The sequence below is a fragment of the Leptidea sinapis genome, chromosome 19 (assembly GCF_905404315.1).
Source record: "Leptidea sinapis chromosome 19, ilLepSina1.1, whole genome shotgun sequence".
In the NCBI taxonomy this organism is placed as follows: domain Eukaryota; kingdom Metazoa; phylum Arthropoda; class Insecta; order Lepidoptera; family Pieridae; genus Leptidea; species Leptidea sinapis.
This window is the reverse complement of record NC_066283.1, coordinates 1248140-1306815: the sequence shown is the minus strand read 5'-3', so window position 1 is coordinate 1306815 and position 58676 is coordinate 1248140. Positions and strand designations below refer to the sequence as shown.

Here is a 58676-nt window from a genome sequence, read left to right as displayed (position 1 = left end):
TACTAGCTGATCCAGAAAACGTTGTATTGCCGATATTAATATCGCGATACAAAAGTAACTGTTGATCGTAAAGGGGTGAAAATTTGAAGTTGTATGTATTTTTTAATGCTGACTCATTATCAAACAAATTAAAAAAAATTACAAAAAACTTAACATTTAGGAGGATGAAAAATAGATGTTGTCCGATTCTCAGACCTACCCAATACGCACTCAAAATTTCATGAGAAACGGTCAAACCGTTTCGAAGGAGTTTAACTGCAAACACCGCGACATGAGAATTTTATATATTAGAAGTAGATTGTAAATGTTTCTATTATTCCCGTCCAGTATTTTAAGTATTTAAAATTTTCACAATTCAAAAGTAATGATGCATTTATTGCAAGCTGTGTTTGTTACCACTTTTATTTATAAATACATGTAGAATGTAGACAGGCCAAACAAGTTATAAATATAATGGTCTGAGAGCCCGCGACGATCATAACTTCGTTATAAAAGCTGAAAGTTTTGATCACGGTTGCTTTGAAAGGTAAGTTATAAAAGAAGTTTTCTCAGTAATCAGGCATTTTGATAGTTTTTAAATTTTGTCAGACACAATATTAGAACTTCAAATGACATATTAAAATATTTTTTTTCGATAAAAAATTTACAATAATAACACTGTTTTATAGAATAAGCTGACCTGTGCTTCTCCAGAGCGTAAAAGTAATTGGGCTGTCCCAGGCCGGCAGGGTGTCGTAAGAGACGACTAAGGGCCTTTCGATTTAGAGGGTCACGCTGCCGTTCAGCTATGACGACCAGATTAGTACCACATTCGCACAAAAAAACCGGCGTGAAGTAGCGGCCTAGCGCAGTTATGTTTTGCATAGGCTAGTGGCACTATTCTTGATATTGTTTACGGAGACGTAGGCACTTAACCGATTTTTTTTTTCGCCCAAACAAAGGGAAAGGGCTACCTTCCGGGATAACGACGGGTGCTGAATGCTCATGCATACCAACGCAGACTTAGGCTAAGTCTGCGTTGGTTATGTGGGACTCACGTAAAACCTAACCTAAGGTGCCTACCCTCTAAACATCTACTGAGGTTGGGCAGGTGCTCTCTAAGCCTTCATCGAAGGCGACCTTCTCTTGGGGAGAGAGAGGCGCAAGCAGCACTCCCTATGGAGTATCCGCTGAGATGCGACGCAGCTTATGTTATATTAACCCCAGGTACAAAATTAAGCATAATTTTTTGCCTTATGAGGGGGTATGTGTGTTTGTTAGGGAGGATATCTAATGTCGCTGTCTTGGCAGTTTTGAACAGAACCTATGTTCTGTCTAGATGCGTGAAAATTTTGAGGACCGTTTCTGCATCTATCTACCTCCACTGAGAAGTGAGATCATATTATTTGGTGACTTCAATTGGCATATGGACTGTTCTAATAGGTAGACGTACATAGCCACATACCACCCTTATTGGATCAAATTCAAATATTTTTATTCAAAATAGGATATGATATCACTCATTAAAAGTCAAAAACTACCACTCATTCAAAAAAGTATCCCTCAGGAAGGAAAGTCGTAAGAAACTCAACGGGCTTCTTTTTTTTCATTAAAATATGGTTACAATGTAATATCGTACATTAAAATTTGTTATTTAGTAGCCTGTGGGCAATCGCTCCATTTCCAATCTGTGGTATCATTAAGAAAGTCATTTATGTTATAGTAATCTTTACCACACGATCTTCTGCCGATAATACATCCCGGTAGTCTCCCTCGATGCACCTTTTGAGATGTCTGGCCATTGCCTGTTTAAATATAAATAAAATTGTAAGAATACTTTTATAAAACTCTATTCGTAATTGTTCTCACTCGAGAACAACAAGTTAACCAGTGGGAGGCTCCTTTGCACAGGCCGGCTAGATTATAGGTACCAACAACAGCGCCTATTTCTGCGGTGAAGCAGTAATGTGTTAGCATTACTGTGTTTCGGTCTGAAGGGCACCGTAGCTGGTGAAATTTCTGGGCAAATGTGACTTGACATCTTTTGTCTCAAGGTGCCCAGCGCAGTTGTAGTGCCACTCAGAATTTATGGGGTATTTCAAAAATCCTGTGCGGCATTGCATTGTAATGGGCAGGGCGTATCAATTACCATCAGCTGAACGTCCTGCTCGTCTTGTCCCTTATTTTCATTAAAAAAATTACTGGGCAATCGAGACTTAGCACCATATGTCTAAAGGAAACGAGCGAAATTGTAGTGCTGCTCAGAATTTTTGAGTTTTTCAAGAATCCTGAGCGGCACTTCATTCTAATGGGCAGGGCGTATCAATTACCATCAGCTGAACGTACTGCTCGTCTCGTCCCTTATTGTGATAAAAATAACTAATATATGATCGACGCGAACAATCGACCGGCTCTTAACATTCTTCTGCAATAACTTGAATCATACATATTTCCAAGTATTTTTGTCGACTTTAAACTTGTTTATAAAATCAGTCGCCTGACGTACATTATTGTAATTAAAATTTCGCCGTGTTTACCAACTAAAAGCAAAATAAACGACAGCATCCTTGTATTGCAAAGTTTTATTATTTCCAGTAAATTATACTTACTTTTATGTGACTTACGGCCGATCCCAATATTCAGTCTATCTCTTACTTGAGATAAAAATCGTAACTATCGTTGAATTTTTTGCTCCAATAAACTTATCGACGGTAACTTACCTTATCCGTATACGCTGTCTGTCAATGAAACGACGTATAGCTTACCAGCGATATAAAGTTTGTATGGAAATTGCAATTCACGCGTCGTCAAATCGGGTATATTGGGACAGCTTCACATTATTGACAGCTAATTACTGACAGTAGAAGGTAGTTATTTATCTCTATCTGTAGATAATATATTGGGAATGGCCGGAGACCTTCAAGTCCAGAGCATACTCCCGCCTCACCTCTTTTGACCTGTATCATTGCGGATGTGCAAGGGTGGCTGAGCTACTTTATCCTTTGCCCTCTCTAATTATTAAAAAAAAATTGTACTCGTAGTTATTCACGTGAAAAAGAAAATAAATTGTGTATTTTATTAGCTTTATAATCAAATAAGCCACGTTAAATTGAACCATATATTATTGAAAATATCAGTATAATTACCTTATACCTAGATCGACATTCACTCACTGAAGTCATACTTGGTATATATACCTTTGTCTGTAAATATGTAGGTATATGCTATAGGTACGTATTAAATGACAATGCGTGGATTACGGTACAGTTAAGTTCATAAATCGTTTAGAAATATAATTGTTGTTTAAATAAGCGATGTTGAGCAATTCGACTGAATATTTGAGACGTGATGATAGTTTATGCAGTATTAATATCTATGATTCTAGGTATATAAATCTCTCAGCGCTATAGTGTATTTTTTTAATATTGATATTTTTTTAGTGTCAATAATTTAATATTGAATTTACGAATGCAATCACTATCAATCTTTCATAATCCTACGATTTATGACATTTTTTTCTTCCTCTATAAGTTAAACGAAATGTATATGTTATAATGTCATATTAACAGCACGGCGATGGCAAGAACATAATATTGTGATTGCACAAATAGTAGGCTATATTCACGGACTAATAAAAAAATAAGGACTCCGTGTCACCTTACATAACAGTGTAGCACCAAAACAAGCCGATTAACGTGTAAATACATAGCCCCACGCACACACTTACACTACTACAGGCCGATAGGCGGCCATTATGAGAATTGTCATCGTCTGTGACAGATCAGTTTGCGTGTCAATAAAATATTTTAAAAATGCTGTCGCGCCTTGTGAGAAAGTGTAAAAACGATACTATATAAATATATGATTATTTAAGGGAGAAAAAATTGTGTAACTAGTATCCCCCGTAACCACACACACACACTAGCATAACGGTGCTTTACTTGCAAATCTGACTAACTTTGACATGAATCTAACTAACTTTGTCGAAGCAGCATAAGGTTGCTGTTTACGGATGACACTTATCCCATTCAAAGTCAATAGAAACCTATTTTTATTTTATTTTTACTCTTCCTGTTCTATCTGACAATTATGTCAGATAGAACAGATATACATTAGTACTGGTTAAGCACCTATATATAACCCATTGTGAAATAGCAAGAAAACTAAATTTACGATAAAATTTACCGCGCCAGATGTCACTAATCTAGTCAGACTATTTTACTTGTAAATTTTATTGTAAGGAAATTCTATTAAAAAAAAACTCGCAAATCCATAAATTTTCGAATCGGTAGATTTTGACGTTCAATGAGTGATTCATAATAATCTTTTGAATAAATGGAATATGAATTTGAATGGAAATTTGAATTTGATTAGCAAGTTCTACCTTTGTCTTTTATAGAAATGAAATAGGTACCTCAAATTTACTTGTTCACAGAGAGTTGAGATGTTCACAGGTTGCTGCCGAGTTAGTAATTAAAATAATTGATCGGAGGTATCTTCTTTGTTAAATTTTCGTAATAGAAGTGGTTTGAATGATTCGATCCAAATATATCCATTGCCACCCAGTCCGTCGACTCTTCGTTCCGCTTTGAAATTTTCCTTGAATATGCAATTCATTGAAACACCAATGATATATTTCCAAAACTTCCAGCGTCCCACGCTGCAGTTGAAGATATGCGTAAACTTATTTTTTGGGAACTTCTATAATATGGTGGCTTCAAAAGAAGAATTGTTTGAAAAAATATTTACTAATATTAATAGAAATTCAGGATTAATATCAAACGAAACACATCATAACCACGATTAGCCAATCGTGTGTGATTGAACGAACTATTCCTGCCGCCTAAAACATGGTGTCTACAAAATTATTCACTTTATTTGGTTAACATTCAATGTAAAGCCATCACATATAATATAAATCAGTCGATACTGTTGTGCAAGCAAAGGAAGCAAGAAGAGGTTCATTATTTCTAGGATCGCCAAAGCAGACTATCTCGTTATCTGACTCAATGATGATACGGTCAAAATATTGTATACCCACAAGTAATAGATTGATTCCTCTTTTTTTTCTACCATTTAGCCACAGCATAGGCAGTATCATATATTCATCTTAATTGTCCATATATATTCTATAACTATGTATTTTAATTTTTAACCTAGCTGTAAGTTTTGATAACAAGACCTTCAGCTCAAACCAAAATACTATAAAAGAAGAATATTTAAATCAATGTAATGTAATCAAATAGTAAGACCTTCATTTTATAAAATAATGTTATGTAACCCGAATTATACAGTATCATGCAATTTGACAGCTGTCGAATTGCTCCATGTGAGTAAATAAAATTGTTTGAGCGCTCTGAATATATCAGTCATTTATATTCCGAAAGCAATTATGTGTGGGACTGTACCACACTGTACTGGGCGCATTGCTCTCAGCTCTCATTAGGTTAATCCTTAGACCACAGACCGCGGTGTGGCGAACGACCGGTACCACAAGTTCTTCGCTTAAATATTACACAGATTAAATAGCAATACACAGAAACAAAATACAAACAAAAAAGGTTTTCGATAAGGAGTAACAAATTTTAAACTGTATACGGTACTAGTGTGAAGTGTGACAAAATGTTCAGACATTAAAAATAATTGCAGTTCATCTAAATATCTATGGTGAGTACGGGGACTAGATTTATTTTTTAATTATACGTAAATGTTTTAAATAATATAAAGAAGAATCAATTTAAAATAACTACAAAGCGGAATAAATATAAACCCCATTTTGGCTTTACTTCATAAATTTGATCAAATCTCTAAAATACGGATTTGATTTTCTTTTGAAAGTATATATTGTGTAATAAATTTTAATATTTTCTTAAATTAGTCGACTGCAGTTTCACATTCACAGCAATTAAAACACAAAATAAGCTAAACAAAAAAGTGGTTGATTGTAAAAACTCGTTCTTACAATGTTATTTATAATAAGGCTATTTATTTAAATGTAATTTTTATGTTAGCTGTTTTTACGAAAGATTCAAAAAACGAACTACAACTAAATCGGTGCAGTAGATTTGTAGCAATTTGCTGTGTCAGATAGATGTGCCAGTCTCACGCGTGGTCCAGTAAGAACTTAAAGGATGACCACAAACCTAGGAAAACACAGAAACAGGCGCCGTAACCAGTGAAATTACTGGGCAAATGAGACTTAACATCTTATGTCTCACGGCAACGAGCGCAATTGTAGTGACGCTCAGAATTTTTTTTTGGGATTCTCAAGAATCCTGAGCGGCACTATATTGTAATGGACAGGGCGTATCAATTACCATCAGCTGTATGTCCCGCTCGTCTTGTCCCTTACTGTCATAAAAAAAAACCTAAAGATGCAATTGATGCGCGAATTCCTCTCGCAAATACTTATCGAATGAAGCTTGCAAACTAGTTTGCCCTAATTTATCGAGTTGGAAGTGCCCTTGATATAAGTAGATACATGTACTTATGCGGTCTCGCCGCATGAAGTTAAAGTTTTAATCGCCCTACGGAATATATTGTATCAACAAGTGCTTTAATGGAAAACTTTTTTCAGCAGTCCCTGTGCCCGGATAAATATGAACCTATTGTTATTCGATTTGAAATATAACGTAGTGGATGATTTTTGAATAAAATGAACTTTTTTTTTGTACAATCTTAAGTTTTTAAGTCTAAGAATATTTTCTAAATCTAAAATATTCAAAAGGAAATAGAGATTTCCTGACACAAAGTCCGAACTCCTGGAAATGTAGAACCAACATTTAAAATTTTCCTCTGGCTTGTGCATATCACGCCTAATTTGGAGTTTGGAAACATTAATAATAAAACTATATATATATTTTTGGAAATTAGGAAACAAGAAATGTAGGCTTCTTATCCACAACAAAGTTATGAGGGGTCGAAAATAGCCTGAACTGCTTCGAGAAAAGCATGGCCGTGCTCCCAGATAATTGATAATATAATTTAAGAAATGGAATCCTAATCATAAATATTGACACACATTTACACAAAATATTGTCTTGCCCCAAACTAGGCATAAGCCTGTGCTTATGGGTTGCGAGGTAACATTTTTCATCATGTAAATGTTTGCAGCTACCGGAATTTCAACCCGGGACCCCAAACTGGAGTAAGCAGGGTAACCTAAATAATAATAATAATAAATTGGGCTATATGGTCGTCATCGTCATCCTAATAGCTCCTGCAAACGATTATTCTTTACTAGATAAATAATAATATGAAACAAACAATATTCATCTTGCTCTTCGACATTAAAAATATACAATTTATTTAAATTAATACTTATTTTAATGATAATATTTTATTTGAGCACCGGATGTTGGCCGAGGAGGAGAGGGTGCTGTTGTGAAACTGTTGCAATGCGACACCAGCGGTTCTTAAAATGCGTATTAAAATAAATTATATTATCTCCACGATGGCAACCACTAGATAAAAAAAGAAATAGAGGTAGACAGCCTATGAGATGGGAAGACGACATCAAGAAAATAGCAGGGCAACTATGGACTCGTACAGCAAAAGATAGGACAGAATGGAAATCTTTGGAGGAGGCCTTTGTCGGAAGACAAGCTGTACCACAGTAAAGACCGTTTGCCGATAGTATTTAGAGGCACTTTTTTTTACTTTACTTTAGTACTGTACTATGCAGTACATATAAACAAAATTGAGTCTATACAGAAGAAGTTTGTCAGAAGTGCTTCAAGGATTACTCTCATTTCGACACCTATGACGATGTCTGTGTACGCTTTAGAATGGAACCTCTGTTTATACGGCGGAAAAAAAGCGATATACTGTTACTCCATATGTTATGGAATAACCTTATAGACTGTTCGGAATTATTAGAATCTATATATCTAAGCGTACCGGACTACAGAATCCGTCACACTTCCTTGTTCACGTCCCCCAAGTAACTACAAATTATGCCCAGAACAATTTTTAAAACGAATAACACACTTATATAATACCGAGTAGGCAGGTACTGACATTTTTGCGACGTCTAAGCAACGCTTTTTACACGAAATCTCAATACTTAAAACACACGAAAATAAAATTGTATAACATAAACACGAAAACACTCAATCACCTACACCCTCACTCACCTACACTACACACACACACACACACACACACACACACACACACACACACACCTCTTAAATAATATTATTATTAACGTATGTAATAATATTAGCATTAAATAACAGATGTATACCTATTAAAGTTTTGTAACTATTATTCTTAATCCTAAATTGGCATATTTGTAAAATTATTTGTAAGTCTATTGTAATGGTATATAAAGCTGTTGGATTATTAGTAAATAAATAAATAAAATAAATAAAATAAATAAAATAAATCCTGCAAAGTAATGTAGGGACCGTATCAACAGATTATCTTATTAGAGCTGATATAAGAATGAGATACAGTGACACGAGGCCGCGCTTTAAAAATAAATAAATGAAGACTAAATGTTAACTTGCGTTCATTCTATTCTAGGGAAAAGTTTTGCATGTCAACATTAGTTCTACGCTGTTTAACTAGTGCTTAAGGCGACACTAAATGTTAGCGACCTTGAGCGATTTGAGTTCACGGCTGCCGGCCCGCGATCTATGTAACAAAGCCAACATTTTCAAAATTCTTGCGTGGAAATTGTAATATTTTAACAGGCGTAAACAGTTTATATGCTTACAATTCTCATTATTGATAACAAATCTGAATAAATTTACTTACACAAAAAAAGGACAAGCTATATAAATACCTTTTCTGAGAATAGTACTAAACCAATGCGTCATGCCGAGAAAAAACTTGTTTAACTGCAATGAAAAGTGGTAGTTCAAAATAGCTCAAGAGTGTTAACGTATACACCAACAGCAAACATTAGAAACCTACAAATAAGCCTTAACGGTATGTGTTATATGATAAAATAGTGTTCATAGCTCCAAATGGTGTAATTTCACTAATAAACTTGTCTAAAAATGCCGTATTTTCTGCTTACCCTTCGCCTTAATCTGTGCCTAAAATGAGATTTTTTCATAAAAATAAGGGACGTGACGAGTAGGATACTGATGGTAATTGATACGCCATGCCCATTACAATACAGTGCCGCTCAGGATTCTTGAAAACACCAAAAATTCTGAGCGGCACTACAATTGCGCTCGTCATCTTGAGACATAAGATGTGAAGTCTCGTTTATAATTTCACTAGCTACGGCGCCCTTCAGACCGAAACACGCTAATACTTTCACTTTACTGCTTCACAGCAGATATAGGCGTAGTTGTGGTACCCATAATCTAGCCGGCATCCAAAGTGCAAAGGAGCCTCCCACTGGTCCCACAGATTATGGATACTTACGTCCTAGGGTAGACCCCTACCAATCTATATTTTGATGAATAAATTTCAACTATATCTCAAAGATTGCTTGCTAGTTACTATATCCATTTTACAAATGTTTACCTTCTTATAATAATAGTAGGTATGGATATAAAATTACATTATTCCTTTATATCCTTGCTGTAAGCTAACGTAATACGACACCTGCTATTACTACATCGTGGCCCAATATGGCTTCACAGACTAAGCCCATACAAGCTCGGCAATAACATACTTATCAATACAGCAGGAAACATTGACCAAGCTGCCGCCCGTCACGTTGTTGAGTTTTCAATTAACTTATTCGTTTATTCTTTTTGGAATAAATGACCCTCAATGTTAGGAAGCTTGCCACAATACATTAGTGACAACCAGCTGCTTGGATTGTCGGAAATCCAGTGCTCTGTGGACGGCTAGAACATTTGGCATTGCGCAGAGACATCGCTTCATTGTGTAAGACTTACAATTATCACGAAGAGTGTTGCCTGCCGCCAAACTCCACTTTAGCGAGACACGCCACAAATTAGGATATCGTCCCTACCATCTGGATGTATGGCAGGTTTCCACCGTGCAGTTTTCGAGGAATTTTCTTACACATGCTCCAAAGATGTGGAATGAGCTTCCTTGTGCGGTGTTTCCGGTACGACACGACATGGGTACTTTCAAAAAAAGCGCGAACACGTTCCTTATGCCGGCAACGATCGTGTGATTCCTCTGGAGTTGCCAGAGAATTTGAGGGCGGTGATCACTTAACATCAGGTGACAGATACGCTCACTTGTAGTCCTCTTCTATAAAAAAGGTTCGCTATTTTAGATAGTTTTTCATGTCGCTGCATCAAAACTGAAAGCACTCCTGCTTTCAGCGCGAAGCTGTTTGCCAAGGTTGATACTTGGTACAGTTAGATAGGGACCAAAAAATGGGTTAAATAATAGTTTCACTCGGCAACAATTGCTAATTACCTCTAACATAGTTGCGATAGCAAATGAGTGCAAATCTAGAGTTACAGATATTTGATAACCCGCGGCTAAAATATGTAGTTCATAAACTGGCAGTGCCCTCAATTATAATGTATTCGCACTACTATATCGCACTAACAAATTTAGTTGAACTTTTGGAATGGCAATGACATCGAACGTAGCTACTCGACAGTCGACCAACTGATTTGATACCTACATTTCGAAAGAGTGTCATAATAAACTTCGACATTCTCCAACTTCAATAAAGCGATTACTTCGACAAGACAAAACAATAGTTAGATGACACAGATCTTCAAAAGGTTACTTCTTTAACAGAAATATTCTCCGGCAATGCACATCTAAACGTCTTTTAACATTCTTTTAATTTTCGTAGCACATTTGTTATGAACATTTTCTGGGATCTTGTTGTAAAAGCACGCCGCCCCACTAAAGACTTACTATATATATATAATAGTAAACATAATAAGTTTATGTCGGTTCCTGGTGTTAACATTACAGTTTATAACAGTTATTACAATATGTAACAGTGCATGCATAAGATGCAACAATGCTCCATGATTCTTTAGGAACTAGGTTATAAATAGCGCGAATAGCCCTGTTCTGCAGCAGTGTTGTTATGGATATATAATTTCGGATCCGGATATGGATATGGCTATTGGTAAAATATAATATCGGTTTCGGTTACGGTTATGGATATTAAATTATTTCGGATTATCCGATAGTTTCGATGGATATCCATAACAACACTGTTCTGCAGCACAAAGATGGTATTAATATCGGCTGTATGCGGCCCCATAACTAAATACCATAGGATAAAATACTATGAAACCTAGGTGAGCCGTATCTAGTATGTTAATATTCTTATCTTTATAACCGCATATATTCCGCATATTCAATATAGGGGCCAAGAAGTAAGAAGTAATGCCAAGAAATATAGCAGTTCCACCGGTTTTATCACCTCTCCATTTAACAAAACACTCGCATTCACATTTTTCACATTTAGCACGCTGCATGGTAAATGCTATATATTTTGTTTTCTTGCTGAATGATATCAGGTACAGTATCGCTCACTTCGTCGTACATAACATGTTTTTTTTCTCTCTGAATATGTTATGATGCGTCATCCGCAAACAATACGACGTTATGTTTTTTTTTCTCATCATATTTTCCTAGACGAAATACAGATCATATTTACAATCATAATCATGACTGTTTGTTTAAAAACAATTACTAGATTTTGTTCTTTATTCATCGCGCTCTATTAGACGACTTTATCCAAACGAACGTAACATTGTTGCGATAGCTCAGTCTCATTTAATATCCACAAATTAAAGTGCTCAGTGCGCCTAAAAACGACTTTACATCAAAATAAATTTAATATAAAATGGCCTTCATTAAAGGCACGCTAGAGTATAAATCCCAGTCGTAGCGGCCGGTTCTGTTAAACAATCTTACACGTACAACTGTTATCTGTTTTCATATATATATGTCGTAAATGGACTATTCATAAGTAATGCAAGAAAGCTTTGATAAGCCGCTACAGATATACTCAATACACTCCTTTAACTGTATGACATTCTGACATGACACTTAATTATTAATAATATCTAAGAATAATATTATATTGTTCGCTTCATTATAATAAATCATTGTATAATAATATTATAGTGCCTATAAGATATATAGAAAAAACATCTCTTTTTTCCACTGCTCATCACATTGAGATTACGTATTTTCTTCTGAATGATTATGACTACATTCATAAGCGCCTGAGTTTTACGTTTTGGGTACCACAAAGGGCTGGCATGTGCCAAAGAGTCAGTATATTATGTAAAAGAGTATATGTATACACTTTATTATTATTATTATTATTCTATTAGTAATATAGATTAAGAAGCACATATACCTCAAATAAGAAGTAACGACCATATAGCCCAGTGGTTAGTGTGTCAGCCGATTGAGCTAGAGGTCACGGTTTCGAATCCCGTATAATAATTAAATATATCGTTTTCATATATCCATAGTACAGGCTATGCCTAGTTTAGAGCAAGATAATTTGTGTAAAAATGTATCAATATAATTATTATTATATGATAATATAATACTCAGCAACACGGCCCTAATTGCCGGCCTTCATGCAGCATGACATGGATTATTGATTTGAGGAGGGTATAGGTATTGGCACTGTGAGCTGTCATAACACCTACACTACCTGGTAACACCTGGTGTTGTTTTATAAACGTTATTAGTAATTAATTCCGCAAAGTCAAAATGAGACACCCGCCCCGAGCGGGGGGAGAAATCTTTCTGTTTCACTGATAACAATTGTTTTCCTGTCACGCGGATTTCAATCCGAGAGCGGAGCTGGTTCGCATGCGTGTACTACGAACGCTCCTGGCCACACGCAAGACAGCACGCCCGCTTGCAACCAATCCGCGTTCCGTGCGCATGCAGCACGCGTGGTAGGAAACATATGCATTAAATAATAGGATGCGGGCGATCCGCACGCGAACCTGACCAGAAAAGAGTCCTGAAAATCACTCAATACTTTGCTCTGTTAAGTGACGCGGTGATGAAAAACACGGTTCTTAACCGGTTACGGCACCAGAAGCGTGGCCCGCGACGTGCTCACGTGCGTGCACACGCTTAACGCAGTTTATGCCCTTAGTTCTACAAAACCTTCATAGTGAACTCTTATAATCAGGGTCTGATTTAAACTTAATACCGCCCTGGGCACCGGAATAAAATCCGCCCCAATAGTGGAATTTTATTAAAACTTATATTTTATATTATTATTTATTTTTCAAAACTAAAATAACTCATTTATTGCAGAATCTTTATTATATGTTATATATTTTAAAAACATTAATAAATATTTGTCTCCAAGGAAATAAATTGATTAAATCGTTTTATTATTAATTTTTACTAAACGTGCCAAAATTATAATTTACAAATAATGGGTAAATTGAATTTCTTGAATTATCAATTAAACCAAAAATTATTAATCAACATAATTAATTTATTGAGCAATCTTGATAAGACTAATTTTTTTCCTTTCAAAATTTTGCCGCCCTAAAAAAATTGCCGCCCTGGGCACTTGCCCCAACTGCCCCTAGTGTAAATCCACCACTGCTAATAACAGCAAAGCCGTAACGTTGTACGGCTTAAATTAAAAAAGTTATCTATGTACTTAAATGTTAACCGGTTCTTTCGGTTTCCAAGCCTAGGGTGTTCGAAATCCAAACGCTGGCATTTATGTTGGCCAACGGATCAGACTAGTCATCCAACGCGGAAATACTGCCAACAATTGTTGGTACACTTCCACGTAGTATATAGTTAATGTTCCTAGTAATTGGTATGGTATGGTATAGGGGTTCCTGTTCCCGCAATTAAACCACTAGGTTGGGTTAATTTTGCGTGCAGTGTTGGCCAGTTACTCCAACCAGCTTCAAGAAGTTCGCAGACTTCTTGGAGCGACCTCGTAATAATTAAGGTTTTTGCCAATTGGTTGGCCACCCCCACACATTTCAGGAACGTCTGTAAAGCTAGAAAGGTCAAGTCGGCAGAATCACTCGTCTTATATCTCAAAATTTAGTGCTCATTTAGTGCTAATTTAGTGCTAATAACAGATATTTGGTGCTGTGATAGGGGGACTAAAAATGAGAACACTGCTAACTTTTCATTAAGCTAGCAGTGTACTATTCGTGACTAGAAAGGTCAAGTCGGCAGAATCACTCGTATTATATCTCAAAATTTAGTGCTCATTTAGTGCTAATTTAATGCAGATAACAGATATTTGGTGCTGTGATAGGGGGACTAAAAATGAGAACACTGCTAACTTTTCATTAAGCTAGCAGTGTACTATTCGTGACTAGAAAGGTCAAGTCAGCAGAATCACTCGTATTATATCTCAAAATTTAGTGCTCATTTAGTGCTAATTTAATGCAGATAACAGATATTTGGTGCTGTGATAGGGGGACTAAAAATGAGAACACTGCTAACTTTTCATTAAGCTAGCAGTGTACCATTCGTGACCGCGTTATGATACAGTTGGAGCGAGAGGCACATCAGCTAATAATTTAGTGCTCAATTAGTGCTGCCTGTACAAGCAAACAGATTTTTCAAAAATAATTTTTTCAGTTTTTAACTATAGACATAACGATACGAGCAATCATAGAGCTGAAAGATGACTTTAAAATCGGTACTGGTGAAATTGAAAAGAGTTACTAATTAGTGCTGAATTAGTGTTCAATAATCGAAAAGTTATGGGTATTATTCTGCATTGCAAATATCGAGTTTTCATCAGATCTGAACGTTATAAGGTCACAGAAAACTACCCTGACTCCCCTCGCGATGTAGCCGCTGTGTGTGTGTGTGTTTTTTTTTTTTTTTAATTTTTTTTTTCAAAGCAACTACTGCTACTGTAACGACGCCAGCACTCTTAAGAGTGAGCAGAAAACTGTAAAACGGAAACTAATGGAATTAAAAGACGTCACCATATAGTGCTAAATTAGTGCTACCAGTATAGCAAAGGATTTCTGAAAAAGAAATTATTATTTTTTTTCAGATCAACTACTGCTAGTATAACGACGCTTGCAGCCTTGAGAGCTAGAGAGAGACTTTAAAACGGAAACTAATGAAAGTGAAAGACGTCACTATTTAATGCTGTCGTTGTAGTAAAGGAGTTTTTAACAATATTTTTATTTTTATTTTTTTTCAAAGCAATTACTGCTAGTATAACGACTCCAGCAGTCTCAAGAGCAAGAAAAAGACTCGAAAACGGAAACTTATGGAATTAAAAGACGTCACCATTTAGTGCTCAAGTAGTGCGGCCAAAACAGCATAAGATTTTTGAAAAATATTTTTATTTTTTATTATTTTTCAAATCATCTACTGCTAATATAATGACGCCAGCAGTCTTGAGAGCTAGAAGAAGACTCTAAAACGGAAACTAATGGAATTGAAAGACGTCACCATTTAGTGCTGAAATAGTGCTGTCGTTGTAGTAAAGGAGTTTTTAACAATATTTATTTTTTTATTTTTTTTCAAAGCAATTACTGCTAGTATAACGGCTCCAGCAGTCTCAAGAACGAGGAGAAGACTCTAATCGGAAACTAATAGATTTAAAAGACGTCACCATCTAGTGCTCAATTAGTGCTGCCAGCAGAGCAAAGGATTTTTGAAAAACAAATTCCTTTTCATTTTTTTTAAAGCAACTACTATATAACGACGCCACCAGTCTTGAGAGCTAGAAGAAGACTTTAAAACGGAAACTTATGGAATTAAAAGACGTCACTATTTATTGTTGAATTAGTGCTGCCTGTACAGCAAAGTATTTATGAAAAATAAATTGTTTTTTATTTTTTTTTCAAAGCAATTACTACTAATTTAACGACGTCAGCAGTCTTAAAAGCTAGAAGGATACTCTAAAATGGTAACTCATGGAATTGAAAGACGTCACTATTTATTGCTCAATTAGTGCAGTATAATAAATTTTTATCATAGTTTAATTACATTTCGCAGAAACATTTTCAATTCAACTGTCATAATAAATTTGTTAGCGGTAAGTCATGAAGAACATTATGGAGGCCACACATATATTAATGTAAAAAAGGATTAGTTATTACGTTTAAATATGTAATTATTGCCATATATCGTCTTCTTCTTGCTCTTCAGACTGCTGGAGTCGTTATTCTAGCTTGCTTTGAAAAAAAAAAATTACTGTTAAAAACTCCTTTACTACAACGACAGCACTATTTCAGCACTAAATGGTGACGTCTTTCAATTCCATTAGTTTCCGTTTTAGAGTCTTCTTCTAGCTCTCAAGACTGCTGGCGTCGTTATATTAGCAGTAGTTGATTTGAAAAAAAAATATTTTTCAAAAATCTTTTGCTGTACTGGCAGCACTAATTGAGCACTAAATGGTGACGTCTTTTAATTCCATTAGATTCCGTTTTAGAGTCTTCTTCTAGCTCTCAAGACTGCTGGCGTCGTTATATTAGCAGTAGTTGATTTGAAAAAAAAAAAAAATTAAAAACTCCTTTACTACAACGACAGCACTAATTCAGCATTAAATAGTGACGTCTTTCACTTTCATTAGTTTCCGTTTTAAAGTCTCTCTCTAGTTCTCAAGGCTGCTAGCGTCGTTATACTAGCAGTAGTTGATTTGAAAAAAAAAAAATTTAATTTATTTTTCAGAAATCCTTTGCTCTACTGGTAGCACTAATTGAGCCCTAAATGGTGGCGTCTTTTAATTCCATTAGTTTCCGTTCTATAGTTGTCTTCTCACTCTTAAGACTGCTGGCGTCGTTATAGTAGCAGTAGTTGCTTTGAAAAAAATAATTAAAAAAAAAAAACACACACACACAGCGGCTACATCGCGAGGGGAGTCAGGGTAGTTTTCTGTGACCTTATAACGTTCAGATCTGATGAAAACTCGATATTTGCAATGCAGAATAATACCCATAGCTTTTCGATTATTGAAAACCTTCGATTTTTTTAGCGGGCAGTTGAAAAATGATTTTTCTGAAAAAAATTCTGGGTTTACCGGTAGCATTAATTGAGCACTAATTAGTAACTCTTTTCAATTTAACCAATACCGATTTTAAAGTCATCTTTCAGCTCTATGATTGCTCGTATCGTTATGTCAGCAGTTATCTATAGTTAAAAACTGAAAAAAATTTTTTTTTTTAAATCTGTTTGCTTGTACAGGCAGCACTAATTGAGCACTAAATTATTAGCTGATGTGCCTCTCGCTCCAACTGTATCATAACGCGGTCACGAATGGTACACTGCTAGCTTAATGAAAAGTTAGCAGTGTTCTCATTTTTAGTCCCCCTATCACAGCACCAAATATCTGTTATCTGCATTAAATTAGCACTAAATGAGCACAAAATTTTGAGATATAATACGAGTGATTCTGGCGACTTGACCTTTCTAGTCACGAATAGTACACTGCTAGCTTAATGAAAAGTTAGCAGTGTTCTCATTTTTAGTCCCGCTATCACAGCACCAAATATCTGTTATCTGCATTAAATTAGCACTAAATGAGCACTAAATTTTGAGATATAATACGAGTGATTCTGCCGACTTGACCTTTCTAGTCACGAATAGTACACTGCTAGCTTAATGAAAAGTTAGCAGTGTTCTCATTTTTAGTCCCCCTATCACAGCACCAAATACCTGTTATCAGCACTAAATTAGCACTAAATGAGCACTAAATTTTGAGATATAAAACGAGTGATTCTGCTGACTTGACCTTTCTTGCTTTACAGACGTATTTCAGGATTCCGTGAGTGACCCTTTCGTCCTCGGCTAGACAGTCTCTGCACTTAGGACTACCAGTTATGCCGATTGTGAAAAGGTGCTTATGTGGATGTCATGTCTGTTGACGCTGATACGTCTACGTGTCAGTTTGGGCGATAGTGCAGGTATCGCTTTTTTCGACAGCTTGAGACATTCATCCATCAGGTGCTGTGTAGGTTGTTGGTGAGAGAGCGTATCCATTTTTGAAAAAAATATCTTGTAATTATATTATTAAGTATTGTTATTTGTAAATATAATTAGTCATAAGCATTGTTTTGGTGTAATTAATATAGGAAGGATTTACTTCTGCGTGATGATCATCAGACATTTCATGACGAGGGGGCCCAGGTCACACGAACTCCTCCGCGTTCGACACACCTGGTCACATCTGTGAGACACCCTTTCACCCTACCTAGTGTGATGTCACTTGTTTTGCAATTTTACATTTAGAAATTAATGAAATTAGAACAGCAGTGGTCTGAAATTATTCTTAAATTTATTTTAAATTAATTGAAAGGATTGCAGAAACGTCCATATTTGCAATTTGGTATTTGATGGCAAATTTAGTGCGAAGATGGAGTTATGCTCAATATCATGTCTACTCGTATCATTGAATCGATGAAATTTGTTCACAGCATGATGAAGATCCCTCGTTTCTCAGACCGAGTGCAAGGTTCCGGGGCAGCCAGCAAACAGACACGCGTAGAGATGTATCACGACCAGTACACGGCTGGTGAGACCACGGGTGGACTCAGTGTCATATTCACAGTTCTGTGCATTGTTGACCTGTTCGGGGTGTTTCCGGTGGTAGCGCTGCCAAAGAGCATCATATCTTGTGGTGAGTTTGGAAACTGTAATGGTTTTTCATGCTTAACTTGGGGCAACATAAGTTGTGTAAAAAGTTTGTCAATATTATTATTATTATATTATTATGAGATAAAAGGGCAATTGAGCTTCCGGGGTCACCTGATTGTAAGGAATCTATGCTAACCATGCTTTCACGGGGAGTGTCCCCGTGGTAACGTGGTGGTTGTGGTCTACTTGAGATCAAATTGTTGACTTTTCTGTCCCAATAAACTTATCGACGGTAACTCACCTTATCCGTACACGCTGTCTGTCAATGGGAGGACTTACCAGCGATAGAAGTTTGTATAGAAATTACAATTCACGCGTTCCAATATAAGGCGATACGAATGACTTATCGGGTATATTGGGACAGCTTCAGATTATTGACAGCTAATTAGTAACAGTAGAAGGTAGTAATTTATAATAAATAATAATCTGTAGATAGTATATTGGGAACGGCCGTTAAAGTGTTTGGAACACACGATACAAACTTAAACGTATTTATTATACAGAGTCTCGATGAGTGGCGATCCTGTACCGAACAGTTATCAAGGAACTTACTTCCAAAATAAATTACCTATGTAATTAGCTTCCTTGTGCGGTATTTTCGAGTAAATATAAAAGTGTACCTTCAGAAAAGCGCGTACTTATACTAGAGTTGTAAGCCGTATTTGACCGTGCAACGCACAGCTGCTCGAAGTGTCGGGATACAGTTCTCTGTGAATGGCTAGTTCACTTATTGATCACACGTCGCTTTATTGTGTGTCTCTTCCATCTATATCACGCGGAGTGTTCCGAAGAGCAGTATGACCTGATTCCTGCCGCCGAATTCCACCTTTGCACGACACGGTCCAATTTGGGATATCATCCCCAACATCTTGATATGTGGCGGTCTTCCACAGTGCGGTTTTCAAGGAACTCTCTTCCCCGTGCAACCAACCTATGGAATGAGCTTGATTGTGCGAGGTTTCCAGGATGATACGACATGGGTACCTCCAAAAAAGCGCATTTGCAATGCATTTTGTGCTGTGTTGACGATTTTATTAAGTCCTCATAAAAATATTACCTATATCATATCTTTATACTCGTGTCTTTGCCAATTTTGCTTATAGGAATTTTTTTCTGAATTGCGGAGATTTTTATAAACAGCTTTAAAATATTTAATTTTTTAAACTAAAGCTTCATATTATTTTGATTACCTACTCTCTGCAGTCCATCAATTAGAGGATCACCTTTTTTATAGTAGAGTAGGACAATCCATGGCGAGGCATCCCCCGTGTTGAGTAGACGCTGTCCAACATATTCTTTAATGATTACTCACTGACCACAATATTTTTGACGTTTCAACAATACAGACAAAAGGTAATTCTGTTTACTGTCTCACTAATTGACTTGCCTTTGCAGGTATCTACGGAATACCTTTAGTCCTGTCAGTGTTCGCTTTACAACTGTACACTGCAGTATTGCTCGGCCGAAGCTGGATTTTAGCGCACGAAATCACACCAAATATTAGAGAGAAGAGTCGGTATGTATGAGTTTTTAGTCACATTAATATTATTGTCAATCCAACCAAGTCAACCTCCACATCCTAGTCTTTCCTGAACTTAAATTTTGAAGCTATGCATCGTCGGCTAGTCGTCAACTTTTCCGCAGCTAGTGTATTTAAGCAGTTTTATCTTTAATAATTGTATTCCAAGTGAAGCACCTCAAGTTGTATGTAAATCTGTTACAGATTCCCATACGCAGCAGTGGCTGAACTAGCATTTGGGAAGTACGCCCGCACTATCGTCACCTTTCTTATTGATGCCACAGTGTTCGGCGCTGGGGTTCCCAACTTCATTTTTGGTATGTTTCTTATAGAATTTATTGCAGGAAGGACTAGAGAGCTTACCTGAAGCAGAGTGGCATTCTCTGCCGATAACCGTAACAATAGGATCTTACATCATCATCATAATATATCTAATAAGTACCTCATTACATAAAGATGCCGTGTCATTCCAAACTGACTGACACTGCTATTTTACAAGAGTATAGAAATTATTAAAACGTTGCCGGCACTTAAGAAGGATGTAGGCTCGGAAAAGAAAATACAAGCGGAAATGTCACGCAGCCTTTGCGTGTGCGGCAAAATTATGATTTTAAAACTATTAGGATAAAAATATCTACTTTAAAGAACTAAAAAACACGCTTTGGTTGAAAAGATAATGGTTGAAATTTAAAATGAACATCAATTCCTGCCTTATCGACGATACAAGAAAGAATTATATAAATTAACAATAATCTTGTTTTGCAAATTGAAAATATAATAATTTTATCAAATTAATGCTTTGTCATCGCTCTTCGATAAATCTACGAAGTCTGGCTGCTTAAAGTGGGTCAAAATCGCGTCCAAATGAGTCGGTTACGAACAAACATACATACAGGTGAAGCTAATAAAAAGCGTGTAAAAATAGATAACAGTTGCATGCAAATATGACATGATGTCATGTGATGAAATACATATCATTGACATCTATTTCAAGGGCATTGCATGCTAAATTGGAGTGCTTTGTAATAACTCGTCACCCTTTCTTGAAAGTGATTTATATCGCCCTGCTTGGCGGCGGAAGCAAGTCAAAATCAATTAATAAGTTGGTTAAATGATAAATTGGTTTATTTTCAGCATCTCAGAGTATGCAACTATTTTGGTGGAAAATAACAAGCGGGGAGATCCGCATTACTTACTGCGTTTGGATGTTAGTCATTGGATTACTGCTCTGTCCTGTCATGTGGCTTGGATCACCAAAGGATATGAAGTAAGTATCGGACCTGACAGGGCGTGATTAACAATAGACAGATTAGTAACATTTAAAAGTATTAATCACAGTTGGCTTACAACAGACCTTGAGGTCTCCTGCCCTTTTGCAACTAGTTAACGTTACGGTGAAAGTTAACTGCACAGGCCACAGAGCAATATGTCTGAAACCATAAAAAAAGACGATTAAAATATCGACGATAAATTGGAAAGGTGCTCCGTCAAGAGTATCATTAATAAGAGAAATTATATGAAAATTGGTCCAAAAATTACGAAGTGATAGTATTGTCAAAATCGTTAATTATATTAGAGTACACATTCACTGGTTATGTCATCGTGTCCTTCCTTGATGTATTTGAGTAAGAAATGTACTCAGGTATTTTGTTTTCGATGTGGTATGATGGTCGCTCAGAGGGCAATGGAGAGGGCTATGCTCGGAGTTTCCCTGCGAAATCGAATCAGAAGTGAGGAGATCCGTAGGAGAACCAAAGTCACCGACATACCCCAAATATTATTATATGGCCCAAATGATTTCGAAACTGAAGTGGCAGTGGGCAGGGCGAACTATGTCGACAGAAAAGTCCTCGAATGGCGACCGGAAGACGCAGTGTTTGTAGGCCCCCCACAAGGTGGACCGACGATCTAGTCAAGATCGCCGGAATACGTTGAATGAGGGCAGGGCAGGACCGATCGTACTGGAGAGCTTTGGAGGAGGCCTTTGTCCAGCAGTGGACGTCTTCCAGCTGATGATGATGATACAAATTCTCTATACTAACATTACAATCGGCTTGGATCTGACATCAGTGGAATCGTTTCCAGGCCTCTTGCTCTATCATCGGTGTTCATCGTCAGCTCTGTCGCCGTTATGACCTGGACCGGCATTATACTGGACACCACATCACCGCCAGCTTCGGGAGACGTGCTCACCTATATTCCGAATAAAAGGGACTTTCTTGTTGCTTATGGTATCATGGCATTTCAGGTAATGATCTATTTTTATATTTCTAATAGAAATCCTGCAGTATAGTCGTTGCAGGCCTAATGCTAACAAATATGAATGACCTTTATAGCTTTACCCAGGAGAGGCTTCTTAGCATATACACAGGAGTATAAGGTACAGAAGTTTCACTTAGAGCTCATCTTTTGAAGAAATAGCTACTTTAACAGTCCGCTAATAAGATTCATTTTAAATCGTACTCAGTTCGCAGCTACAATTTGTTTACGTACACTTATGATCTACTCATACTTACTTATCGGGTCCCTACTAAGAGCGGAGGTGGGTGATAAAGATAGTAGGCGCCGTTTGCTATTTTGTTCCGTCTATAAGGTTTGGAACCAATCTGACAAGGCCAAAAGCTACCTGACAACTCGCACGATGACAGAAGAAAGAATAACCTGATACCTTCCCTAATAAGTTGCCTTAGTATAATAAGTCATTTCGTTTTGAAAAACTTTTGTATGCTTCTCCATGCTTGAGAAGACTTTTATTGACCGATCAATTAAACAGAGAAAAGGAAATATGTATTGATGACTGGATGAAAGTGGTTGCACGTCGCGGTGAGTGATTGTCAACCGACTGCAAATTATATCTACCCGCAGAATCCCACGCGCCGGCGCCGGTAGCTACCTATGTATGTCGTCTTGTCTAAAGCGCGGAGCAACACAGCGGACGCAGATGTACAATGTAGCTAGTGCAATACTGGGCTGCTTAGAATGGGCATCGTTTGTTCTGATGGCAATCATAGTGCCACTCAGCATTTTGGGTTCTTCAAGACTTCTGAGCAGCACTGTGGGAGGCTCAAAGGAGCCAAAGGAGTGCCGGCTAGATTATGGGTACAACAACGGCGCCTATTTCTGCCGTGAAGCAGTAATGTTTTACTGTGTTTCGGTCCGAAGGGTGCCGTAGCTAGTGAAATTACTGGACAAATGAGGCGTGACAACTTATGTCTCAAGATGACGAGCGCAGTTGTAGTGCCGCTCAGAATTTTTGGGTTTTTCAATCAATCTGAGGGGCACTGCATTGTAACGGGCATGGCGTATCAATTACCATCAGTCATATGTCCTGCTCGTCTCGTCCTTTATTTTCATCATTTCAATAGGGCAGTGTATATAACCCAATCAAGAACCACCAGCTGACCATCCAGCTCAAATAGTTGCTTCTTATCATAAAAACAATACCCGCGTATACGAATGGCTTATCTGCTCCACAGTTCGACATTCACCCCATGTTACTGACGCTACAAGTGGACATGAAAGACAGTCGCAAGATTAACTCGGCCGTACTCGGCGGGTTCTCCATCACCAGTTTTGTGTTCATGGTGACCACCTTCCTGGCAGCACATCGCTACGGCAATAACGTCGAGAGTAACATCCTTCAAGGTGACTGAAAGAGTTTGTAGTCTTACAACATTACATTACATTTAAACAAAATAGTTACCTAATGAGATTTTATTGAAAAAAAAATGTATATATTAATCTTGTTCACTCAAAATGTCATTTACTTGCTTTTTAAATTTTGGTTTTGTTGAAAAGAAAATGTCAAGGTCATTAAAAAGCCATGTGTGTCGACCAATCTGTGTAGTGGGACGCGACCACCAGCGTGCGTGCGATAGCGCGGCGTGTGAAATAGCCGCTGCGTGCGCACCGCCCGCCTATGTGCTATAAGCATGTGCATGTGGAGGTTGTACATACATGTATAACATACCTGTATCGATAGACGTTAGTATATACTGGGCTCCCCACAATAGACCACCCATCTTATATTAATAATAAATTCCGTAAGAGATAACTAAATAGGTTGTTCTCTGTTGGATTATCTTCTGTAATCTTTGGGATTTAAGTAAACTATTAAGTTAGTGCCTGTCACGCCTGTCACAAATAAATTTTAAATTAATAATTTCGTGGAACGTCATTTTTCTAATAGAAGTTTGTTAGTTCTGGTCAAAAATTTTTTTTTGCTTTGAGACATTATTTCAACATCCGTTTGAACTTTCATGGATTACTCAGTCCAACAACGTGTGTTTTGTGTAGTAACTTACATAGGAAGCAATTCGATAGAAGAAGTTAGGCGTGCTTTCTGGCGTCAGTTTAATGGGGGACACGCGTAAAATCGTAAAACTAAGGTTTCTGTATTGGCGTGAAAATTGTTCATCAGACCACCAAAAAATATTGAACGAGTTAGAATTGCGTTTACGAGAAGTCTTAAAAGGTCTGCTAATTGACAAACCCTTATCCTAGGAATATCGAAGGGAAGCTTAGATCGAATATATCAAAGGGATTTAAAATTTCATCCCTTTAAATATCAAATGGTACAGCACCTTTGCAATCAAGATAAAGAAGCAATCTTAGAATTTTGCCAAGAATGTTTGGTTTTACATCAAGGAGCAATTCACAGTCTCTAATGACCGACGAAGCAAATTTTATTTGTTTCAGGCACCTACTTGATTAATAATTTACTTCAATCCCAAAGACAACAGAGGATAATACCTCAGAAAACATCCTATTTAGTTATCTCGCAAGGAATTTATTAATAATATAAAATGGGTTGCCTATGGGTAGTTTATTACGGGGAACGTAGTATTTAAGTGCTGTGTGTTTCTCCAGGAATTTTTTGCGATGCCTTTCCACTTCCTATCCTATCACGTGAGCCTATTCCTTGTTGGTTCCCATATCAAACATGTGTCCCAAAAATGTCAAAATAATATCCGAGAAAAAAAGTATAAATGACACTTTTAATCTGTACTCTTCTACCGTATTCGAAATCAGACTTACTCTCCTTCTTCCAGAAAATGTTCGCAACTCTAGCTCAAAATATTGTCATAGCCCCCATGGCCGAGTGGCTGAGTGACTCCGACTTCTGAGCTAAAGGTCACGGGTTCAAATCCCGGTAGGTGTAAATATTTATAATGAATATCCACCCTTGTTTCCATCGATATTTCTATATTTATTTATCTATCTATCTTCTCTTCTATATTTATTCATCGATCTATATATATTTATGTATGTCTAAATATGTATATTGTTTCAAATATTATGTTTTTGTCTGGCACACTACGCGTGATAATAAGGGAAAGTGGACAAATAAAAATCTATATTACACCATCTCTGTACAATGGGGTGCTTTACCAGCCCTAAACAGAAAAATTCTTAAAATGATTTTTAATAGGGGAAACTTTTTAGCATCTGTGTGATTTGAAAGCCGATGAAACGAAAAAGAGACAGACACATAAATTCATAAGATTTTAACGAAAATGTAATAGCAAGCATTATACAGTGTTTTGGCCAATGCAATCATAGTTGAAGAAGAGATTGTCTTATCTATGACGCGAGTATACCTTAATATATTCGTACGTCACGCGCACGACGTATTACTACATTGACACCAGGAGAACATAAATATGGTAGCGGTGATAGTAATGTCTTTCATACCGGTTGAAATCATGTGTCATCCTAGCAACATGTACCAGGACTCCATATGCAGTTTAGAGGTTCATGCAAAATGTGCATCTTGAAATTATTATGCAAGTGCTGACCCGGCAAACGTGGCTATGTAATGAAATGTCGTTGACTCAATCATTTGTATTGCGAATATATTTTTTTTTGTTTAAAACACTACATCTATTATTACAGGTTTGAGTTAGCCTAATGCGACAGAGTAAGGAACATAAAATAAAATCATACATATTATCACACAAAAACATATTTAGTAAAAGAAAAACTTAATTAGCTAGATAATGTTATTATAATTGAGCACAAGTGGTACTATTGTACCGCTATGCAGCTCTAGTGGGTTCACTCAGCGGACACGAGAACAGGTCTAAGTGTACGAACATCGCGTTGAGTACTCGAAGCGCACGCGTATGCGGTACGCGCTGCAGCAGGTCACCGCCGCCGTCCTACGTACTCGTCTGGGACACACAGCTGTACTGACACCAGGAGCTTAGCACTGTGTATCTTACTTTTAATTGAGGTTACCGTCGACTTGATAAGAAGAAGATCAATAATATGGATCCTAAAGTACAAATCAGTTGTAAGGTACACTCCCAAGTCTCTGACCTCAGTCACCGCTCAATAGTCGCGGTACACAAGGGCTCTAAATGAGTTTGGCTTGGAGTTAAAATGGCTCGCTTGCCGCCGCCACGCCCAGCAATGAGCAACGGAACAAAATAGGAGTTGTTATGAAATCTATTTTTAATACAGTTGCTCAAAAAGTGTCGTATTGCAGGGACGTATAGCGCTCGGAATGTGGGCTCGAGCTTTTTCTTTACTTTTTCCGAACGTGCTCTCTTTCCCAACTCTCAAAATAATGCCTATTGAAAGAAAAAGCCAACCGCGAAGTTGTTACTTACAAAAAAAAATTCATAGAAGTTTTTATGATTCATGCAAATATTTCTAAAAAGAAGCTACTAATTTGTTTCAATATCATAATTTAATTAATGAGTTAGGTTAGATTTCATTTCATTTCATCTCATTAAATTTCATTTTCATTTCATATCAATAAAAAAAATCTACTAAAGACTTGGGGCATAGTTCCCTTTGCCTACCCAGAATGCGTGAAGAAAACAAAAAAATCTCTGCTTATATTCTTTTACGGTTCGCGCCATTTTTCAAAAATTTTCTTTGCAAGTTTAGTTGTTTGTTGCACTAAATGATTAATTTCGAGGATATTTTATCTGAATTAACACAACCGGAACTCAGTATAATTGTACAAAATGCTTCGGAGAACATTTTACCGGAAAAGTCAAAAAGTCGCTACATATCTACATACGACGAAATTATTGCGTGCAGAGAAGAGAAAAAAGCAAATAGTTTTTCAGAAAATGTTATGTTGGCATACTTGTCCGAACTCTCAGCAAAAATAAAACTTTCTACGTTATGGTCGAGGTTTTCGATGATAAAAAGTATGCAGAAAATAAGGAACAACGTGGATATACCTTAGTGAATACCCAAAACTAAAATTTTATTATTCTATTAAATTGCTTCATTTTTTCGCAACTGTATTAAAAATAGTTGTTCAGTACACGTGCGGAACCGTCATTGCAACTTGTTCCGAATGTCAACTCTCACCTTCGCCCTTCGGCTGCTCCTCGGCTATGACAGGCTATCCGCACTCGTAATGAAATATACTATTGTTTGAACTCCTTACCACAGACTCTTCGGTTTTTTATATACCTATAGGTAGTCATTCATTGGAGTTCACTTCATTGCACACATGAAATATTTATAGAGATCCATTTTAAGATATCATAAATAATTCAATAAATATAAGTTCTGGGTTGATAATAGAATGAGATGTCAAATATTTATATCTCCTCAATTGTATGACGCGTTCTCTGAAACACATGTTGTATTGTAGGTACGTTGGAACTTGGAATTAGCTCGAAACACTCTTTTCGATACTATCGATCGATCGAAATACGATGTAGGTACAATACTGTGGAAGTATAGTATCAATACGCTGATCCAAATGTAAAAGGACCTTTTTCTGGTAAATTTAAGCATTTTTCTACCTACTTATTCAAAAAATGATTTTGTTACAGGTATGCCTCCCTCACTAACTCTATATGTTGTGGCTCTGTTGGTCACCTTACAGTTATGTTTGTCCAGTGCCGTAGGGAATTCAGCCTTATTCCTACACGTCGAAGATCTACTGCATATACCTAGAGGTAAATAATAATATTATCTTTTGGATCATCGCTCTGTTTATCTATACTGTGTGTGAATTTAAGATAAAAACTTACATTATATAATAATAGAACACGACGAAATATCTAATAATCATTTAACTGTGCTTCTTACGGCCGTTCCCAACATACTATCTACAGATAGAGATAAATTACTACCTTCTACTGTCAGTAATTAACGGTCAATAATATAAAGCTGTCCCAATAAGTAATTCATATCGCTCTATATTGGGACGCGTGAATTGCAATTTCCATACAAACTTCTATCGCTGGTAAGCTATACGTCCTCCCATTGACAGACAGCGTGTACGGATAAGGTGAGTTACGGTCGATAAGTTTATTGGAACAGAAAAGTCACCGATAGTTAAGATTTTTATCTCAAGTAGGCCACAACCGGAGATATACTGAATATTGGGAACGGCCGTTAGACTATGCAACGCGGCAATAACAATATGAATACAAATTGTTCCAGAATTCTGTCTACAACGCTGCCTCCTACGCTCAAGTATTATTGCATTAGCAGTATTCCTCGGCGAATCCGTTCCTCGGTTCGACCTCGTCATGGGCTTACTAGGCTCCACACTAACCGGGCCTCTCATGTTCATATTTCCACCATTATTCTTTCTAAGACTGTGCTTTATGAAATCAACAATGTCTAAGAGACTACAGTCTGAAAGACTGAACAATAACAATCATAGCGATCTGTCAAACTTCCCGCTCATCTTACACAGAATGAATACAAAGTACAAAACATTCACGACGCAGATCAAACAAATGGGAGCTGATGAAATGAACGAATACAATATAAAATGGTACGACATATTGTTGGCTTTATTTGTTATGTTTCTGGGTATAATGGCGACTGCGCTGGCAACTTATTCGAGTTGGTCTGACGCGATACAGTCGGCCGCGTTCGCTCCGCCATGTTTGATTAACTCTACGGCGGCCGCGAGAATTTTTATTGAAGCCACTATGTCTAAGAGTTAAAATAATTATAATTTATTTTATATTTCACCTTCTCGAAAAGTGGCTTCAATCGACGTGACAACTGGGTCCAAAGTGTTTCATTTATTTCGTACAGAATATAATCATAATATGCACCTAGAATAGTTCAATGGAAATCGATTAATAACGTCAAAATCAATTTCTAACGCGTTTTTCATGTTTTTTGTTTAGCTTTTGATTAAGTATATTTTGACTGACACAGCACTAACCAGTTACAATGTATGTACTATGTGACAACTTTTAAAATACTTATAAGAGTCAAACAAACTTCAATAGCTCTATACGTTGTATTTGTAAATGTGATTTACAATTAAACCTGCCTTAATTTTCTTCGCAGGTGTACTGTAAAACATTCTAGATAATATTATGTATCACTTGGGGAAAAGTGGGATTCCACTACTCGGTGTTCGACTTCGTCTCGTGCTTACAAATTACATCCTGTTTAGGATTCTGGATTCGCTAACTTTTTCGCTTGGTGTTTGTAATACTATTATAATAATTTTATAATGAAACATATTTAAATTGTTAATTAAACCCATTTTGAAGATATTAAATTGATACTAAGATTACTAGTATTAGCACAGAGTAGTGATGGATACTTACGTGTATTAGGTTACTTTTTTTGGAACCAATAGCATAATGTGAACTGTGAGGAGTGTGAGGTCAGCAACAGTCATTTGTTTTTATCATTTAATTGACATTTTTGACAGTTGTCACTGTTTACTGTCACGTTTAAGCATGGCTAGGCGCGGCTGAACGATGTTATGCTAAGATGTAAAGACGATATGATATAATGACGTATTATAATATTGACAAAAATGTATAGATATAAGTAAATATAGTTATACGTTCGATAATTTATACGTCTATAATTTAGACGAAAGAAGCTCTATATAGACTCTAAAACAGGCCATGTTTATTACTTTAGTGTGCGTGACAAGCTACGTCTTACACTCGCAATTTGTACCAATGTCACTGTGTGTTTGTGTGCGTGCATTGCTCAAAATACAGGTTAACTGTCAAAGTTTTGTTTTCACAGCTGTCACAGTCTGTCTTGTCGTATAAATGTTCTAAGAGTTATACCTATCCTTGTTGTTAATTGGTTAAGAAAACGTTTAAATAAATTGTGAAGATATTTTATCATGTTATATTAATTTTAAAACCACAAGCCGTACATTATATTGAACGTGATTTACACATTTGCGTGTTAATATGGTTCCCGTTAGTAGGAACGTAAGAAGTGCACTTGGAAAAAGTGTGGGGTTACCAGATTAGATTAGATTATTAACCAGTATTCGAATATTCGCATGTGTATTAGCTTAAAACTACTTACACGAGATTACGATTCACACACCGCAAGAGAAAAAATTTAGCAAAAAGAACAGACTACAACAATATTATTAGTTATTAGTATTATTAGTTTCAACTGTCAATAACCTAACCGCCACCAGAGATGCACCATGACCTTGTTTTTTTTTTTTTTTTTTTTTTTTTTATAAAAATAAGGGACGAGACTAGCAGGATGTTCAGCTGATGGTAATTGATACCCTGCCCAAATAAATGCAGTGCCGCTCTAGTTTCTTGAAAAACTCAAAAATTCTGAGCGGCACTACAATTGCGCTCATCACCTTGAGACCTAAGATGTTAAGTCTCATTTGCCCAGTACCTAATATTAGCACTAGCTACGGCGCCCTTCAGATCGAAGTATTCGTGCATATATATGCAAAAAGTTCCTCCGCTCATTGTCGTGAATCTCTATTAGAAATTACTGGGCAAATGAGACTTGACATCTTATGTCTCAAGGTGACGAGCGCAACTGTAGTGCCGCTAAGAATTTTTGGGTTTTTCAATAATCCTGAGCGGCATTGCATTGTAATGGGCAGGGCGTATCTATTACCATCAGCTGAACGTCCTGCTCGTCTCGTCCCTTATTTTTATTAAAAAAAAACTATATTCCACGTGTAACCATTATGAAATACTTATTATAATAATTCCGAATGACCTTCCTTGTGCGGTGTTTCCAAGACGATACGACATGGGTAGCTTCAACAAATCTGAAAGGCCGGCAACGCTCTTGTGATTCCTCTGAGCTTAATGTGATCAGCCCGACCGCTCAACATCAGATGATATGATATACTAACTGATATTGCCCGGTCTGTGTATCCGCCTTGCAGTGCTTCAATTTAATATCAAATTCGACTGACGGTCATTTTTGCATGAAGTTAGATTTTCATTTATACGAACGGAGGTCCAATTCAAAGATATAATTGGTACTCAAATAAAACAAGTATTATGTAAATATATTTAATTAATCAGATAAAATAACAATAACAGTTCTTTAACTACCTACAGCGGTACACTAAATGCATAGGTAGTTATCAACAATCAAATATCTGTGCGCATTGTTACCGAAATCTTAAGTCTGTAAAACAAAACCTCAACAACTTCTGTTGCGATAACAATAAATTATGTGTCGGTCATTCGCAGTTTATGCAAGCATTTTCTAAAATACTTGCATGCGTATGTGTATATTATATAAAAAAAGGGTGTTCGTACTTATGTATGCACGCAAGAAGTTATACTTCTTTGGCCTAACGAAGCAAAAATCATTAAAATGATTTATTCCTCGTGCTATTCTACGTTTTTGGACAGAACAATTTTGTAAAAATCTTGCAAAAAGATGGCTTTGACAATTAGTTATTAAATAATGAATACGGCTGTATGGGCTTGAACCCTTTTCCTGTCCTAATAATGGACGAAGAATAAAAAAAATAACGAATGACGCAAACGTCAGAAAATTTTAGGAACCAACTTCAACCTGTTACTTTTGTGTTTCAGTGATGCTCGCTCATCTTAAAATTCACCATCATCATTTATTCATTACGCGCCTAAAAAAGTACAACTTCAAAAACAGCTCAATATGTCCATCTATTCCAATTATTACTCTACATACAAAAGTTTAAATAGATACCTAACATAAAATATTTATTTCGTATATACTGCAGTAGATCCAGTAAATACTACATGTAATTCAAATGATGCGACGCGATTGGTCGGAGCGAATGTGACGAAAATCTCTATGAAAACGATGTCAAAAATCAGTTGGATTTTTGACATCGTTTTCGATCTCATAAGTTTGTGTTGTTATTAAGACTATGACGTCACAAGGGCGCCATATTAAAAGGCGTTTAAGGTGCCTGCGTCGGTTGGAGATTTTTAACTACAATGGAATCTCTATAACTCTTGGTAATCCTCAGCAACTTAAAATATGCCACTCTCTTCCGTTGAACCCTAAATACGTGGTATCTCCGATTATTTAGACTTTGTATTTAGACTACGAAGTATTGATAATACATAATATGTGTTGGACTTAGTATCCCGTAGCACGAATTAGAAGGTAAAAATATTGTAGTTGATAGAGCTTTAGTCCACGATTATAATTATACTACTCTTATTACAAGGTAATGATAATTTGTTTTAATATGTACTACAAAAATTTAACTTGAATTGTTATTCAAATTTGACTCTACAAATCGAAATATACATTGAAATCGAGCCTTTAAAATTTCAGGTAAAACGTATTGTTATGCATCTCGAAATTCTTGTTTAGTCGAAAACTCGTTACCTCGTTTTTTTTCGTCATTTCCCTTGACATTCGTATTATAGAGATTCCACAACTTTGTTAGTACTTTTACGCGTTATTGTTCGATGGCTCCGAATGCGATCGAACTTATATAGCTTATAAAACAGTAGTCCCTTAATACTTATATACTCGCAATACAAACAATTCAGTCAATGTCTCGTGCCAGAATTTGGCGAGTCAACGTCTCCTGAGGATGCCTCGTGTTGAGGCGAAACACGTCAAATTTGGTTAAAGATGCAGTAAGCGGAATGAACACTCAAAGAAAACTCATAACATTTTGAACAATTACGGATTTCAGCAAATTAACGACACAACATCATCAACATCCGGAAGACGTCCACTGCTGGACAAAGGCCTCCCCCAAAGATCTCCACGACGATCAGTCCTGCCTCCAACGTATCCCGGCGATGTTTACCAGATCGTTGGTCCATCTTGTCTGGTCCGTCGGGCCTACCAACACTGCGTCTTCCGGTGTTAACAAAAAATATAAATAACGACTAATGTAATAAAAATTAACTGCATGCTCATTGGTCAGGTAACAATGACAACACATTATATTAATGAGTCAATATATAGAAATAATCACAGCATATCATAAACCATATGGCGTCTGTGCATTTATAACAATGCCTGTGTACCTAATGTGGTATCTGAAATCACGCTTTATTACGTGTTTTTGGGCATTAATGCCCATGGATATAATATATAGAAGCGCCCTCTATGCTTACAATTAATTAAAAATTCCCACAAAACATCACTGTGTTCTCCGTAATTTCGAAACTCCTTCAACAGTGGGACGATAAATATACAATTAATTCCTAATAATTTACCCTGATATTGACATTTTCTTATAAACACCCAATACGATTAGACAATTAACGACCAGTACCTTAATATTTAAATATGTAAAAACCTGTAAACAAATTCTAGCGTTTTTTCAAACACACAGAATGTTAATATTACTAAGCGTCAGTAATGATTGGTGGTGGTTCATATTCTATTAAAATTTTACATAATTAAGTCCTAGCATATAATTATCTCATTTAAAAAGTCATCTCGTATGTAAGTTACCACAGATCTCCGTAAATAAGCGCAACAGATATATTCTATATAAAAATTTGATCATTTTTATAATAATATAAGAACTCTATAGGAATATAGCAGGCTTGCTTGTTTCAAAACAATTTAATACAAAAATATATTAGATATTGCTCCATTTGTATTAAAGGCACAGATTTATAATTCTTGGAAAAAAAACAAAGAGTTAAAATAACATTCTTGCGGAAGGAAATTAGTAGAATAAAATATATTGGAATTTTTCAAAGTCATAAAAAATACCTACATTATAGTATCGTTCTCAGCTTTAAGCAAAATTCTTATTTCAAATTGTTTCACATTTTCATTATGGCGAGTAGAACGAATTTCCAGTACGTATAAATTATAATATAGCGCAGTTTTGATAATGGATGTTTATACACAAATAAATTTTGAAAACAAAATTTTATGAACGATGCGGGACTCGAACCCACGACCTCTCGCATTGCGTGCGAGTGCTCTGCCTACTGAGCTAACCGTTCGCGTGACGTATCGTCATAAAATCTTATATGCTTTTGTTCAACTCTCAGGTTGTGGTCGTGGATTCAAGTTCCGCATCGTTCATAAAATTCTGTTTCCTTCCTAGAAGAATCCTAGAAGTGAGGGTTATCACTTTAAAAACATAACAAATCGTAATGATGTTTATAGTCAAACAATAAAAGAAAAAAACTGGCCGTTCAAATTTCAACATTGCTTAGAATTACTTTCCGACGTCACTTCTTGTAGACCAGCTCTTTCCCGAACTTTTGCTTAATCACCTTCTTATCTAACTTCCCCATTATGTTCCTCGGCATGGTGTCAACTATCACCATAGTTTTTGGCAGTTGGTACGGTGCCAGTTTCTTTCCAGCCAAGTCTTTTAGTTCCTTAAGTGTTAGCTTTGTGTTTTCCTTTAACACGACCACAGCGCCGACGATTTCACCGTAACTGTCGTCTTCGACGCCAATGATCGCTGCGTCAGCGACGCTGGGGTGTTCGAGGATGGCGGATTCGATCTGCAAAGCGCTTACTTTGTACCCGCCAGTTTTGATAATGTCGACGGATGACCGGCCCATGATGCGAAACTTCCCGCCCGAGTACGACGCTATATCGCCGGTACGGAACCATCCATCGCGGGTGAAGTCCGACGAGTCGATGCTCGGTGCTCGGTTCCAATATCTGCCGAATTAAAAATTGACCACATCAATCCAGCAACCAACCTATGCAGGGATCTGATAAAGTATGATATTCCGCCTGTCTGAAATGACATGTGCAGTAGAACTACCTGCAAAAGGTCATAACCCCATCTAAACCATCTGGGAATTCTACTATTCTTAAAAGCAATAAATAGGTCTTGATGTGATTTAGAGCTCCATCAAAGCGAGGGAGAAACTTAGTCCCTAAGTAAATTACCACACCTCTGAGAGTGTGGGAGTTTGACTTGATCCGGGCTACTATAGCACCTTTTTCTACGCACTTGTTCATCCCAGTATAACTTCAGGCAGATTAAAATTTTCATCCCTAAGACTCACTGTAATGAACACACTGAGGTACACAATATGATGAACACACTTATATAAATCCTCAGTGTGTCCATATCATATCATCATATAAACAGTAATAGGCAAATTTGACCGATCAATATCATGTTGTTGTATTTAATCTAAAAACGAAATTAGCCGTTTAAAAAAAACAAGTCAAGTGCAAGTTTTAATATTTTTTGTAAAGGAAGCTTTTTTATTTACATAGCGGAATTTTGGAAATGGCCTGGAAAGTGCGGTATTTGCAGATCAAAATCAAAGCGTTTATTGAACTCATAACATTGGTTAACAATGGCTTAATTTCAGTCATACTCTTTAATTTCTTAACAATAAATATATAATATCAAACAGATAAAATTAAGATCAAACAAATCAAATACGCAATATAAATAGCATCAAACAATTAAAATCACATAAAACAAATCACACTTAAGTAGAGCAATTCAATTCCAGGCTGCTTTATCATTTAAATAATCTTGGATATTGTAATAGCCTTTGCTGCTGAATTTATTTTTTGTGAAGGCTTTGAATTTGTTTATAGACATATTTGCTATCTGGTTCGGGGAGTTTACTATAGGAGCGAACACACTGACACCTAAAAGAATTACTGACTTTGTGCAGTCTTGTAGCAGGCATGGCAAGTCTGCCCTTATCAGCTCAGCATTACACGCCTGATAATCCTCTGATACTTACAACTTGACTTACAATAAATAATTGTAAAATACAAATCAAATAGATGGCGATTCGATGTCGAGTGTGCGCTTAATCTCGAGTCATTCGTGTGGACACAACTTACAACTAAGACTAGACTTACCTAGTAAATACATTAGGTCCCTTCAGCAGAAGTTCTCCTTCAAAAGAGGTTTCATCCTTTCCTGTGCCATGTCTGACTTCTTTACATTTACTTTGGGCCTCTTTGGTATTCTTGGAAGATAAACCGAGTTTGTCTAAAGAAATCTGAAATGTAAATCAAAGATTCAATAAGGTTTTTATGCTTATGATTTAAATAAACTAGAAGAATAATAGAAAAAAAAAGAAAAAAGCTGGCCTCAATTGAATTCAAGTAGCCCAATCTAGAGAGGACTGGCTATCTTTGGAGGAGGCCTACAAAGTTCTTACAGACTGAAGAATTATAGTAAAGTTATTATAAACTAACATAATTAAAATTGGGAACCAAACTTAATTACTTACAAAACTAATAATTGTATATAAGTAAACTTACTTGATCTAATCTAACTTCTTGTTTCATAAAATGTTAGAAACAAAAGGCATTTTTATTTTATCTATGTTATAAACTATAAAGTGTAGAATAATGCCTTCTAATATGTAGAGGGAATTATTTTTGAGAACGAAATGAGTTTTAAAAATGTACTTGCAGACTATGGTTCTTTTCCTGAAGAACTTAAAATATCCATAATTAGCCCCCTATTCAAGAACGGAGATAAAAATAACATTGAAAATTACAGACCCATTACTCTCATACCTATCATATCAAAAATCTTTGAGAAATGTATGTGTTTACGGTTAAAGGAGTTCAGTAATAAATTTCATTTAATTAAAGATGAACAATTTGCCTTTCAGAAAAATAGATCTACTAATGATCCAATCTATTCTTTATCACACTCAATTGCTCAAAATATTGACACAAAAACATTGACTACAGTATTGTACTTTGACATGTCAAAAGCTTAGGATAGAGTGTCCCATGACTTATTATTAAAAAAATTAGAGGCATATGGAATACGGGGTCTTGTGTTAGATTGGTTGCGATCATATTTAAAAAATAGGAAACAAAGTGTAATTATTACTCGGACTAATAAAATTAGTGAGAAAGAAACATACAAATCTGAATATACATTTAACCAGTGTGGTGTACCTCAAGGAAGTGTCCTGGGGCCAATTCTATTTTTGTTTTACATAAATGACATTATATACGTTATTTGTAATAATAAAATATTTCTATACGCGGATGATATTTCGATAATTTTTGAATCTGACATTAAAAACTTAGATATTATGAAATTTAACAATGACACTATAAATAATATGGACAAAATGATTAAATGGCTTGGTATGAATAATCTTAAAATAAATCTAACTAAATCGAACTACATGACATTTTCAAATGTTCTACGTAATAATTTAAAAATAGAATAAAATGACGTCATTATGGATGAAAAAAAGCAAACTTCATTTTTAGGTATTATTTTAGACAATGAACTTAAATGGACATCACGCATAAATGTGGTCTGTGGTAGAGTAAATAAATTTGTTTATGCCCTGAGGCGCCTACGAAAAATTACAGATTTAGGTATCACACTGTCAGCTTACCATGCTCATATTGCATCTATCTTGAGGTCTTATAATTTGGGGTAATGGCGTAAACATACAAAAAGAATTTATTGCACAAATAAAATGTATCCGTGCGATTTGTGGGGTAGGTCCGTATGAATCGTGTAGACCGCTGTTTATTAAACTGAAATTGTTAACCTTGCCGTGCCTATACATTTACGAAATAAGCATTTTTGTAAAGAGGCATAAATATCTTTTCACCACTGCCAAGGAAATGTATGACCGCGACCAACGATATCCAAATAGACTTGTTTACAAAAAAGCACCCAGGACTACTTTGTTTACTAAAAATTGTCATGCCATGTGTATTCAAATATTTAATAAACTTCCCAATACTATTAAAATGTTGAATATCGGTCCTTTTAAAACTCAATTATATCAATGGCTAATTCGTTACAATTTTTATGCTGTATCCAACTTTTTAAATTTGTGATTTTCTTTTTTTTTATAATCTTGTGTTTAACTTTGACTACATAATATGTATATGACATGTATATTTTGTGTAGATGCTAATGTAATGTAACAATGAAATATTATGTGCTGTAATCTTAGAATTTTATTATTATATAATGACATGGAGGTAATGTAATTTGCATGCCCTTTTTGGCTAATGTGTTGATTCGTATAGAATTATTTTGTTAACTTGTATACACACATTATGCAAATAAAGAATTATTATTATTATCTGGGAAAATCGCTTATTAAAATAGTATAGCGTCGCGCTATTGGTCAGAGAGAATATGACGTATAAGTATGGGGAAAATGTCAAAATTCAACTAATCCTCTATACGTCATGAAATTTTACTTGCCTGGGGTAGGAAAGGATATAGTCAGAATACGCGCTACGTAATTTACAAATTCGTACCTTTTGGAGAGTTGATACAAGACCTTCGCAATACGTAGATAGTAATGTAGAGACCTTCGGACTTTTGAAGGTCCCTAATACGTATTAGAAATGTTTCAGAATTTCAGATTTTGACGTGGTGTTTGGTGGGGAAATATATGATACCGTGGATAATTGTGATGGCTCATCAGTAGATTTATAATATCATAAAATAATTGTGCAAACAAAAAGTTTAAATTACCATTACAAAATGTAGATTCAATTATGAGCAAAACACAACAATATTTATGGTCTCCTCATTAGAAAGAAAGAAAGAAAATAATTTATTCTGCAACTTAAAGTATACAAGCAGACTTATTTATAAATTTACATGAACATGCAGGAATGGAGTTCACATCAGCATAATACTGATCATACCCACAGGTTATATGGTCAGCGCTGGTCTACCGGAGAACCCCAGATGGTCTAGCGGATTGTCATACTACTAAAAGGTTACACATATATGGAGGGTTACCGCACTAAAATAATAATATCACAGTAAAAATGTAATAACAAACATTAGTACTTCCATAACGAAAAAATCCACCTAGGACATTTTAAATCCCTTCGACATATTAAGCACTGTTTGTATTACACCTATCTCTACAATATATTTGGTAATTAGGGTTCTTAGTATTGAAAATGTTATCTTTGAGCTACGTTTCTGAGAGAATAATAGTTAAATGATAACTACAGTTAAGGCAAGCTATGTAGGTGTAGATCCTGTAACTTATCTCGGATACTTTTAGAGTTTTGGCAATAAATATTTCAATCACACATTTTTACTAATCAAGATACATATATCACGGTAACGAGAAGTTATCCTACTCATTTTAAAATTTCGGCATTCCAGACCCACACTCTCTATCAACCATTACGAATCCATACATATTTGTACTGGTTTTCCTTTTTAAAGATGTGAGCCTGAACGGTTGTTTACGCAACATTGATACACTTAATTCGAAAAATATACGCCACACCATTGCAGTTTATTATTGAGTTAGCTCCATTTGGTGGCATTCACTGCCGCACAGTACCTTTTTAGTTTTTAACAATAAATTGTATTATTTAATTGGTTTTATTAGTTTGTTCTAAAAATTTATTACTCATTCTGGTTTGTTATATAATAGTTGTGTGGTGGTGGTTTCTTATCAATAAATTTTTATTCTATTCTAATTTGACTTGCCTGCATATCTGGTAGTTCACACTCGACAGTGACGAGAGGCTCCAGATCGTCAGCAGAAGGCCTGGCGATTCTGGCCGCGACCCCGGGTAAGGGGACACCCACGTGGCCCACCGAGCGATCGGTCACCGGCTGGTAGGGGTTGCTAAGCGCCATGCCCACCTCCGACATACCGTAGCGCTCCAGCAAGCGCACACCCGATATCTGAAATAAAATGTGTCAGTACTTAAATACATGGTGTTAATTCAAACATTTCTCTGGCAATAAAATCTTACATTCTAAACAATTTGGTTTTACGAAGGGTCGTTCAACATCTGATGCCGGTATGGCGTTATTTCTACACATATTTAATGCTTGGGAGAAATCAGATAACGCCGTAGGAATATTCTGTGATCTTTCTAAAGCATTGATTGCGTACACCATTGTATTCTTATCCGTAAACTCAATCATTATCGTATAATAAGCAAATCACACGATCTTATTCCGTTATACTTATCTAATAGAACCCAGAAAGTAATAATTAATAATGAAAATTCATCAAGAGCTGTAATGCGAATGGGCGTGCCTCAGGGTTCAATCCTCGGACCTTTCTAATCTTCGTCTACATTAATGATTTGTCATTTGTAGCCTCGAATGTATGTGAGATTGTGCTTTTCGCAGACGACACTTCATTAGTTTATAATATTGATAGACATTCACCGAATTTCGATAAAATAAACCTATTCTTGGAAAACATATCCAAATGGTTCAGGGTGAATAATTTGTCACTTAGCGCGAGCAAAACAAAATGTATTGCATTCTCCCTACCAAATGTAAAAAAAAGTACCAAGAAGTACCATATGACATGGGGATACCTTTACCCTTTTTTATACTACCTTTAAACTTGTAGATTCTACTTCGTTTCTCGGAATAATATTAGATGAAAAACTTCAACGGGGTGCTCATATTGAGGTAATCTCAAGTAAACTCAGTGCTGCTACTTTTGCTATCAGAAGCATTAAAAATCTTACTAATACTACCACAGCGATATTGATTTATTTCAGTTATTTCCATAGCATTATGTCATATGGAATATTGCTTTGGGGAAAGCAGCTGTTATCGAAACAAGATTTGTTTTACAAAAAAGGGCGATTAGGGCAATATATAAACTGAATTCTAGATAATCCCTTATAAATCACTTCTATTCTTACAATATCATCCCAATACATTTATAATAATATCTTATGAAAAGTTTATTATAGAAGGAATGAATACATTGAAAATAAAGACATACATACTATCAATACAAGAAATACAAATAAAATAGCTATTCCAAAAATTCCAAATAATATTACACGTCTAACACCTTCAAAATTCAAAAAAGTTATAAACAATCGCCTTATTCAAAATCCTACTATACGATTAAATAATATAATATTGAAGATAAAGAAGTATGGAATATAGATGTTCCTGGTCAACCTAATAAGAATTCTTAATATCTATTTATTTAACACCAACAAGACAAACACTAACAAAAGTATAATAACATTATTACAATGAATAATAAATTCTAAGTGTTGACTTATTTATAGGTGTTACACACATTTCAAAAACATAGACACAAACATATTTAATTAAAATAAATGCAAACATTATCGGAATATTACAAATTGAATTAAACGTAAATGAATAAGAGATCAATAATATTATATAATAATTAAAACATGCATCATTTCACAATTATATAAAACAGACTTTAACTTATCAGTATTTATTAATTATTTGAATAAAATATACTTTTTGCCTATAATTTACAAAAAAAAAAAATCATGAATATAAATGAAATTAATTCCGTTTAAATGACGAAATATGGTCTGAAAATATATCAATATCAACTTTTTTATCTTTTTCTTTATCCTTTTCTTTATTAACATTAGTTGTTATGACACCAATACATTTCTTATGTGATAATTTATATATAACTCAACATCAATCTATTAATTGGAGAATAGCGTCTTTGACGTGAGCGTGTGCTTTTTTCTACGAATGGCATAAAAGATGACGGCCTTATTGTCTTCAGTGGGGCACGAATATTTAATTGAGCTATTAAATAGGTACTATCAATGACGCCATTCACCAACTTATATAAGAAAGTAAGATCGAGGAGCTGTCTTCGATTCGAAAGTGACTGAAGCTTGAAGTACTTTAATTTATCCTCGTAACTCCTAAGAGTTTTAACTAGATTATGATCGTAAGATAGATGCAAAAGAAATCTCTTTTGTATCCTTTCGATTCTTTGTGAGTAAATATTAAAGTGTGGATTCCATACAACGCTGCAGTATTCCAAGATAATACGTACCAAAGCTGAGTTAATAATTATTTTAGTGCGAGCATCCATAAATTGCTTACAGTTACGAAAGCGGAAGCCAAGAGTCCTAAAACTCTTGCTAACAATATTATCTATGTGGATATTATAGCGGAGCTTCTTGTCTAGAGTAACTCCTAAATGGCGTATGTGAGGAACTTCAGACAAAAGACTACGATCAATGTAATATGTTGATGCAAGAGATGTTTTCATTCTAGAAAATTTCATAACATGACACTTGTTAGCATTTAAAATCATGCCATTGTTAGGACACCACAATAACAAATTGTTTAAGTCTTCCTGTAAAAGCTCTGCATCTGCATTTGAAGAGACAGGTCTAAAGATCTTAAGATCGTCACCGAATAAGTAATACTTAGAATTCGTAAGGCAATCACTGATGTCGTTAATGAATATGTTAAACAACAAAGGCCCTAGATGAGACCCTTGAGGTACACCAGAATAGGCAAAAAATGGCTCAGAAGCATAACCATTAACAACAACAGCGGATGACCGATTGGCAAGATACGATTTAAACCAGTTCAGCAATGGGTCTGCTATACCTATGCCTTTGAGTTTCATTAGTAAAATGGAGTGATCAACCTTGTCGAAGGCCTTACTGAAGTCTGTGTAGATTGCATCAACGGATTTGCCAGTATCAAGAGCCTCAGTAATGTCTTCCACAAAGGAAACAAGGTTGGTAACTGTTGATCGAGCTTTCACGAACCCATGCTGCTCAGATGTAACAAAGCTTTTAAAGTGCCATGAAACGACAGGACATATAAGTAGCTCAAACACTTTTGCAAAAACAGAAATTATGGAAATAGGTCTATAATTTTTTAAATCCTCTTTGTCACCGGCTTTAAATAAAGGCAACACCAGGGCTTTTTTCCATAAGGTTGGATATGTACTAGTCCTAAGAGATTTGTTGATAATCAGTGCAAGTGGTAAAGCTAATGCACTAGCGCAATTATGTACAAATATCGATGGAATACCGTCTGCTCCAGCTCCTTTCCTAATATCAAGTCTTTTTAAAACATTATAAACTTGGTTCTCTGTATAAGATATATAATCAAGGTACACATTACAACAAGGGTTGATAAGATTTGAAATACTATTAGAATTTTGATTATTACTATTACTATTATTGGAACTGTACACTGACGAGAAATAATCAGCGAAAACATTACAAATGTCTGTCCCATTGGAAACAGAGTTATTATCGTTTTTAATTTTTGAAGGATACGAACTTTTGCCTCTCTTTTGTTTTAAGAATGACCAAATTAATTTAGGGTTTGATTGTAATGATAGTTCAAGTCGTTCAATATATTTAGCGTAGGAGCTTGCTAGCAATCACATCTTTTTTTCAATAAATCAAAGGATAGTTTATCGCGAGGATTGTTATATTTTCGAACTTTCATCCTATATTTATATTTTTCTTTAATGCACTTGATCAGACACGGAGTGAACCAAACTGGGTATTTATGACTGCGTGATTTTGCTTTAGGTACATATTTCAAAATTAATTTACGAATTTCACCATAAAATTGTACAACCATATCGTCAACACAAGAACATTCACTCAAAATTTCCCTCCAGTCTATTTCATTGAGACCTTTCCTTATGTTTTCATAATCAGCCTTATGAAAACAAAATTTTGTAACGGTATTATTAGGGACTAGTGATGCCGAGTTTGTTAAATGAATTGTGAAAACCAATGGTGGATGAAGGGGATCAACACGTGTCAAAGGATCAGGACATGGTAGAATATCATCAATGTTAATATTGGACAATACTAGATCGAGTACCTTATTTTTAGAATTTGAGATATGATTAAATTGGTTCAATTCATGGCACGAGAGGAAGTCCGTTAAAAGATTCTGTAGATAACTATTGGAGTGATTTGCACAAACATGCCCGTGTGGCTCCAGAGACCATGTTATACAACTTAGGTTGAAATCACCAGCAAAAATTATATTGTCATCGACTGACTCCAATACTCGACTTGCATTATTGATAAAATGCTCAAGAATGTGTTTTTGGACAGGTGGGGGGATATACACAGCACATATATAAAGTTTTTGAGGCTTACCTTGGTCATTTTCTACTTCTACGCAAACCCAAAGATCCTCGCACTCAGACTCGAAATTAAGTGTATTAATAAGTACACCGCCGCCATTCTTTGAAGGGTGATAACCACTACTCTCCCGATCACGTCTATATACATGATAACGATCATCAAAAATTTCTGAATCGAAAACACTCACATTTAACCATGTTTCCGTCATAATAACAATATCATATCCATTACAAACTATGTATTAAATACATCAATTGTTTTGGATCTGAGACCCCGAACATTTTGGTAATAAATAGAAATGTTATTCTGAAAAGTGCCCTTTTGTAAAAAATAAGAAAATAATACAAATTTAGCGCCACTCTATGACAAATTATTCACAGTATCATGATTACGTATATGGATGTAGTTAGATCCTTCCGATTTTCTGACAAATATTTTTCCATCACGAACCCAAACAAAACGGAAACCGAGCTCTTTCGCCTTAAGGCGAGCTGCAGCATGTAGATTTTTTCCTTCTGGCGTGAGATTTTCCGCAACGTGTATTGGAGTATTCTTGACGCTTGTGATTCCCAAATGGCTAGTGTTCAGCTTAGCGGTGCTATTTTTTTATTAAATTTAATAGTAGCTGCTAAAAACTCATCGCGAAGTCTAGGACTACTGAACTTTACTAAAATCGATCTTGGTCGGGGACTTTTAGAATTCATCTTCGCTAGTCTTGCACAAAAATGTATATTTTCTGGGTTATTGGGCATTTAATGATTTTGCCTAGATGTTGTACTGTGTTGACCAAATTTTCCTGTCTGTTTTCTGGAACACATTGGATTTCAATGTAGGAAGCTCGTGTCTGCTGTTCAAGCTGCGTAAGACGAGTTGTAATAGTCTGGTTTGGTGTAATAGTCGTGTAGTATTTGTGTGGATTGATTTGCATGTTCAGATTTTATTTTATCTATGTCTTGATTTAATGACGACAAGGAAGTTTCAAATGAGGCAAGAGTATTTTTTATTTCTTGAATTTTGGGGTGTAAATCATTACTGAAAATGTTGCGTAATTCGTCTCTGATTATTTCTCGTACATTATTAGCCGATAAACAGGAGCAAGTGGAACGACTTTTTACGCGCTGAGTTACGAACTCCATATCTACCGGTGAGTTTCGAACTGGAGTGTTTGAATTATCTCCTCTTGGTTGTTTACATCTGCATACATCACATATCCATGAACTTTTCATTTCAGGGCTCATCACACTAAAATCTTGGATAGAAAATCGTGTGCACGCAACATGATAATTATCATTGCATTGGCGACATTGCAATGACATAGTGTTATCTAGTGCATTGGGGCACCCAGCACATTCAAAATTTGCCATGATTGAACGTTAAAAATTGTGCACAAAAAATTACTCAGCGCTCGGACGTCACTTCTCCAACAATAGTGTTTTTACACCCTTGATGTGATTTTTCGGCAAATATATGGAATTGTAATATTGCCTTTAATTTTTCTGTAGGGGCAGAAGGGGAAGAAGATTAGAGTACGAGCAAAAATTTTAATGAAGCAGGGATTCTTTATTTTGTGTGAAATTAAGAATCTTTTGTTCCAGTAATGTCGCGAAAGTGTTTATTTGAACTGCCTAGTGTGATGAATATTATGCAGGATGATCTAAACAATAATTATCTTTTCACTTTAATGTTGAGAGTTTTTACGATAGGGTCAAAATATGAAGATGTGAATTTTAATGAAGCAGAGTTTATTTGTATATGTGACGTTCGGAGTTATTTTAAGCATAAAATGGTGAAAATGTTAATTTAAACTGACTCGTGTGATGAATACTATGCGTGGTGATGTAAACAATAATTATGTTTTCACTTGCAAGTTGAAAGTTTCCACCACGAGGTCAAGATATGACGATGTGAGTATAATTTTAAAGTCACTCGGTTTCTTTACTTTTGTTTAGTACTTACACACATTTACACACAGATAACGTTTACACTTAAAATTTTTAACTGTTGTAACAAATTGAATGAATTATTATTCCACAAAATTAACGAATTTAATTAAAAAATTATAAAATATACGGAGCTAGTTTGCACGACTTCAATGTTCGGTGACCTGCATGTAACATATTAAAATGAAATGAAGGTAACATGAATATATTCTATTCGGTTAAATATAATCCACTGTACATTATATAGATTACCAGTAAGAGGTTCCTTTGCACAGGATGCCGGCTAGATTATGGGTATCACAACGGCGCCTATTTCTGCCGTGAAGCAGTTATGTGTAAACATTAATGTGTTTCGGTCTGAAGGGCGCCATACTTAGTGTAATTACTTTAATTAGTACAAATTAAGTAATTAATAAAGGCACTGCTGGCACTGCATTGTAATGGTCAGAGCGTATCAATTACCATCAGCTGAACGTCCTGCTCGTCTCGCCCCTTATTTTCATAAAAACATAGATCATTTGTGGGCATGCTTTGTAAGCATTAATTTTGTAGTTATCATGCGTAGGTATGCTATAACACGGTTCGTCATGTTCACTGAAATGGCATTGCTTGAGGCGGCAGCGTGTGCCGGGTCGTCCACCATCTACCAAATAACCATCATCACCTTCTGAAAGAGTGGTGTTCCTTCACAGTCCCAACGTTCTTCCATATACAACCAAACTATTGAATGAACATTTTTGCGCGGTGTTTTTCAGGATGGTACGACATGTTTGTCTCCAAAAACAATTCAAAAGGGCCGGCAACGACCCTGTGATTATTTTGGTAATGGAGGAGAGCATGAGCCGTGGTGATCACTGATGTTCAGGTTTTTTATGAAAATAAGGGATGAGACGAGCAGGTCGTTTAGCTGATGGCAATTGACACACCCTGCCCATTACAATGCAGTGCCGCTCAGGATTCTTGAAAACCCTTAAAAATTCTGAGCGGCACTACAGCTGCGCTCGTCAACTTGAGACATAAGATGTTAAGTCTCATTTGCCCAGTAATTTCATTAGCTACGGCGCCCTTCAGACCGAAGCACAGTAATGCTTACACATTACTGCTTCACGGCAGAAATAGGCGCAACTGGTACCTGCTTCATACTCCTTCATAAAACAGTTGTTTTGAATAATTATAATTATTATAAAGAGTACCTCCTCCCACTTATTAAACAGTGTCTCGGGTAGTGGCGCGGAGCCAGCACACATGAGCCTCATCTTGCTAAGCGTGCTCTTGACGTACTCCTGAGTCTTGGAGTCGGTGAATATCTTGGTGTAATCAGCAGCCAAACGCGCATACATTGCTGGTACACCGTGGAACACTGATACTCGAGCTTCCTCCTTCTCCCCTGAGCCTAGAAGTCGTGCCCACACTGTGTGGGAAGCGAACTGTGGTAGCATACGTATTCTGAAACAGGATTTCAACATGGGTCCATGACCATCACTGATTGAGACGCCCTCCCTTCAAAATAATAGTTATTTCTCCATTTCTCAATTTATACTGCTGATAAGTTTGATTTTTATACGTAAAATATTTGTGTCCATTTCATTTGAAATAAAGAGCTAAACGCGATTGAAATTAATTTCTCGATACCAGAAAATCGTTGCGAGACTTTTCCGTTTTACTTGTAAACAATGGAATATTTGAAGTTAAAATTGGGATTGGTAGGCTTGTATTGCATTTCACTAGAGGAATCAGGGCGAAGTTCCTGGCTTTTTGGAAAGGTGCAGGTAAGGTAGGTTATCAGAAAATAGCCATACCGCGCAAGGAAGCTCTCTCCCCATGAGAGATGTTGTTTCCGATTCAGTGCAGTAATTATACGACCATTCACGCATTCGGGACTCTCCCACATCAAAAATCAGCTATTCAGTTTAGGTGGCGACTTCCGTCAACGGGTAGGAGCACCCCAATACAACTACCAGTGTGAATATAACTGACCTCGCTCCAGCGGCGAGCGATGCATTCAATGAATTCAGCTGCCCGTGTATATGGTGCAGCGGCAACGTGTGCAACACAACGTCATGCGCCGAGTACTGCCAAGCTGAGTGGAGAGCTGATATCTGCGTCATCAGCATATTATGCGTCCACACTACGCCTTTGGGTTTGCTCGTAGTGCCTATATAAAAAAATTCAAGTAAATAATTCTTAGTTGCACTTGCCCATCAATTGGCTCACACAGATTATATATAGCATAGCAAGTTGTAAGTGGCAAACTTATTTACGATCCCGTTTCTGTAGATTGTAGAAGTTTTGGCACTTTTAATCAAAAAAACGAACAAGTAGTTTTAACAGTCCTCAGTCCAACGTTATCATGATGATATACCATACAATTTCAATTGATCCATCCCGGCCGCTTATCTCGACTTCTTGCTTTCGTCTCATCACTTGGCAGTAGAGATCCGAAGCGATAGTTCGATAGCCCAGCGGTCAAAGCTCGTAGTGAACAATTCTCTTCCAATCCCACCATGATCATCTTATTGTGAGATTATCCGGGGTTTTTTTTATAGGATTTGTTTAAGTTTGTGGTCAGTACGCACAACAAGCTTTTTTTGCTTATTATTTATGACGCCGTTCGAAATCTACTAGGGGTATATACCTAGAGGTCCAATTAATTCATTTATTCATTAAATATACCGCTGTCCACCCTTGCACACGCATAATTTGTAGCTAGACTTGTTTTGCGTGAAGAATAACAATAAATTATTATAATAATTATTTGGAAATCATTCACGTAAAATAAACAACTAGTCTCATAATAATTGTCTATTAGGTCTGCCTACTCGTCTATTAGGCATAGTTTTCGTTCAGTTCTGTTCCGATTTTCGACCGCGCTTTGAATACAACGCCACGCAATAAAGAATTCAGTGTAAACTTTCAAAATAACAAATTAAAAATTGATGGAGTGTCGTATTTCAGGTAAATGCCTCTTTAAATTAACAAAATTGTGTAACTAACTAGACAGTTTTAATCATTTTGCTAAATAATTACATTTCAATTGCTAAAACAAAATGTTCTTGCCCCGTGTTCGCGTCCGTATCGCGCGTGACGTAGTTTTACTACTACTAGTGAGCGTATAGAATAGACTTTGAACATTAGTGCTACGGAAGAAGGTGTTAATTTGAATGGATGTTTTATGTTTCCTATATAAGTTAATGTTTACGTAAGTATATAATATACAACACTGCTGCACTGCATTTTTGACGACCTTTTAATAGGCCCTTCGGAGTCTAGTTAATTGTACGTCAAAGTTAGGAATGGACGATTTTTTTTTAAACTCACCACTAGTATAAATCAGCATTGCCTCCGATTCTCCATACCACATGTTAGGAGGTCCAGTAGCAGCTAGGCCCAAGTCCGGTTTCCAGCTCTTCGGTACTTCATCCCTCGGCTCTCTGTCGGATATCATCATAGGAATTGAAGATTCCGCCGCCAGCGGGTGGAGTAGTTTCTCGTGTTCTTTACTGCATATTACGAGAGTTGAATTGCTGTCTGAGATAAAGTATTTGAGCATTTCCGGGGGATGAATTGGGCTCAGAGGCACGGCTGTAACAAAACGTCATATTTATAATGCCTTACGAAACCAGGACTAAACTATTCGGCAAAAGGAAATCTACCTAGTTATCTCCACTCACAAAATTTAAATCAAGAATATTTATTAAGCTCAATTAAATCTCATTAACATGATCGTATTATAGACCAGGGTCGATAATTTTTGAAACCAAAAAAAATTACAGTAGGATGAAACCCATTAGTAAAGGACGAGAATATAACAAAAATTCATTAGGTGATCTGAGGTCGGGAAGTGGAAAAGGGGGGGTGTTTTAGTTGTAGGTACAACTTTGCCAATTAACTTTTTGCCATAGGACTTGTAGTTTTGCCGGAGATAAACCGTTTTTACCCTAAAACAGCCCCCCTTATCCACTTCCCGACCTCAGATCACCCGTAATTTATTTTTCCCTTAATTTTTGTTATATTCTCGTCCTTTTCCAATGGGTTTCATCCTACTATTATTTTGTTTCACGTTTAATCATTTTCAAAGGCTTCGGCACTGGTCTATTAGATCATCCTACTAGTTGAATAACAGTCATGTCAGTATTATGGCGCGTTAATGGTACAAATATGGCTTCTGATATCTTTCCTGTTCACTTATCATAATTAGTAGTTTAATGATGTAGTAAAATAGTGTGTTAACATTAGTGATTTATTAATATAAATTATTCGTTAAATTTTTGCTCCATCCATTTTATGTTTGCCAAGCTATTTTTTAAGTGTTGGAGCGTGTGAAATAAGTAGCGCCATTACTATTCTTGTGTCCTTTCTCTCGCTGACATTGTTTGTGAACAAAGTCTAATTTAGCTGATTTGCCAATTTATGGCTCGCCCTGGTAAGTTTTAACTTACTTCAGACATGTTAAATGTATCATATATCCGTTCAATGTGTTTCAATAAGTCAATATCACATTTTTTTATTTTAAATATTTCTGCTAACATGTAGTTATCGATTTATAAAGATACTAGCTGACCCGGCAAACGTTGTTTTGCCATATAAAGTATAATTCACGCGATAGTTTTATAAGTAATAAAATATTGCCTATATTATAGCCTGTACATCATTTTGTTCTATTGTCAATAGTTTTTGCAGCGCACGCAAAAATAGGTTTTCGATTTTACACCTTGTGTTACAAAATAGCAATTTTATTACGGATCCCTTATTTTGAAAAAAAAAACAGCCTATAGCCTTCCTCGATAAATGGACTACCCAACACTGAAAGAATCATTCAAATCGGACCAGTAGTACCAGAGATTAGCGCGTTCAAACAAACAAACAAACACTGCAGCTTTATAATATTAGTATAGATAAAGCGGTGTCTGTACAAATAAACGTTTTCTTGCCTTGTAATTGTACGCGATTAAGAAGCAATATAATAAAACCTATTATAAAAAAAAATACTTATCAAATATATAGTTCAAATTATATCAGTTAATTATCAAAATGATTCATTAATCAACATATAAACATAAAATATTTATTTGGTCCTTCGAGAAGGTTCGATTAAATATACATAATAAATATTATATTATTAGCTGCTAAAACAATTCACTGTGTAAATGGATTAAATAAGTAGTTGTTCAATAGCAAAATGCTTAAGCTGCTTAGCGACAACTGCAGGTTCATACTCACCAATATTACCCGACATCCAAATTGCCCATTGCGTGATAACGTGAGACGCATTATTGCCACACATGTATGCAATTGTTCTTCCAGTTTCGCCTTCTATAAAAAAAAAAAAATTACACTTAATATTTCAAAATTACATTTTGCACAAAAAAAACATTTAATTAATAAATTAACAGTTAGGTATGTATGTCTACGAGGTAAAAACATTCATATAATCTTTTGTTACTAGTCGTTTTTGTAGTAACCTTTCTAAGCAGTGGACACTGGTGCTAATAACTGGTAGAAAAACTGCAAAATTTTAATTTAATCTAATTTTTAATTAAGGTATGCTATTGTATTTTTTGAGGACATAAAAGACCCGGTCCACATACAACACTCTCTCTCTCTTGTCGTTCCCCCATTACTGAGGATCGTGCTCATGGACAAGTGGTCCACATTTGGATGGACTATTTCTTTCCATCGGCTTCTATCCACCGCAGTCTTGATGACGGAGCTAAACCTCGGGGACCTGGGTTCTTTTAGTTGGTCGATCCATCGTAGGAAATCGACCTCGGGCTCGCTTGCCAACTACGATCAATTTCTCAAGGCTCTCATTACCCCTTCGCATTATGTGGCTAAAATACGAAAGAATTCGTTGGTGGCATATCGTACATACAACACAATGAGGGCGAAAGAAAGCTATTAAACAAAAGACGAAAGGATATCTGCAGCGAGGCGAGTGAAAGAGAGCTGAAGAGTGAGGGAGATATTTGGTTTGGTTTTGATACTGGTTTTCGTCCGCCGTTGTTTTTCGGCTGCAGTTAAAGCTTGAAATGGAAGCCACTAACTAGGATAATTTTACCAGTAAACACAATATATTGGGGAATACCGCAGTATATTCATGGGGCTTTATCGTCATAGGATCGATCTATATTTTCGCACAATATGGTCTAAGATACGAATAGAAATTCACCCATTCGTTTATTGGATGAAAACTATTTTATATACAATTTATTATGTTAAATATATATCGCGAGTAGTTGTCTAAAAAATTATGTCAAGAATATTTAATTTAAATTTTCAATAAATATATTGAAAATCTAACCGTAATTAAAACAGATTTTTCGCAGGCACTGGGCGTCATTAATAGAGCACGGCAATACTTCAAGCCGGCCCACATTCTAGCGCTCTACAAAGCGCAGTATTGCTGTCATCTCTGGTCTGGCGCACTCCAGTATCACTCGATCCATTTGACCGCGTGCAACGCAGAGCAGCGCGAATTGTCGGGGACCCAGTACTCTGTGAACGGCTGGATCACTTGGCGTTGCGTAGAGACGTCGCTTCATTGTGTGTCTTCTACCGCATTTATCACGGGGAGTGTTCCGAAGAGCTGTTTAACCTGATTCCTGCCGCCGAATTCCACCTTCGCACGACACGCCACAAGTTAGGATATCATCCTCACCATCTGGATGTGTGGCGGTCCTCCACAGTGCGGTTTACAAGGAGCTTTCTTCCACGTACTACAAAGCTGTGGAATGAACTTCCTTGTGCGGTGTTTCCAGGATGATACGACATGGGTACCTTCAAAAAAAGCGCGTACACCTTCCTTAAAGGCCGGCAACGCTCCTGTGATTCCTCTGGTGTTGCAAGAGAGTATGGGCGGCGGTGATCTTAACTTAGCTTAACAACAGGTACAGGTAACCCGTACGCTCGTTTGTCCTACTATTCCATAAAAAAAAAAAAAAAAAAAGGCACAAGCCTGTGTGACCGTATTCATATGATGAAATCATCTTTATTTTGAAAAAAGTTTATTTTTTGTAAATAGGTGAGGTCCTGTTTTAACACCTGCCAATCCAATAGCTAATGTACGCATATTCTAAAGGCTTTATAGAATAAAGTAGAGCTCGTGAGAAGAACATAAAAGGAACTCGACAGCCACTATTTTAAATACATGAGTATTTTACAATAGTTGTAATATGTAATTCTTAAAAACAATTAACAAATGAAAAAAACTTTTATGCCTTTCATATGTTGGATGCATCATACTCATCACTCTGAGCTCTTGAAGCTTGAATTCATTGTTTGTGTAAGGAGTCTTTGTGAACATGATAATTGTGATTGCTGTCATAATTAGTAATGACATCCAACAAATACAATATTTATTAACTACTAGCTGACCCGACAGACTTCGTACTGCGTCAATCGATAAATAAAAGACCTAAATATTGTATAAAATAAAATTAAAACAAACAATAGGAATCCTTTTTTTAAGTGTTACCCGTGTTTTAAGGAAGTTTATTTTTTACCTCCTTAGAAAGTTAGACAGATTATAGATAGTTATTCATTTTAAATAATTATTTTTATTTGATTTCTGAACGACGGGGGACACGTCGAAGGAAAATCAAAATTGTTGTTTTTATTTTAATCCGAGGATTTTCATGTTTATTCAAACCTTTTAAACCTTCCCTGGACTTCCACAAATAATTCACGACCAAAATTAGCCAAATCGGTCCAGCCGTTCTCGACGTTTTAGCGAGACAAACGAACAGCAATTCATTTTTATATATATAGATAACAGGACATCCAGGCACCACAAACAGTACTTGTTCACAAGTTGACGCATGGTGCAGCCGTCGTCATAATATCCTTATAATCTTTTTACACATAGTATGCATCATTGGTTGATAGCATGGGTATCTAGTGTCTTTTTTTTATGAAAATAAGGGATAAGACGAGCAGGATGTTCAGTTGACGGTAACTGATACGCCTTGCCCATTACAACCGAAACATAATAATGTTTAGATATTACTGCTTCAAGGCAGAAATAGGCGCAATTGTGGTACCCATAACCTAGCCGGTATCCTGTGAAAAGGAGCCTCCCACTGGTATCATTTATGGTCTCATTTGTATTTAAGAATTGTTGGTGTGAATGAGTAGGTTTCTTACTCAATTGCGCCGCAACATCCTTGCTCAGTTCATTAGCTGCTTGGTACAGACTACTGTAAGTAAACACGCCATCTTCATCCTGCAGCGCCACTCTCCCCGGAAAAAGAAGTGCTCTTCGGAATACTGGTACAACACCACCTGTACAACAAGCAGAATTAACAAGGACTGTGGACACATAGCCATAACTGATATAAATATAAGTCCCTCAAATTGGTACTGGGATGACCCGCCATCATAGAAATGTCAGGACTGGTCAAATGCCAACACTTCAAACACAGTGCTACAGTTGGCAAAATGTGCAACGTATGTTTATAGGCATATCATGCGATTTCATATATTTTATTATTGTTTTTATTATGTTTTACTTAAATTACATTCTACTTGCAACTTATTGCCCCTAATGTTTTGCCCTAATGCCCCACCCACGGGAAGATTCCAGGTAAAAATACTAAAATAATCAATATAATATATAGTATAAACAATTGTTGATTTCACAATTGTTACAATACGGGTAAATGAAGGATAGAAAGTGTGTTATAAAACAATTATAACCTTAACATCAAGTTCTCTCACCTTCTCATCACATGAATGTCGAGGCAAACCAGCTCCTTGACAACACTGACACAGTCAGAAGACTTAATCAAACAAAACCATTTGAGTTAGTGCAGTGCTAGTGACTGAAGTCTATCTCTTACATGAGATAAAAAACGTAACTATCGTTGACTTTTCTGTCCCAATAAACTTATCAACGGTAACTCACTTTATCCGTAAATGTCTGTCAATGGGATGATGTATCGCTTACCAGCAATAGAAGTTTGTATGGAAATTGCAATTCACGCGTCCCAATATTAAGGCGATAAGAATGACTTATCGGGTATATTTATTTATTTATTTTATTTATTTATTTATACTTTAATAAAACGGCGTAAGCCAATTACAATATTATAGTAATATAATTATATTGGGACAGCTTCAGATTATTTACAGCTAATTACTGACAGTAGAAAGTAGTAATTTATCTCTATCTGTAGATAGTATATTGGGAACGGCCGTAACACACATTGAAAGAATAAAACAAAAAATGCTGAAGTTATGGTTTTTAAAGGGTTGCAAAACGTTTCTTGCCATTTCTTCTCATTAAACCTCAGCTTAACAAAGCTGGTGATAAATATAATATAAAAATAGCTTTGAAATTCATATGCATAGTTTTTGATATAGATGAATAAATTATTTTTTGTTTTAAATCAATTAAAATGTATAATATCACTCAATATCTTTGAATGAGATTGCCATAAAAATTTTATCATCATCATATTTATTACTATTTTATCATGGTCATGTAGTGAATGTACCTACTCCCTATCTCCTGGATAAGAAGCACTTAGACAACTATTTTTTATCACTGACGTCAAAGCTTAAGTTAATATTATATCTTACATAATATGATATTATTATTAAAAATAGCACCTTTATACCAATAAGTTCATAATAAACATACTATTAAATAATTTATCGGCATATTGATAGTTCCACTTACCGGCCTTAATATCTTGATTGTATGTGTTTAAAAGCTCCGAATTCGGTTCTTCTTTAGGCACAGTATTAGAAACACAATATCTTTTAAAATAAAATGTTCGCGGAGATTTTTTTAAAAGCCGGTAGTATGATATTATAGATCGCATAGAAACCTCCATTATTAAGTTATTATGAAATAAATCACGTTATTAAATAGCTAACAATAAGACACAAATTACGGAACTATTATGAAAAAAATTTAAAGTGCCATTAAATCAAAAACTATACAAAAAATCTATGATATTTGTTATCAGTCAACAGCTGGACGTAATACGTATTTACGTCATTTGTACCTTGAAAAATGAAAACAAACCTAGACATTTTAGGTAGGTACATTTTATTTGTGAAACGAAAGAATTGTCACTAACGTCAAGTGTCATACTTCCATTTTTTTCGTCGATTACTAGGACGGGCAAAGCATACAGCCAAGTCATATCAAGTCCGATAAAATTATTTTTTGGTCGAAGCTAAGGTTTTTGTTTTTAAATTCAGATGCTTACCATTTTTAAAGGCTGAGGCCAAGTCTTAATTAAATTTTTCGGTTCTATCTGGTTTTAAAAGATAAAAACGTCTTTTTTTATATATAATTATGTAATTTCAGAGAGGAAAGTTTTGTCTCACATGAGAAAATCAATGTAATATCGAGATTATTTAGTCGTAAGCGATTTTTAACCGACTTCAAAAATGGAGAAGGTTCTCAATTCGTCTGTATGTTTTTTTTATGTTTGTTACCTCAAAACTTTGGACTGGGTGAACCGATTTTGATCATTCTTTTTATTGGAAAGGATATACTTCAAAGGTGGTTTGGTGAGTTTGGTTGGGTTCTGATTATGGAATCCATGATAAAGTAACGGAACTATTCAATTCTTAGGAGCAAATTAAAGATACTCGACCAAATCTTTTATGCTGTTAGGATATTTCAGTCAATTATGGTCAAGTAATTGTCGTAGTCGAATATGATGATCAATGGAACACCTTAACAACTTACAGTAAGGGTGCGATCTGTGGCGGAATTTCTGTCTGAATTAATATTGCAATGCGCTTACGTTCATTGCTGCATTGCAAAATTAATTAGATCTACATACATTAAGACAAATTATTAGTTGGTGTACTTCAGATTCACTAAAAATCTAAAAATAAAAATAAACTTTTAACAAAAAAACAACCGACTTCAAAAACACTATTCCAAAACAATAGATAAAATATGCATTAAAAAGTATGAAAATAATTGCGTATTTTTATACAATCTTATTAATTAATCTAATTCTATTAACGATTATTGTTATTTTTGGAGTCGTTGGTAGGCTTGTAACTACATACATAGTTAAAGGTGGGATGTGCTTGAGTCGCATGCGCGACGTGAGGAGGCGAGAAGCGAGAGTGGGGCCGCGGCGGAAGGACACCGATTCCAAAAGTAACAAAAATCGTTACTAGAATTAGATTAATTAATTAGAATCAGGTATAAAAAGGGGCTAGAAGAAATCCTGAAGGAATCCTCGCATCTTAGGAGCTCTTTATATATTCAAAAGGAGCAATCGCCTGGAAAAGCAAGCTGCAAACAACAGTTGTGATTTCCTACACAGAGGAAGAGAAGTGGCAGCCAGCGAAACGGCCAAGAAGTCGTATATATGGCTAAAGAGAATTCTGAAGTTTATGGTAACTGAAGGGGGTCTACCCAGAACTTCACCTAGACAGTGAGGCTGCCATGTGTTTAGTCCACAGCCCACCTTAGGAAAGGCACTAGAGGAAGAAATATATTCAGATACGACATTTCTTTGTACGCCAGTGTGTGACTGCAGGAAGCCTTAAGGTCCTTAAAGTGGATGCAGCGAAACAGCTCGCCGACTTCCTAGCCAAGCCGTTACTCAAGCCCCAGATAAAAGAGCAGAGCACTCTTATAAGCTTAGCCTAGAAAAAAACGAGATGGGATGTTATGGAGGAAGTAAGCCTTTAGCCTACGCACCTTCTTGGTGAAAGAACGATGTCATTGTCTATTGCAGTGGTTCTCAAACTTTTTTGGTGACGGAACCCTTTTGGGAAGCAAAATACTTGATGGAACCCTACAATAAAACAGTAGTTTTTAAAGTGTATTCTTTATTAATAAGCATAATAAAAGTACAATGTAACAGTTACTAATTAATACTTACTTTACTTACTTACTACATGGCAAGTACAATAATAGAAGACATTAAAAAAGAAAAAATCTAACTAATGGGAGGTATGAAACTTTTTTTATTTTCCATCAATTGGTTGATATCAGGTTTGATAGAAGACAGTTGAAGTCACATAACAGGTTCGGCGTCCAGTCTATTGCGATATTTTGTTTTCGTGGCTGCATAGGTTGAGAATCCTGTTTCGCACAAATATGTTGTTGGGAACGGGAGAAAAATAATCAGAGCCATTTTTGCAAGCATTGGATATTCATCACGGATTTTGCACCAAAAATCGTTGAGAGCCGTCATTTTGAACAGTGACTCCATACTTGTGTCTGATGACATTTCTAAAAAAGATTCATATATCTCGTTTGATATACTTTCGGGCTTTTGCAAGTTGGGTAAAAAAGGATTATGAATCCATGAATTCAGTTTCATTTTTGTATTCTGTTCTTCAGGGAAATACTTTTCAAAAGATGCGCGCATCAATCTGAGATATTGGACCAATTCTTCAAACACATCATCGTGAAACATTACTGAGCCGTTACCGCTAATAAACTCACTGAGTGACGTAAAGCCTTCTATTTCTTTCTTACAAACGCAAATAATCCAAAAATCAAATTTTTTTGTTATCTCAGGTTTATAAATTAAATTTATAAAACTGAGACAACAATACAGCAGGCAGTAGGTAAGTAGGTAGGTAGGACCTTATTGCCCCGATGGCTAATCGTCAACTGACTGACGAGGCGCGACGCACGAACTTCTTTTAAACTTAGT

At 35.9% G+C, this 58676-nt stretch overlaps 2 protein-coding genes and 1 non-coding gene across 4 annotated transcripts; 1 reads left to right on the top strand and 2 right to left on the bottom strand.

The window, feature by feature from the left end:
* The first annotated feature begins 5444 nt into the window (after positions 1-5444).
* On the top strand, positions 5445-30132 carry LOC126969907 (uncharacterized). Of its 2 annotated transcripts, XM_050815532.1 has the most exons (10): positions 5445-5646; positions 18300-18502; positions 19915-20035; positions 20243-20355; positions 21173-21305; positions 22124-22286; positions 23515-23683; positions 27844-27969; positions 28460-28799; positions 29330-30132. In XM_050815532.1, the coding sequence occupies exons 2-10, from the start codon at positions 18301-18303 to the stop codon at positions 29352-29354; spliced, it is 1392 nt and encodes a 463-aa protein (XP_050671489.1). In that variant the 5' UTR covers positions 5445-5646; position 18300; the 3' UTR covers positions 29355-30132. The 2 variants fall into 2 exon arrangements, with proteins under 2 accessions (XP_050671489.1, XP_050671488.1); XM_050815531.1 differs by having other exon boundaries at positions 28460-30132.
* A 1150-nt stretch (positions 30133-31282) lies between these two features.
* LOC126969894 (malonate--CoA ligase ACSF3, mitochondrial) lies at positions 31283-56041 on the bottom strand. Its single transcript, XM_050815511.1, has 9 exons — positions 55709-56041; positions 54172-54309; positions 51250-51342; positions 49348-49611; positions 48007-48184; positions 47223-47475; positions 39672-39872; positions 36065-36207; positions 31283-34888 (listed from the first exon to the last, which is right to left on the bottom strand). The coding sequence occupies exons 1-9, from the start codon at positions 55863-55865 to the stop codon at positions 34444-34446; spliced, it is 1872 nt and encodes a 623-aa protein (XP_050671468.1). The 5' UTR covers positions 55866-56041; the 3' UTR covers positions 31283-34443.
* Trnac-gca (transfer RNA cysteine (anticodon GCA)) lies at positions 34140-34212 on the bottom strand. The gene has a single exon. It is a non-coding gene; the product is annotated as a tRNA-Cys (tRNA).
* Positions 56042-58676: the final 2635 nt, after the last annotated feature.

What these genes read in the sequence shown, in the direction of transcription:
- LOC126969907 (XM_050815531.1), top strand. Translation starts at nt 18,301, where the DNA reads ATGATGAAGATCCCTCGTTTCTCAGACCGAGTGCAAGGTTCCGGGGCA. An exon ending in GGTTCCCAACTTCATTTTTG is followed by an intron (nt 20,356 to 21,172) that starts GTATGTTTCTTA and finishes GTTTATTTTCAG; the next exon opens with CATCTCAGAGTATGCAACTA. An exon ending in CGAGAGTAACATCCTTCAAG is followed by an intron (nt 23,684 to 27,843) that starts GTGACTGAAAGA and finishes ATTTTGTTACAG; the next exon opens with GTATGCCTCCCTCACTAACT.
- LOC126969894 (XM_050815511.1), bottom strand. Translation starts at nt 55,865, where the DNA reads ATGGAGGTTTCTATGCGATCTATAATATCATACTACCGGCTTTTAAAA. An exon ending in CAATCAAGATATTAAGGCCG is followed by an intron (nt 54,310 to 55,708) that starts GTAAGTGGAACT and finishes CTTGTTGTACAG; the next exon opens with GTGGTGTTGTACCAGTATTC. An exon ending in GTGAACTACCAGATATGCAG is followed by an intron (nt 36,208 to 39,671) that starts GCAAGTCAAATT and finishes TTTACATTTCAG; the next exon opens with ATTTCTTTAGACAAACTCGG.